General features: G+C 39.2%; 1 protein-coding gene across 3 annotated transcripts; it reads left to right on the top strand.

Annotated features, from left to right (window-relative positions):
- The first annotated feature begins 23746 nt into the window (after positions 1 to 23746).
- LOC149800098 (uncharacterized) lies at positions 23747 to 48437 on the top strand. Of its 3 annotated transcripts, none has more exons than XM_089959683.1 (2): positions 23747 to 23880; positions 42398 to 48437. In XM_089959683.1, exon 2 carries the CDS (start codon positions 42866 to 42868, stop codon positions 44645 to 44647), a length of 1782 nt encoding a protein of 593 aa, XP_089815809.1. In that variant the 5' UTR covers positions 23747 to 23880; positions 42398 to 42865; the 3' UTR covers positions 44648 to 48437. The 3 variants fall into 3 exon arrangements, with proteins under 3 accessions (XP_089815809.1, XP_089815808.1, XP_089815810.1); XM_089959682.1 differs by lacking the exon at positions 23747 to 23880 and adding an exon at positions 36070 to 36319; XM_089959684.1 differs by lacking the exon at positions 23747 to 23880 and adding an exon at positions 36384 to 36609.
- Positions 48438 to 72089: the final 23652 nt, after the last annotated feature.

Raw genomic sequence — 72089 nt, forward strand, 5'->3', positions numbered from 1 at the left:
GGGTAGACTATTCTCGACTTCTTTCGCTTCGTTATTCCGCCGGAAAGAGGAGGAACCAAGCAGAAGTAACAGTCATTTAGGTGGTTGCTTGGCTCTCTCCACACCATTGGGACTGCAAACGGCATTGATGACCTTTTGCAATTCAACCACTGTGAAAGCTGTGTTGTACATGTAGCACAGCATATATGCAGAGCCCAAGGCTTGTCTTGGTCACCAACCTTGCATCCGAAGTAAAGATGATATGCCTTCTTCACTTGAGAATTGATACTTTTCTTCTGGTTGGCAAATGTCACTTCCCCACAAATATAGCAAAAATTGTCCGCGGTATTAACACACTTTCGAGGCATTACTGTTCTTTATTGTACGTAAATGGATAAAATAATAAGTTTTATGTAACAGTAGCTTGAACTGTCTCGCACAACGTCTAAAATATTTTAAATGCTGAACCTATCTGATTGGGCTTTATATAGTACACTGCTTACGTCAGCTTCAGCAGCCGCCTGGCATTAGTACAATAGGCCTACACATGTATAGTACACTGCTGACGTCAACTTACTTCAGCAGCCGCATGGCATTAGTATTGCATTGCATCAGAAAATGATGCAATCAACTGTGGATGATGTGAGCATGATGGTATTATGCAATGTTACATCATTATTCCGGATGTTGCTGCAGTCCTACTGGAGAAATTTACACAGTGAAACATAGAAAATGAGGTATATGAATATCTTCAAAACGAGAGCCAATACAAATTTTTCACGGTTATATTTGTGTTCGGCACACCAAAATACTACAGATTAGGGCCTTTTCAAGTCAGTAATGATTTCACTGTTGACCAGTGTAATCTGATAAAAATCAGATGTCCAGCGTGCAGAATGTGTACTAATGCTGTCAATGTCAGGTATTGTCATCATCTTTGCAAGAATTATAACTTGTTAAATCCGTCTTATTAGTGATGAAAACTGATCTTCATTACGTACTTATAAAACATTGTTTTGGCTTTATTTTTAGCATATAAATGTTATCTGGAATTACAAGAATTACCGAGAGAGGCAATTCAGGACTTCCCGTTCAGGCCACAACGGCGTTTGTGCCAATAAAAGGTCTTATATATTTCTTCGTGGCAAATGCTGTCAGACGGATACAACTACTTGATATGCGTTAACTGCTTACAAATTATGTGATTACCAGTTTCCTATCTAATTAACCTGCTGCGTTTAGTGTTTGCTACCTTGCATTGCTGAGCAATGTATCTCAAATTTTTTGTGTTCTGCGATGATTCTAGATGAAGATGAGTCAGGAATCGCAAACAAAGATGTCAAGCGTGCCGAGTTTATATCCGGTTGGTGTTGATGGGGCACAAAGAGTAGTGCCGGTAGAGTTTCTCTTTTGTAGACATTCCAAACAAAGGAGCTAATGCCATGTTTCTGCGTGTCGTTGATAGTCCTGTAATTGCTCGGAGTCTATATATTTGTGGCCAGTGACATACACTTAAAGTCTTTCAGGAACCTGATGTTTTGTCAAGTTTTAGCATATATGTCACTTTTACTAATATTTATGCATATATATATATATATATATATATATATATATATATATATATATATATATATATATATATATATATATTTGATCGCCCATACTGGTATTTAGCCATACATAGATTTCTATTAATGACACCTGCATACTATTTAGGCACATATAGTATTATACATTAGGACACCTGCATACTATTTAGTCACATATAGTATTGTATATCTCGTCATCTGTACTACTATTTAGTCACATATAGTATTATACATTAGGACATCTGTACTACTATTTAGTCACATATAGTATTGTATATCTCGTCATCTGTACTACTATTTAGTCACATATAATATTGTATATCTCGTCATCTGTACTACTATTTAGTCACATATAGTATTATACATTAGGACATCTGTACTACTATTTAGTCACATATAGTATTGTATATCTCGTCATCTGTACTACTATTTAGTCACATATAGTATTGTATATCTCGTCACCTGTACTACTATTTAGTCACATATAGTATTGTATATCCTGTCAGCTTTTTGTAACCCAGATAGATCGTCTCCTGTCGATGTTATATAACCCATATAGACCCTCTCCTGTCAGATTTATATAACCTATATAGACCCTCTCCTGTCAAATTTATATAACCCATACAGACCCTCTCCTGTCAGATTTATATAACCATATAGACCCTCTCCTGTCAGATTTATATAACCCATATAGACCCTGTCCTGTCAGATTTATATAACCCATATAGACCCTCTCCTGTCAATTTTATATAACCCAGATAGACCATCTCCTGTCAGCTTTATATAATCCAGATAGACCTTCTCCTGTCAACGTTATATAACCCAGATAGACGATCTCCTGTCAACGTTATATAACCCAGATAGACCATCTCCTTTCAACTTTATATAACCCAGATAGACCATCTCCTGTTAATTTTAAATAACCCAGATAGACCATCTCCTGTCAACGTTATATAACCCAGAAAGACGATCTCCTGTCAACGTTATATAACCCAGATAGACCATCTCCTTTCAACTTTATATAATCCAGATAGACCATCTCCTGTCAACATTATATAACCCAGCTAGACCATCTCCTGTCAACGTTATATAACCCAGATAGACGATCTCCTGTCAACGTTATATAAGCCAGATAGACCATCTCCTTTCAACTTTATATAACCCAGATAGACCATCTCCTGTTAATTTTAAATAACCCAGATAGACCATCTCCTGTCAACGTTATATAACCCAGAAAGACGATCTCCTGTCAACGTTATATAACCCAGATAGACCATCTCCTTTCAACTTTGTATAATCCAGATAGACCATCTCCTGTCAACATTATATAACCCAGATAGACCATCTCCTGTCAACGTTATATAACCCAGATAGACCATCTCCTGTCAACTTTATATAACCTAGATAGACCATCTCCTGTCAGCTTTATATAACCCAGATAGATCGTCTCCTGTCGATGTTATATAACCCAGATAGACCATCTTCTTTCAGATTTATATAGCCCAGATAGACGATCTCCTGTCAAATTAATATAAACCAAATAGACCATCTCCTGTCAGCTTTATATAATCCAGATAGACCTTCTCCTGTCAATTTTAAATAACCAGGATAGACCATCTCCTGTCAACATTATATAACCCAGATAGACCATCTCCTTTCAACTTTATATCACCCATATAGACCATCTCCTGTCATCGTTATATAACCCATATAGACCATCTCCTGTCAACGTTATATACCCCAGATAGACCATCTCCTGTCAACGTTATATAACCCAGATAGACCATCAGTAGTAAATGGGGATACCCTAGCGACAATGGGAATTAGCATTACAAACACCCCTGGGACAATCTGGCGACAAGGGAAAATTAACATGGAGAAAAATCGTGGGACAATCTGGCGACAAGGGAAATTAACATGGGAATAAATCGTGGGTCACTCTAGCGACAAGGGGAATTTAACATGGAACTATAGTGTGGGTCTGTCTAGCGACAAGGGGAAATTAACATGGGAATAGAGTTTGGGTTTGTCTACGGACAAGGGGAATTGAATATGGGATTTTTTTTTAAATTTAAATTTAAATTTAAATTTAAAAAAAGGGGTAGGCAATGGAAAGGCTATCTCTTTTCGAGAAATATGGCTGGCCCTGAAAAGGTTCTTCCCTGGGTTTTCCAGGGTTCTTCCTCCACCAGTTATACTGGCCGCCATGTATAGCCTATCTTGTGCTGAAAAATGGCGTTAAACCCTAGAACAACAACAACAACAACAACAACTCATCCATTGACTAGTATCTGTCCTATCAACAACAGTCCTCTTGGACCTGACATACATGAGCATGTCCATCCTAAACATCATGGAAGACACAAGGGTGGATGACTCAACTGTGGTCCACATCTTGAAGCGACGAGAATAGGTGAATCAATGCAGTGAACTGCGCTTATTTATAGGTACAGGAAGGATTGAAACGGATTGAATTCATTCACCAACCCGAACAAGCGTTACAAAATTCAGTCAGCTCGCATCCAATCCGAAGAGAGCAGTCTGTGACGTCACGTGGTCTATATAGATTCGTTAGCGCTTGTGTGCAGTCAATCTATGCGACAGTGATTCAACATGACGGAAACTCAGAAAACGATCCATTGGGGTGCACCAGCAGGGGAGACTGCCCAAGGGAACCCGGACTTACTTTCAGAAGAGGTACATTGGGATTTTGTGGATTTTCTTACCTCGCAAGAATTTGTTCCGGAACCTTCGTTACCTTCTTCATTACCGCAAGTGGAGAATTTTAGACAGAGACAGAAAGAAGAATTGGAGAAATTTATGCAACGACAAAAGGAAGCGGAACAAGCTTTTCTCCTACAGCAACAGCAACAGCGACAAGAAGAGGTAAGAAAAAAACAACAGCAACAAGAGCAAGAAGAAGTAGCAGCAAAGAAACAAGAGGGTGGAAATCAAACGGCTACGGTACTGTTGGACATTTTAGCGGAGTTAAGAAGTCTGAAACAAATGTATCAGACTTCTTTATCACGACCGAAGAGAATACGACCTTCCCGAGCTAAACACGCCAACCCTGTGACTAAGCCTGTCGTACCACCCTTAGTGATTTCAACCCAATCATCAGAAGTAGGCCTTGGCCGTGGCAAAGGCTTAAGGCAGTTAAAGTTGATTGGTTAAACTCACCCTACACCAAAATAAAAAGGCCCTTTTCAGGGCCACCCACATTTCTCGAAAAGAAATACAATTTCAATTTGCCAATAACTAAAAAATAAACCCCACCCATTTTACCCTTATAGTACGTGTCTGTGTATGAGTGCGTGAGTGTAGCTTCTTATTTTAAAATCAAAACTCAAAGACACTTACCTTATATCATTCATGTATTCTTTTATCCATTTTTTACAATCCAATTCACAGCACAACACTTTAATTGAAAGTTAATTGACTTCTTCTTTCTCCTTGTTTAGTCTCTCTGTTTTTTGAATTTCTTCACCGTTTTTTCCTCATTTTCTTCCCTTCATCTTTTCTTCTCCTGTTTCTTTGCTTCTTTTAAATAGAATTGTCTTCTTTCTTCCTCTGAAGAATCCCTCTCTTCTTTCGAAGAATTCCTCTCTTCTTCCGAAGAATCCCTCTCTTCTTCTGAAGAATCCTTCTTTTCTTCTGACTCCTCTTGTTTCTTTTTTGGGCAATCTGGAGACCAATGTCCTTTTTCTTTACAATAATAACAGGTATCTTGACTTTTGTCTTTTTTAGCCCCTGTTTTTTTTCTTTTTTGACGGTCTGGACACTCTGAAGACCAATGCCCTTTCCTCTGACAGATATAGCAAGTATCCTGACTCTTATCTCGAAAGGAAGGAGAGTAGTCTATCGGCTGGTCTGAAGAGAATTTTCTAATGACCCCTCGCAAAGCTCTGACGAAACGTTCGATTTGGCTAGTCTCTTCCATCGTTCTCCTCGGTTTGAGAGTGAAATGAATAGTGAAAGGACAAGACACACCCTTTTTATATACGCTGGTTTGCCATGACTATAAATTAGTCTATGGTGTTTGAACTTGAGTCATTTGACGTTTTGCACTCAAGATGAAACGATCCTATTCATTCGAGAAGAAAGAAGAAGAAGAAAGTAAGAGGCAGAAACGTGATCTATCGCCTCGTACCAGGGCTGAAATCTTGGCACAAATTCATGCCAGTGATTTTGAAGAGGACATGAGTGAACCAGAATCCGAACCCTCTAAACCAAGTTCACCACCCTTAGTCAACCCTGAAAAGTACTATTCCATTCGAGAGACGGAAAAGCGCTCCTCTAGAAAATTTAGAACCACGGCTTACACCTACACGGTGAAGTTTAAAGATTTCAAGGCCGACGTACCCTTGGAGAAAGCAGAAGGGTTTATCACCGAGATGTGGGATTCTTTGCTCACCGCACTCAAGCGACAATGTCAACCCAAAGAAGACGATCGCTTGACACTATCCATAGATCACGACGGTTTGAAATCCCCTGTTTGGATCGAGTTTAGCAGACCCGCAGAACTAACCCCTTCCAAAATCATGGACAAGATTCAACACGTACAACAATCTAATGACCAGTTTGACATCACCGATGGTAAAGCCACACTGAAAATGGCCCACGTCTCTCTTCCTCAAGGGACAGGACGCAAAAAGATGTTATTGGTGGACAACCTTCGCAACACCAAAACAAGTCTCGTCCGAATTCACAACCCTCAAGACCAGATGTGTTTAGCCCGTGCCATCGTGGTGGGACGAACCTATGCCAACAAGAACGACACGGTACAATGGAAAGAACCTGGAAAACTATTCAACGATCCGATCGAGCCAAACAACGAAATGAAGCAGAACTCCTGTTACAACAAGCCGGACTGTCCAAAGACACACCCTGTGGCATTCCTGAGATGCAAAAATTGCAAGATGCCCTAGCTCCACGCTACACCTTGAAAGTGCACCCTCAAGAAATGCGTGGAACTCTGTTGTTTCGAGGCCAAGATTTTAAGAACGGAAAATACATTCATGTCTATTATCACGATGAACATTTCGATACCATTACCAGTATCACTGGATTCCTGGGATACGGTTATTATTGTGAGAAATGTGATTATGGTTATAACAATCGAGAGCAACACAAGTCTTGTGGATGGAAATGCCCAGGATGTTTGGCCTCTCCACCCTGTCTGAGCGAAGAACCAGTGCCTTGTTCAACTTGTCTGCGCACGTTTGTCAGCCCTACCTGTTACCAGCAACATTTGAAAACACAAGGTTCACAGCAGAAATGTGCTTGTCAACTCCTGAGATTGTGCCCTACGTGTGGACAAGGCATACGTACCAATAGTACCAAGGCACACGTATGTCGAGGAAAGAAAAAAATGTCACATTTGTCACCACATCGTGGACTTGGAACACGAATGTTACGTGCAAAAATACCAACCCCCACCAGAGGAAGAGGACGGTCACAAGAAGAAAGGCAATTTCATCTTTTTCGATTTCGAATGCATGCAAGAGACCGGCATTCACATTCCTAATTTCTGCGTGGCTCATCGAGCGTGCGAGAAGTGCATTCAAGAACCTATCTTCAGTCATTGCCCTCACTGCAGCAAGATTCCTGGAGGACGTGAAAAAATCTTTCGGGGACCAAACACGTTAGCCGATTTTGCCCAATGGGTCTTAGACCCCGTCGACAAGACGTGGAGCCAAGAGGACATCGAACGTTACGGAGATTGTCATCGTCATGCCACGGTGATGGCTCACAATTTCTCCGGATACGATGGACAGTTTCTTCTCAGATACTATACGGAACAAGGCACCGAACGTCCTAAAGTCACTTTGAACGGAGCCAAAATAATTTTCATGCAAGTGGGACAAGTACAGTTTAAAGATTCGATGAGTTACTTGGCCATGCCTTTGAGTCGAATGCCTAAAACGTTTGGAATGACAGAAATGGCTAAAGGGTACTTTCCACACTTTTTCAATACGGAAGCCAATCAACATGCCGTTCTATCCCATTTACCTGAGGCTCACTATTACGACCCCGACAACATGCGTACCGAACAACGAGAAGCTTTCTACGCTTGGTACCAGGCTCATGCCTCTGACCCCTTCGACTTTCAGGAAGAAATGTTAAAGTATTGTCGTTCCGACGTGGACATTTTACGACGTTGCTGTGGAAAATTTCGAGAACTGTTCATGGAACACGGAGGGGTCGATCCTTTGAAAGAAGCTTGCACCATTGCCAAAGCGTGTTCCTTAGTGTACCGCCAACGATTCATGCCTGAAAACACCGTGGCTGTCATCAGTCCTCAAACGACCCACTATGTCAAGCGTCAACACTCGGTCAAAGCCCTACGTTGGTTACATTACTTGTGCGACAAGGAAGACAAGTGGATTCAGCATGCCCGCAACGGAGGAGGCGAAAAGACCATCGGAACGTATTCGGTAGATGGCTGGGACTTAGAAAACCCCAAGATCGTGTACGAGTTCAACGGTCGCTTATTTCACGGATGTCCCATCTGTTACCCTGACCGTGACACTAAAAATCAGTTTTTGCAACGAACCATGGAAGACTTGTACCAGGACACTTGTCAGCGACGCCTAAAGTTAGAACAGCAAGGATACCAAGTGGTGGAAATGTGGGAACACGAGTACGATCACCGTTTGAAAACCGATCCCGAGTTTAAACGCCTCGTGGAAAGTTACCAGTTCATGGACCCGCTGAACCCGAGGGATAGTTTGTACGGAGGAAGGACCAATGCCACCTGTTTGCTGTACCAAGCCGACGAAGAGAAAGGAGAAGAAATCAAATACTTGGACGTGTGTTCGCTGTATCCCTACGTGTGCAAATATTGTCGCTTTCCTGTAGGGCACCCGCAATTGTTAACGGAACACATCGACCTGAAAAACATTCGACAGTACGAAGGCTTGATCAAGTGTAAAGTTTTGCCTCCCACGAACCTATACCATCCCGTCTTACCTCACCATTGTCAAGGCAAACTGATGTTTCCCTTGTGCCGTACTTGTGCCGAAATGTGCAACCAGGACCAACCTTGCCATCACAGCCAGGAAGAACGTGCCTTGACGGGAACCTGGGTCAGCGTAGAATTGTTCAAAGCTCTGGATATGGGATACCAACTGTTAGAAGTGTACGAAATTTGCCACTTTCCCAAGACACAACAGTACCACAAGGGTGACCCTACTCAGAAAGGCATTTTCGCCGACTACGTGGATGCCTTTTTGAAACTGAAACAAGAAGCCAGCGGCTATCCTTCCTGGTGTCACACTCCCGAAGACCAAATACAATTCAAAGAGAAATACTACGCACAAGAAGGCATCTCTTTAGACCACATCGAAAAAAACGAAGGCAGGCGATCGTTTGCCAAAGTGATGTTAAATTGCTTGTGGGGTAAAATGGCACAACGACCGTGTTTACCCAAGACGGAATATTTGACAGAACCTTCCCGCTACTTCCAGATGATTCACGACAAAACCAAATACATGAAACACGTGGACGTCGTTCGAGAGGATTTGTTCTTGGTCAATTACGAAGAAGATCTGGACTTTGTACAAGACGACCCTTTTGGAAATGTCATCATTGCGGCTTACGTGACAGCTCATGCTCGCTTAAAATTGTACGAAGCTTTAGAACTGTTAGAAGAACGCGTCCTCTACTTTGACACAGACAGTTGCATTTACATCCATCACCCGATTCAACAGCACCCTGACATCGAAGGAGACCGTTTAGGAGCCTGGACAGACGAGCATCCCGACGACAAGATTCTAAGTTTCGTCAGTGGTGGTCCCAAAAATTACGGCTACGAATACCGGGACAAACAAGGAGAAGTGCACACGACGTGCAAAGTGAAAGGACTGACTCTGAATCATCGTACCAGTCGAGTGGTCAACTTTGGGGTATTGAAAGAAGCCTTGCAATCGGGAGAGGATGGAGACTTTAAAGTGACCACCTATCAACCGAACAAGATTGTACGTTTACCCACTCACCACATCGTCAGTCGACCCTTGGAAAAAGTCTACCAAATTGTATACCAGAAGCGAGTGCGACTTCCCAGTCACTTCACCTTACCGTACGGTCACGTCGGTATTGGTCTGTATATAAAAAGGAACCCTAGGCAAGATCGATAGTTCATTGTTCATTGAAGTAACTTACCATGTCGTTGACGAAGAAGATTGGTTAGGAGTCAAATGTTGGACATCACCGAGACCAGGGTTTTGAGGCTTGGACACAAGAGGTGGCCCAGTATGCACGAGAGTTATTCAAGGAAAAAAGTTACTTTTCAACCTGTGTTAGTGACGGTGCCAGAAGAACCCGTCACCCAGGACAGGACTGTCGTGGACAGGCCTGAAAGACCCTTTCGGGAGGACACTTGTGTGACCTTACCCCTACTATAGAACTGGTTAGAACTTTACCCAAAACATGTTGTACAGACACTTGTGTTTATTCCACGTTCATGGTTATCATGTGCCTTTTATTCTTGTACTTAAGCCTTTGGCTTTTATGTATTTTTGTCTTTCGTATTCATGTTTGAAAAAAACATTCAATAAACGTGTTCTGAAAAAGTATATAAACTCTTGTCTTGTTTGTTTTTCGTGTCACAAGTGACATTTATCACACCATTTCTACCTCTGCTGTCTCTGCTCCCTCTTCCTCTACTGTCAAAGTCATCGACGAACACTTAGATCGTGCCAGTTGGGAGGCTTTATATCTTCGCCATCCCTTTAACATGCTCATTGCTGGACCTAGCGGTTCAGGCAAAACCGAATTCGTCAAACGTTTGATCGAACATAAACATCATTTGATCGATCGACCCCCTCAACGAATCGTGTGGTGTTACAAAGAGTGGCAATCGGCGTACAGCCTCTTGCGAGAAAGTCAAGGCGATTCCATCGTGTTTGTGGAAGGCATTCCTAAAGAAGACGATGGCATCGTCTCTGACTCCCGTCTAACCCATTTGGTCATTTTCGACGACATGTTAGGAGAAGACGAAGAAGAAATTAAACTGTGGTTCACGCGCGAAGGGCATCACCGTAATGCCAGTGTCGTTTACATCACCCAAAATTTGTTTCAACAAAGTAAAGCCCATCGCACCATCAGTCTCAATGCGCATTACGTGGTCTTGTTTAAAAGCCCTCGAGATAAATCGCAAGTGCAAGTCTTAGCCAAACAGTTAGGAACGCCTTGGTTGACTCAGGCGTACGACGATGCCACTCAAACTCCACACGCCTATTTACTCGTCGATTTGAAACCTACGACTCCCGAGGATTTGCTATTTCGTACCCACTTGTTTCACCACTGGTGCCAAGACGGAGGGCCTGTCCTGTACACGTCTCCGTCCTCGACTTCATTTCACTCCCCATAAAAAAATCTATAAAAACCTCAGACCCTTTTTCGTCTGTCTCACTCTCAGTGCGAACATGACGTCCCTTCAGTCGCATCTTCCCGTCAAATTGATTCGTGCCTTGTATGGCATCAGTCGAGAAAAAGATCCACAAACACGAGCTCGTGTCTTAGAAGCTAATCTCAAAGAAGTCTTAAGATGGTTCACGGTGACGGCACGTCAATTACTCCAAGGAATCATTCAGATTCCTCATCAAACCAAACGCTTTTTCGATCGAAACAAAGTCGCTTTGGTCCAACTGGCCGATCCCCGCATCGACACTTAAACCAAAAAACAAATCATTTTGAAACCTGGAGGGAGCGGTACTCTACGAGGGGTCATCATTCGCTCACTCTTAAGATGGGATCCTAATGCCCCCAAAGTTATCCCCAAGACAAAAGTCCAACGAAGCCCCAAGAAGAAAAAGACCAGGTCCCCAAGGAGAACTTCTCCAGTGGCAGGACCCTCCCCTGACCAGACACCACCACCACCCATGAAAAAGAAAAGAAGCCCCCAGAAAAAGAAAAGTCCACAGAAAACTAGTCGCAAGAGAGGCACTTCGGCCAGGACGCAACCTTACACTCGCAAACCACGACCTGCCACGGCGGTGACTGTGTCTCCGGCAGCTTCACGTTTGTCCACTTCTCCGTTAATGACACCCAGAACTGAAGAGTACTTGGAGACGTTGATCACACCAAGAACTTCTCCGTTGATGACCCCCAAAAGAACTTCCCCAGTGGCAGGACCTTCCAATTTAGTGGCAGTGGCTGCTGCTCACAAAGTACCTTCTCCCAAAATCAAAGTTCAAGAAAGATCGGGCATGTTACAAAGTATACTGGATTTGTCCAAGCAAGAACTGGCTCGATTTAGTCCGTTACGTACCCCTGCACGACGTGTCATGCCTGTCCTCAAACTAATACGACGTAAAGACAATCAGTGGCGACGCGTTCCAGTATAAAAAAGGCCTGTGACCAAGTCGGGTATCAGTGTTTTTTGGTGCTCCTGAAGACTCAAAGATGTCACCCTCCAGAAAACCCCAAGGAAAGAAAAGGAAAGGACTACCACCACGTTTAGCCAAACATGGGGACATGTTATCTGTCCTGTCCAAAGCTTCTCCACCCCTACGAAAAAAACTCATTCAAACAGCCTCCAAAGAGGTCATCGATACCGTGTGCGAATGTTGTTTGAACGTTTTGAAAGGCACGATCCCTTTGTCCAAACACCAGAAACAATGCTTAGGCAAACATCGTCACGTTCTTCGCCAAATGGTTCAAAAGAAAATTCCCATTCGTCAAAAAAAGAAGATGTTAGTGCAACGTGGAGGTATTTTACCTCTCTTGTTAGGCCCCATACTGAAAGGAGTCTTGGGAACCATGTTGGGAGGACTGGTGGGAGCAAGATAAAAAGGCCCTCGGAAGTCCCAAGATCTCAGAATCGACCCCTGACAACCCCATGGAAGGACGAAAACTAGCTTTAGTGCCTTACAAACGATGGATGGAATACCATCGGTGGCAAGAACAACGCACCCCGCATTTACCTCCCAATCCCCATTTGAGCGAGATGTCCCAGTTACAACACGAATTGCAGTCCTTGATGGATCGCCAAGATTTGTCCGAAACAGAAAAATCGCAAAAGTACGGTCAACGACTGCAACTCTTTCACCAGAAAGCTTTAGACGAAACAGCTCTACCCACTCTGAAAGATTTTAAGACCTTGATGAAAAGTCCAGCACCATCACCAGTACCAGTACCAGTGCCACCAGTACCAGTGACCAAGACAGAAAAAGGAGAAGAAGAAGAGGAAGGGTTTCAAACTCCACCAGAAAAAGTACGCAAGTTAACAACACCACCTACCTCCAGAATTGGATGGATTAAAAAGATGATGGCCACCCCTTCTTCATCACAAGAGAAAAAGAAAGTGAAGACAGAAGTGAAGACAGAAGTGAAACAAGAACCGATATCCCCCGCTCAGACATCCTCCTCCTCTTCGACACCTATTGCCGGCCGCACACGCAAAGCATTGCAATCCAAGAAAATACCCCAAGAGAAAAAGAGTAGCATCCTCCAAGAGTGGGTGTCTTATTAACACACCAACCAACACAAAAAAATGGAAAAAGTCTTAGCCAGCATTTACTACGATCCCTCCCATCCTGCAGGTTACGCAGGAGTTCAAAAATTGTATCGTGCTGCCAAAACTCGACTGAAAAGTCTCCGTTTACCTCAAGTGCAACGATGGTTACAAGAACAAGCTACCTACACTTTACACAAACCCATTCGACACAAGTTTGCCAGAAGTCGCACCCGAGTGGAAGGCATCGATCATCAATGGCAAGCCGATTTAGCCGATGTCTCTCATTTGGCCAGCTACAATCGTGGCTACAAATATTTGTTTTGTGTCATCGACGTCTTTTCCAAATTTGCTTGGGTCGTACCCTTGACTTACAAATCGAGCAGCGAGTTAGTGCGAGCCCTGCAACGGGTGTTGAAACAAAGCGGTCGTCACCCTCTTCGATAGCAAACGGACAAAGGCACCGAATTTCTGAACCAAGCTTTCCAAAAAGAATTAAAGAAACGTGACATTCATTTTTTTACCACCGAGAATCCCGAAACCAAAGCCAGCATCGTGGAACGTTTTCAACGCACTTTGAAAGAACGCATGTGGAAATATTTTACGCATCACCACACTCTGAAGTACATCGACATCTTACCGCACCTGGTGCAAGCGTACAACCAATCTTACCATCGAAGCATCGGACGTGCCCCGCAAGGCGTGACTCCCGAGAACGAAGTGTTGGTGTTTGAGCGCCTGTTTGGTACGTCCCCGACGAGGGCTGTCCCCAAGAAAAGTGGAGAGTTGGCCGTAGGAGATTGGGTGCGCATTGGCAAAACCAAACGCACTTTCGACAAAGGTTACTTACCTAACTGGACGACCGAATTGTTTCGCGTCACTGGACGAGTGCATGGCCGTCATCCTGCCGTCTATAAATTGGAAGACATGAACGGAGAAGTGCTCAAAGGAACGTTTTATTTGCCCGAGTTACAACGTGTCACCAAAAAAGAAGACGACGTGTACGACATCGAAAGCATTCTCGAACGCAGAACCCGTAAAGTGGGCAAACGACGTGTCAAAGAAGTCAAAGTACGTTGGAAAGGATATCCACCCAGTTTTGATTCTTGGATCGACGCTTCGCAAGTCATCGACTATAAAAAGAAGTGACCATCATGCCCTTTCACACAGCAGACGCAGCTACGTCGACCACTCCTCCTTCACCTAGTTCTTCTGTGCAAGATTTACAAAAACAACCCTTGTGGGTGTGGTGTGGAGAACGTGTGCCTAAAACGCAAATCGTCTTTTTCTGCCAAATCTTCGTGGTGTATTGTGTCATCGGGGCAGCCATCGCCAATTTGAGTTTGCAACAAGGAGACAAACAATTGTGGACCATTTTATTGAGCAGTTGCATCGGTTACCTGCTTCCTAATCCCTCCATGAAATTCACCTCGAACGGGAACCCCGGGAACCTTGTGTCCAGTGCCAGTGCCAGTCACCACTTCAATCACAACCAGAACCCCATTTTAGACGGAGACACGCCTCTGACGTCCAGTAACCCCTCGGACAGCCACAGAACTCTGGAATTATGAGTCACGAAAACCAATTTTACTTAACCTTACCCAGTGACAGTTCCATGGAGGTGTTTCCCAAGAACACGTTGTGCTGTTACACGGCCAAATTACCTCAAGCCATCCAGTTAGATCACGAAGCCCATTGGGAAGTGGCTTTAGTAGAAATGATTCACCCGACCCAAGTCCTCAATGTCCTTCCCAATCAAAATTTTTTTGATGTGGAAGTTCATGACGAGCAAATGCAACAGTGGATGGATAGCAATGTCAAATATGACAAGAAAACCCGTACACAAAAGTACACCACCTATCACTTGTTCATTCCCCCAGGCTATTATTTTAGTGGTCAACATTTGGTCAGCACCATAACCTCCAGGTTTAATGTCGTGTTTCTGAAAGCTTTGGAGCATGTCAACAAAAATGTCACCATGGAGTACCACAAAGCAGCTCGTCGCTTCTTGATGAAATTTGAACGGAGTAAAATCCTGTCCATTTTATTTTGTCCTGAATTGTTTGACATGTTGGGCGGAGTCATGGACATGAGAAAGACCATGATCAAGAAAAACGAATTACCCATCGTTTACGACAACGAGTCTTTTAGCAAGTTATTTCGTGCCCCGGTAGAACTGAACCAAGGACTGAATTTGATGTTCGTGTATTCCGATGTGGTGGAGTACAACGTGGTGGGACACACCTCCGTACCGTTACTGCGTATCATTCCTTTCAAAGTGGATTCTGCCACGAACACTGACGAGGAAGGTGGAAACACTTACCACGTCCACCGCGAATTTGTCCATCCTCACTATTTGCCTGTCAGTAAGTCGTATTTGGACACGGTCAACATTGCTATAAAAGGAGATCTGGGACAAAATATTCCATTCACCAAAGGAAAAGTCACGGTGAAACTCCATTTTCGAAAACGGTTCTCTCACGACTCTTAAGTCATGTATCCAGTGTACCGAGGGGTTTCTCGACAGCGAGGACACGGCTTAGGAGATATGTTAAAATCGGCCTTTCGTTCGGTGGCCCCGGTGTTGAAACCGATGGTGACACGCGGATTGCACGCCTTGAAAGATGCGGCACTGACGCAAGGCAAAGAATTTCTCTAAAATGTCATCATCGACAAACAAAATCCTAAAGAAGCCTTCATGAGGGCAGGCAAAAATGTCTTGCTGCAAACGGGCAAAGACATTTTAGGCCAACGAGAAACACCTATAAATGCCCTGCACGCTACCGAGTCAGGCATTCAGCAAGGACAAGGCAGAAAGAGACGACGAAGAAAACACCCTTTCACCAGACTTCAAGCGAGAAAGGCCAAGAAAAGAAGAACCGTTCGAGACTTAGACGTTTTCGATTATTGAGAAAAGAGACAAAAAAAATGATGCACCGAGAATCTTGCGCTTGTTCCAAGACGGAACTGGATCTGTTTGCCATGCCCCCCACGATGATGACGATGCAAGAATCCCAGTGGGTGGAATTTCACCCCGTCTCCTCACTGACCGATTCCGCTCCCATCGAGTTTGAAATCAAAGGACAGCCCGAAGATTACATCGATCTGAATAGCAGTTACTTGTACCTGAAAGTCAAAATTCTAGATAAGACTGGAGGTGCTATAGACGATGAAGCAGTAGCTCCCGTCAACAATTTCATGCATTCCTTGTTCAGTGGAGTGGACTTGTATTTGAATAACAAACTGGTCAGTAGCAGCATGGATACTTACCCTTATCGTGCCTACCTGGAAAATCTCTTGACGTACGGAATAGATGCCAAGAACACTCATCTCAATGCCTGTGTGGTATGGGAAGCTGACGAACCTACCAAGTTTGAAATATTGGAAACTGATGAAAAGAAAGACAACAGTGATGGATTTGTAGAACGAAGAAAGAGAATCACGGGAGCCGACACAAGTTTAGAACTGATGGATCGTTTGCATTTGGACATGTGGTTGCAAGAAAAGTATTTGCTGAACGGGGTGGATGTCCGCCTGAGACTGAATCGTAGCAGTGCCGCTTTCCATTTGATGGTTGATAGTGACGGTTACAAAACCAAAATCCTAGAAGCCAGACTCTACGTACACCGTGTGGAAGTGTTACCTAAAGTGGGAAACGACATCAGTCAGACGTTGAGCAGAACGACCGCCAAGTATCCCATACGACGCGTGGAAGTGAAAACCTTCACCATTCCCAAGGGACAGCGATCCATGATCGAAGATCATCTGTTCCAAGGACAGTTACCCAAACGTTTGATCGTTGGTATCGTCGAGAATACAGCCTTCAACGGAGCTGCCGAAAAAAATCCTTTCTACTTTCAACACTTTGGCGTGTCCAAAATCGAAGTCAGTCGCGATGGCAAGACCTTGTGTACCCGACCTTTCGAACCTGACTTTAAAAAGAAGAATTACTTGAGATCGTACTTGTCCTTGTACGAAGCCACCGGACAGTTAGGAACCAATACCAGTCACGGTATTACGTACGAGGATTATGCGGGAGGCTACGCTTTGTGGGCTTTCGATTTCACTCCAGACCAAGGCAGCGACGAGGGACATTTCCACCCTATAAAATCCGGCCAGATTCGTGTGGAAATTCAGTTTAAAGACCGAGACCCTGATGAAACGGTGAACGTCATCCTGTATGCAGAATTCGATAATACCATAGAAATCAACAGTTTGAGAGAAGTCATCCTAGATTACTAGAAACCATGGAAGACTGTTATCCCTCTTTACCTAGTGGAGAAACTTTTAGTGTTGCATTGTTGTTAAAAAATGTTAGAGTTGTTGTTGTTTAGTGTTAAGTGATTTTTGAATAAAAAATGTTGTGTTTTGAAAAAATTGTTTGATGTTATATTGTTAGATTATTGTTAAAAATGTTAGAGTTGTTGTTTAGTGTTAAGTGATTTTTGAATAAAAAATGTTGTGTTTTGAAAAAAATGCCTTTGTCTTTTGTTTAGCTATAAGAATGTTGGATTGATGCTCTTTCATTTCTTACTATCCCTCTCATGACACTCACTAAACGTTGCGACTCAAAAACCGTGTGGGGGATGTTTTCCTTCACGTCCGCGCTTTGACTTTAAGAACCGGGTTGTTTCCAGTCTAACCATCCATTGTCGACTCATCCTCCTAAGAAGATGTGCTCCAAACTAGCTAAACTCAACGAAGCCTACGTGAATTTGCATAGGGTCAGACACAGTCTGATACCGAAGCCAGAAGAAATAGAGAATGTGAGAATGTTAAAAATCACTGAAGACCTGATAGAAGAGCTCTTCAGAGAAGAAATGAACAGGGAAAAAGAAGAATGGACAGAGAAGTACAGACTTCAGAGACAGCAGCAACAACAACAACAAGAGCAGCTGCAGCAACCTGAAGCTGACAGAGGCTTTGTCGATTGTCGTATCGACACCAAAGAGTTCTTCTTCTCTTTCCGAAGAAGCTGACCTATCGCCAGAAAGTCTATCCTCAGAGGACATCGCATTCTTAGAAACTAAAAAGAATGCCATAGCAAACAAAAAAAACAGCCCTTTTCAGGGCTACCCAATACTCTAGAAAAGAAAACACAATCGATTTGCCAATGTGTGTAGGTAGAGTAGTGTGAAAATAAACACTAACTCTTTATTGATAGTGAGAGTGTATGTGTTTGTGTGTTTGTGTTTGTAAGTGGTTAAGTAAGTTGGTATGGATTGTAGATTAAAATGATGTCTTTTTTTTGGTGTTTGAGGTGTAAATTTGGGGTTAGATTGGATTGCTTTGCGTATGTGGATAGTCTATTGAAGTGATTTATAAAAAATTTTAAAATAGTGATGGGTAGCATAAAAAGTGAGTGAGTGTTTCTTTTAGGTCCGCGCGTTGTTGTTTTTTGGTCATGATGTAGGTAAGATCAATTTTATGTTTTTAGGGGATGTTTTCCTTCACGTCCGCGCTTTCACTATAAATTGAAACTCGTTCGGCAGTCCAGCTACCCTTGTTGATTGATCAACACCAAAAATGAACACGAGACTGGAGAAACTGTTGGAACTTCATGTGCATCTGGAATATGCCAGGCGCATATTAAATGAACTGGCCGCGGAAGCCATTGTGGAGGAGGGAAGGATAAGAGAGGAGGAGGAAAGAAGAAACAAAGAAGAGGAGGAGAGAAGATATAAAGAAGAAGAGGAAAGAAGATACAAAGAGGAGGAGAGAAGATACAAAGAAGAGGAGGAGGAGGAAAAGGAGAGAAGAAGAAGAAGAAATTTCAGAATCCCAGAGAGCGATAATTGGGATTCTGAAGCGACATATCCTGCCTCTGCTCTCTCCCCCAAAAAGGTAAAAAGTAACTGGGGGACAAGATGTGTATGTGGCGCCAGGCCTGGAAGGTGCCACCATTAACCAGGTGTCCATGAAGTTCCAAAAAAAACAGCCCTTTTCAGGGCTACCCAATACTCTAGAAAAGAAATAACGATCGATTTGCCAATGTGTGTAGGTAGAGTAGTGTGATTATAAACACTAACTCTTTTTTAAGATAGTGTGAGGGTATGTGTTTGTGTGTTGGTGCTTGTAAGAGCTAAGGTATGTTTGTGGGAATAGTAGATTATGGGTTTCTTTATTGTTTCTTAGCGTAGGTGAAGAGTATAGTTAGGGTTCTGTAAGCGCTCACGTACGATTGTGTGGATAGTAGATTATGGATTAGTTTATTGTTCTTAGCGTATGTGGAGAGTATAGTTTGGGTTTTGTAACCGCTCACGTACGATTGTGTGGATAGTAGATTATGGATTTGTTTATTGTTTCTTAGCGTATGTGTTTGTGTGTTTGTGTTTGTGTGTTTGTTTGTGTTTGTACCCGCTCACGTACGATTGTGTGAATAGTAGATTATGGATTTGTTTATTGTTCTTAGCGTATGTGAAGAGTATAGTTTGGGTTTTGTAAGCGCTCACGTAAGATTGTGTGGATAGTAGATTATGGATTTTGTTTATTGTTTCTTAGCGTATGTGGAGAGTATAGTTTGGGTTTTTATTATATGAAATGAGAAAGTATAGTTTGGGTTTTATTATATGAAATGAAAAAGTAGGGGGATGTTTTCCTTCACGTTCGCGCGTTGTTTGGTCATGATCTAGGTAAGATCAATTTTACGTTTTAGGGGGATGTTTTCCTTCACGTACGCGCTTTAAGTATAAGAACCCACAGTATTCGTCGTTCAAACCATTCTGCAAAGAATAAAAAAAGAAGATGGCTTCTAACAAATGGACAAAATACAAACATTACAAGACGTTTTAGACAACTTAGGAATGATGGAGCAGATGTTAATAAGACTGGTTGAAGACCATTATTCCTATAGTCCCCATCGTGTAAAGATGGAAATTAATAACTTAAAAAAGGTAAAGGACAAGATTAGTGGTGTCATGAAAGAGATAAAGGAGGAGAAGGAGGATGAAGAGGAAAGAATAAGAATAAGCAAATGGAACGAAAAGATTAAAAAAGAAGAAGAAAATGAGAAGAGGAAGAAAGAAGAGGAGGAAGAGAAGAAGAAGAAAGAAGAGCAGAAGAAAAAGAAAGAGAAGAAGAGAAAGAGTGTTGGAGATAAAATAAGAACTTGGTGGAGAAAAAGAAGAAATTAGAAGAAGAAGAAGAAAACCCAAAGGCCCTTTTCAGGGCCAGCCATATTTCTCGAAAAGAGATAGCCTTTCCATTGCCTACCCCGTTTTTTAAATTTAAATTTAAATTTAAATTTAAAAAAAAAATCCCATATTCAATTCCCCTTGTCCCTAGACAAACCCAAACTCTATTCCCATGTTAATTTCCCCTTGTCGCTAGACAGACCCACACTATAGTTCCATGTTAAATTCCCCTTGTCGCTAGAGTGACCCACGATTTATTCCCATGTTAATTTCCCTTGTCGCCAGATTGTCCCACGATTTTTCTCCATGTTAATTTTCCCTTGTCGCCAGATTGTCCCAGGGGTGTTTGTAATGCTAATTCCCATTGTCGCTAGGGTATCCCCATTTACTACTACCATCTCCTGTCAACGTTATATAACCCAGATAGACCATCTCCTGTCAACGTTATATAACCCAGATAGATGATCTCCTGTCAACGTTATACAACCCAGATAGACCATCTCCTTTCAACTTTATATAACCCAGATAGACCATCTCATGTCAACGTTATATTACCCAGATAGACTATCTCCTGTCACCTTTATATAACCCAGATAGACCATCTCCTGTCAACTTTATATAACCCAGATAAACCATATCCTGTCAACTTTATATAACCCAGATAGACCATATCCTGTCAACGTTATATAACCCAGACAGACCATCTCCTGTCAACGTTATATAACCCATATAGACCATCTCATGTCAACGTTATATAACTCAGATAGACCATCTCCTGCACAATCGCCTATAAGCAGCTGGAATAGAATTTGCACAAAATAAAGACAAAATAGGAGAGAGACAAATTAGTAGAGAGAGAGAGAGAGAGAGAGAGAGAGAGAGAGAGAGAGAGAGAATAACAATTTCTAAGTAGGTCGGCTAGAGGGGATTCTCCTTTGATTGTAGACTGCGATATGCAATCAAATAGCATCTCAAGCACGCATGCAGGCAAATATACAAAGCAAAGTAATTATAGGTTACTGCATTTTTATGGGAAGATATGGTCGGATGGATGTACTGCACGACTTTGGGAGTGTAGTTTATCCATCAAAAAAACTCGTTCATATTTTCCGACACAAATGAAGTAAACTTTTTATTATATGTTCATTTTCATATTCGGGGGGCCCCGAGTGGCATAGTGGTCTAAAGCGCTCTCCGTTACGGATCACTGCCATCTTATCTGTCTGCGTGGGTTCGAGTCTCGGATTGAGCCAATGTGGGTATGTGAGAAAGTTTTCAAGCAGCTTCTCGTGGGTCGATGGTTCTTTCCCGGGTTTTCCCAGGTTCTTCCTCCACCATTAATACTGGTCGCCATGTATAGCCTATCGTGTGCTGAAAAATGGCGTTAAACCCTACAACAACAACAACAATCATTTTCATATTCTACCTAAGGCTTAATTATATAGACAAAAATACACTACAAGAAACCAAATAACTGAATTTATGCTGTATTGCAACTAAATACACAAACGCAGATTAATCAGTACTCAACAACAATATTATTAATGCGTGCATAACTCCGCCCAGATAACTTTGAATTTAGTCGCGCGGTAGACATCACTTTCGAAAGAAAATGGTGATTTTGTCTATTTAATGTGAATGAACGTGCATTGCAACAACCTTTCCATTTAGTGTGGAATTAATAGATTTTGGTATTTTTGTCGATTCTACTACATTTCGTGATAATGACTGGATTTATTTGTGTCAATATCGTAAAATACTGCACGATTTTGACAATATAAAGTTAACGGAGAAAAAAAATTAGCATATAATTAAGTATAGTTAGCTTGGAGCAAGCTTTCATACTCCATGAACTAATAAATGGATGGTTGGATCGACGGATTTATGCGTTGATGTTGTCTGACCAGACAGACATGCAGGTAGAAAGACCAGACAGAGAGACAGACAGACAGACAGACAGACAGACAGATAGGTAGGTAGGTAGGTAGACAGACAGACAGACAGACAGACAGATAGATAGATAGATAGATAGATAGATAGATAGATAGATAGATAGGTAGACAGACAGACAGACAGACAGACAGATAGATAGATAGATAGATAGATAAATAGATAGATAGATAGATAGATAGATAGATTTTTACCGTAATCTAACTCAGTCCCTGATTACATAATGAGAATAAGTCGCATCACAGTTTTTACTTCCTTATTTGCCTTGTTATAATTGTGGTATAAAAATGACTTTCATTGAATCTAGCAGATTCGACAATAGTTGGAATTTTTCAGTTTGGTTGCTCTTCGTTATGGGCATGGGCTTCAGATGTGAAATGTACTGATAAGATAAACAGAGCTGGAAAAATGACAAAGGAACGGGTAGTCAAATATAATAGTGAAGACATGGGAATAACATTCTCTCTCTCTCTCTCTCTCTCTCTCTCTCTGCCCGCGCAGAATTAGAAAATCGTCGAAAATTCATCTCGCCTTGGTGTCTGTAATTTCAATCCCATCGCGTCATCTCCATGGGGTTCAATACCCGGCCGAGTCATGCCAATGACTTACAAGAATGGTACTAACAGCTGCCTCGACTGGCGCTCAGCATTAAAAGGTTAGTGTTAGGACTGGTTGGCCTGGTGTCAGGATAATGTGACTGGGTGGGACATCATGCTACACGTCTGCAGCATGATGCCCCAGTGCTAGACATCACTATAAACTACCACACTGCAGACATGGTAGCGATATGACTGAACAATTGTTAAAGTTACGTTAAAAATCCAAATCACACCCACCCACCCACCCACCCACACACATCATCTCCATGCAAAAAGACCCATGACCACCTATGACAACGTTTAATGTTTGCATGAAGATTTTATGACAAATCTTGTCCATGAGCAACGAACATTTCATTTAGAATACCGGAAGGCTGTAATAGAACGAACATGACAACAAGTACAGTTCATGCTTAAGAGATGGAGTTGCCACCTGATTAGCTCATACGGATCACACACACGAACTCTTAAATAAATTGACTTATTATAACACTACAATTTACAATTAATATGAACGATTACTTAAACTACGTAACAAATGGAAAAACTAATAATGTATAATACGAATTACAGTAGTGGGGGTCATTTGAGGGGGGTGGGGGCTGGACTATAGGGAAACGTCCAAAGATTAACATTGAAGTCTACTGTATGTACAAGGCGAGTTTAACGGTAAAAAAAAAAAAAAAAAAAAAAAAAAAAAAAAAAAATTTAATGAAATAACATTGGGGATTGCTCTAACTCTGGGTGTTTGTGATAATTTAATATGGTGGACCAGTTTTGGGCAATTTGTAAATTCTATGGTAAAAACGTCCATAGATTTAACATTGTTTGACTGTCTCGCTCTAATGCACTTAAGTCGTACTAAAATTCCTAAACTGACACGAAACTTGGAAACTAAAATTATCACCGGAATATTTTATTGAAATATATGGACAATCTTCTTTCTCATTAGGTCTTTCCACTTCCTGCTTCATGAGGCTGGCCTGCGCAATATTTAGTACTTGAAGTACAAGCGTTTCCCTTCTTGTCCCTCAAAAATAAAATACCAACCAGTCCCCGCGTCATGCTTGATATCCTGAATACAAAATGATCGTAGCTCGAGAGAAGCGAGTGTATTGGAGATCGTTATATTTTCTAGAGGGAGGCGTGTTGGATATATCGCAAGTTAAGAGGTACGCTACCACACACACACACACACACAGATATACTGTCTGAACACGGATACCGTTTTATATAGCTTTCGTAGATCCAGAGAACAGTATCACCTTTGCCAGATCTTGCACAATATAACTTCACTAATAATAATAATAATACATACATACATACATACATACATACATACATACATATCCTAGCTGACAGTGATAGATGTTGCAAGAGAAATTTTAAATTGGCATCAGTCGACTATATTTGAAGTCACGACAGCCATAGATACATCAATTTAAAATTTACCATCAAGTGTATATAAGGTTGTTTAGCAGTGGCCCTTGTGTGACGTCACGAATCACTACCTCGTATCTAACAATAGACTGCAGCTCCACTTTCGTACCACGGGACAATATTATGGTTAGTAACCATTATTTAAATTTTAAAATACCGTTCTAAGATAAAATGAATAAAGCAAATTAACTTGTAATCAATATAATAAGACAGTAAATAATCTGATTGGTGATTTTGTAAATACTTTTCTTGCTGCATAACAGTGTGTAGCTACACATGTTCTGTTATATTCGTACATCTCTATAACCTTGTTTACAAACCTATTCCTCTGTTTTATGTACTATACTAATTAAGTACACAAAGTTTTGTTTTAAGATCCATCTTAGACTCGTTATAAATATCTGATTTTCTTTTTTTATTCTTTCAATGACTTTTAAAATTTGACTTTTTCATTTTTTTTTATAATAATAATAATAATACATAATACATAATCATAAACATTAATAATTATTTTATACCAAATTCAAATAATGTTAACGGATAATACAATAGAATGAATATAAATGCTGGGTACGAAACATCCTGGTTACGAAATGACGTAGGCAAACCACTGGACTCCCGCTCCCTATCCAATTCTCATACACCCACACCCTGCTCGAATTTTAGGCAAGATATTATTGTTTAATTCTTTTAATGTGCGCGGTAAAAATGGATATGCGAATGTTTTTTGAGTCTATGTATTATTTTTGCTGCATAACGGCAGTTAAATGATGAAGTAGCTGACACTTAAAATCACAGAATTTTTCCGAGGGCTGTGGGGCGTTTATGATTGAATTTGAAAGGGTTAATCTGTTTCACTCTAATCAAAATGGGCATAATTAAGCAACTTTTATTATTAAAATGTACTTTCTTCTTGTATTTCGTTTCCAAATATTACATCTTAATCATTCAAAAAACAAATTATAGCAAAAACAACAATAACATTATTATTACTACTACTACTACTACTACTAATTATTATTATTATTACTACTACTAATTATTATTATTATTATTATTATTATTATTATTGGCAGGGTCGAACAATACATAGAGGCATAAACAGTCAGTCCAATGTCCATAACAACGTTGTTTCACAACTGTTATTTAAAAGACACTCTTGGACAGCACACAAAAGTTTTCACTTAGATAAAGATGAAAACAACAATAAGGTTTACTGAAAACTGAATGATATGTTTGTCCAATGACGCAATGCCTAGTGGGCAAATTACACCGTACAGCGGTTACACAATTTCTTGCCTTTCTTTCCAGGTAGTATGTCTTTTCACGTAGTCTTTCTTTACAGTTAGTCAAAGTGGTGTACAATATAATTTATATTAATATACTACTTTAACTTGAATGAATTCAGAGAAAACTATTTTTACAAATTTCTTCTAAATTCTTTTAAAGTTGTGGCCGCTAATACAATGAAGTAATTAGAAATAATGCATTACTATTTGTTTAAATTGAAAGCCGTTTGGTCTTTAATAAGAAAAACCCCAAACAATATCTTACAGACAATATTGCAGTGTACACTAAGTAGGAAATAATGCATTACTTCTAGTTGACTTACAGCTAGTGTGGTCTTTTCTCTTTAAAACAATTTTCTATAGACTGGTTTGGGACAAAGTTACAACTGAATAACTATAAGCGTCATCGGTTGAATGTTTGTTGACATAGAAAAAAGCTGCCACTTGTTTCGTGTACATCAACCAAACTTTTAAATTGTTCGATATGCTATATGAGATTAAATGAGCATTTCAGCAAAATATATACATTCCAACAACAACAAAAAACATGTTGCTGCACGATCTTTTTGCTGAATATTGTATAGTTTCTTGAGAAAATGCTTGTTTATTCACATTGTCATACACCACACATAAACGATTGTAAATTCCATAATTTCTTTGAATAGGTCAATATAAAAGATTTTCGTTTTTCAGAAAGCTATAGTTCTTAATGAAGCATTCAACGAAAATAGGCTTTTATTTGTTTACGGAAATCATCCAGACCACCGTGTCCGAATTTAAACGCGTCTTTTCATGAAGCGTTTTAACACTGTTGACATGGTGACTGACTTGTTACCGATTAACACTGTTGACATGGTGACTGACTTGTTACCGATTATTGTAAGGCCGTGCTAAGCTCAGTCTCCGGTGTACAATTCGTTATCATAATACATAATAAATGTGTTGAGAAATCTCCCTTTTTCCTTTCAGTTTTATCAAACAGTAGTAATAACAGAAATCAGAATGTGTATTATCAAATACCAGCAGTCTACAAGATTGTGAACAAATCCTTGTCGTCGTTAAACTTCCAGATACTAGGATTGTATCATACACGTGTTCCTTGATACTATGATTGCATCATACACTTGTTCTTCGCAACATTTCGACTCGGCCTCGTTACAATTCTTGACAAAAGGTTTGTGTCGTGGTACCTTGGACAATGTACACCATTTTTCGTCAAGCTGATAAAAATCAGATCTCTACTGTTCTACGTTACGATCTGACAGCGACCGCTCCGGTGGCCTAGTGGTTGGAGCATCCGCCTCACATGCAGGAAGTCGAGGGTTCGACTTACAAAAATGGTACTAACAGCTGCCTCGATATGCGCTCAGCATTAAGAGGTTAGTGTTAGGACTAGTCGGCCTGAAGTCAGGATAATATGACTTGGTGGGACATCATGCTACATGTCTGAGGCATGCTGTCCCATTGCTAGACATCACTATAACTGCCACACTGCAGACATCGTAGCGATATGAATGAAAAATTGTTAAAGCTACGTTAAAAATCCTAATCACACACAGATCTGACAGCAACCGCTCAGGGTTCATCTTCTGGTAACCAGTGTTATTACTGTTATCGCGAATTGTATCAGCCAGTCAGATGAAGTCTTATATCGTCGCGTTTGGGAGACTGTGCAGTATGGCTGAAGGGCACACATGTGTGCCTAACGATGTGATAAACTTTCAGATTTGTGAAAGCTTTATTTCCATGGGCTGATTCTATGGTCACCAGAACATGGCCCCTAAGCGGTGGCTGTAAGATCTTCACATAGGATAATAGAGATCTGGTTCCAGTGAGAATAGGTGGAATGAAAAACACGTGTATCTGAATATATTATTAATATTCTTTCCTAATGTTTTTAACTGATTTATTTTTTTGAAGTGTCTGATATAGTTACGTGTTCATATTTAGAAAGAGGCTAGTGTTTACATGCCGGTATTTTGGAAAGATGTGAGTGTTATTATCAAATTATGACCTAACTAAATTTTAAGTTAGGGGTAAGGTGGGAATCTGTGAGTTTAATTAACTTAAATTTTTAGAGTTGAATGAAGATGAGTTGTTAATATTTTTGTAAAACATAATAATTCAGAAATTCATCTTTAGTTATGTATGCTAATAAATGTAGTATATATGGTGCCGCCACGATAGTGTGTGATCGGTCCGGTTGCCAAAGTGGTTAGAACGTCAACATCAAATTTGGGAAGTCGTGGGTTCGAACCCCGACGAGTCATACCAAAATCTTTTTTATATATATATAAATGTTCCTAACAGTTGCCTCGCTTGGCGCTCAGCATTATGAGGTCAAAGTTAGGACTGGTCGGCCTAGTGCCAGGATAATATGACTGCTACATGATGCCCCATTGCCAGACATCGCTATAAACTACCACACTGCAGACATCGTAGCGATAAAATTGAAACGTTGTTAAAGCTACGTTAAAAATCCCAAACAATCACACACACACACACACACACACACATTCACACACATACACACACATGATAAGGTGTGACGGAGATTTCAAATGCGCCTGTCAGTATCCGTTAAAATTTGATAATAGAACAAATTTTAGATCAATTACAACTCATAAATCACAGTTTGTGTTCCAACATTCTTTCAAAGTGATTTATAACTTGCAACATGTCTACAAAAAATAAATCATCAAAAGGAAACATATTTTTCGTGACGTTTTGAAATGTATTATCTGTTGAACGTATTATTTTCCATTAAATCTGCAGTTATCGTCTGCTAAACGTAAACGTTGATTGTATTCGTTTTATTTATGTTTAACAACTGTACAACGAGTCAATATGTGTGGTGGAGTTCAAATGGATTGCATTGCTGTTGTAAAAATGTCATCGTCTTTCCATGAGAAACTATTGTCTTATTAACGTAACATTTTTACTCATCATCTACTGTATGTTTTGTGTATTTTGCGATATTGGAATATAAAGAATGTCAGTAGCTTTAACGAGCTCTTTTGTAATCAAAGAAAGTTTATCAAAATGATCATTTCAAACAAGGGAAAATTGTATCTTGTTTCTATGTTTGAAGTACGTGCTACGCTTCTCTTTGTTAAGTATAATCGTCCTATGCTTACCATGGAAGAGGATTCTCTTCATCTTGAATGTGGTATCTTCCACCGTAATATCTTTCATTATATTTCATATTTCACCATTTTTTTTACTATCCTTATTTTCTTAACTTAAACAGTTGAAGATTTACCGTAATAACCAATCTAAAAATTCCACCTTGCTAAAATCAACACAATCAGACATGTTATATCCCAACGCAAATGTATTGATTCCATCAGATCAGTATCTCTTATCATCGAAATTACAAAGGCCATATTTTATTATAACATCCGTCTAAATTTTATGACAATTTGATTTTATTGCCATCATTTCAACATGGCCACAAAAACCGTCTAACGCCGAATTATAATTAGCAAATCCAATTACGTTACCGACCACATCGTTTTAAATTCCCTTGGCTCGTTTTTTTAACCATATTATCAGAAAATTTTAAGCAGTACGTTTTACTACAGAATCTAACAAATTCCGTTATAATTTTCATAGAAACTTTATCTTTAAATTTTCCTATTACTTTTTTTATTGTTATCGCAGTGAAATCCACTATTTGTTGGATAATCAGAAATATCAAAGAGATCGCGGTATTCATAAATTTCTTTGTAAATATCATCAGATTATATCTTGTGCAGCAACGAGTCCGTATCTATAAATAGCAACTCTGCATCAGGCCACTCAACCTTAACAAAATTGTAACGAAACTGGTACATCAACCACTTTGATATTTCAAGTACTGTCATACCAATAAAATCGTTTATTCAACTTTAAGTTTGTCTTCCTCCTGTGTATAGCGACAAGATTTTCATTTTACAAAAATTCATACTGAAAAAATTATCACATGCTACAAGTTTATTACGACGTTCAGCGTTATCAACAATTTCTATATTGGCTGTCTTTCTAATATTTGCCATGGTCTTTCGGAAGACGCTATTGCTCATGAGCTTGAATAGGTTTTTCTCAAATTCTGCTGTTGCAGCTGCTCTTCGTCTAGTATTAGAGTCGATATAACCTTTCATCCAACACGACTATTAAACTTTAACACACGATGAAATTTTCTTCGTAATAGACCATGATCACGTGCCTGTTTTAGATTTGTATAATGCATAATATATCTCCGTTTGTCAAGAAGATTAGGAACTAGTTTTTGATCAACTGAGTTACCACTAGAGCTAGAACTATATGAGCAATTACGAAGTTGCTCTGATAACAAACTGTTATCGATCATCGATGACCCAGGACAAAATGGATAATCGTTATTTGTTTCATGAAGATCAACAAGATACTCGCGATCAACCTATTTAAAATGATCAGTATTATCAGGTTCAATTTTATCCGTTTCTTTGCTCCATAATTATCCAATGAAATCCGCCATACGATATCGGCTCAGATATAGCATATCCGAAACAATTATTGACGTCAAGATAAACTTTGAAAAACGACGGCAATGTTTTATCATGGTTGCTCATGTACTTGTTATTCGCGCGGGCATATTTTTGTTATAACGCTTATTCCATCTTTGATTCTACGTTCTATGAAACGGGACATGTCATGGTCTGCTAATAACTGTTAATAACTCTAATTTTATTTTACTGTGCTTGAGTAATGCGTCCCAACTTAATCCCGGTGCTGAGTAATACCATGCGGAGTCAAGTCCGTAGTTATCAGTGCTGACATTTCTGAAATTGTCAAATATATATTCGACTAACAACACGTCTGTGATCAGATACAGGTCATGATAATCTCCAAATGTTTTACAGTCGAAATCATTCCAAATTTGCTGAGCGTAAGCATAGTCGTTATCGCTGACACTTTCAAGATTTAATCGAAAATAACAACTTTCCCGGTCAGGTAAACTTGTTTCATTAAATCTATCCCAGTCGTCAAGATATTTATATGGAAACATACCTTTTCTTGTATGTAAATTTGCTTTGTCACCGAAATGATCAGTCAAATTATCAAACTGTCCACATCCTTTCACGAGTTTGTCTAACGATGCCGCTATAAACTGGAGACTATCAATAAATCTCAACTTGCCAAGTGTCACTGAGATACACTTTTCCGTACTATTCAGGCAGTTATTTATATCTTTGTTACCGAATGCTTCTACGATAATATGAGAATCGTATCCACGGAAATTATGTGCCACAACAGGAACGAAATATGGTGCGGTATATTTAAGTTGAGCTGGGCCGCGTTACTTACCTGTAATATGACAGTGATCTTTAAGTCGATCTTGAGTCGTAAACGCTTGCTCACAAATATGACATAAGTTTGCTGAAGCAAATTCTGTTTCTTGTTTTATTGTAAGCAGTTTCATTTTCGTTATCCTGCCGAGTAACATTATGATGGCATCAACTTCGCTAGATGACGATCTAATACCAACTGAGGCTTACATCCGTCGAGACACTTCATCTTGTTTATAGTGTTACTAAATCGCAAGCGATTGGTGGTAGTAAGAAACGAGCTACAAATAGTTTCGGTCACATTCCACATCTTGCAGATGCTATAAATAAAATGGTTGGGGTTTTGTTGCAAGTGCATCAAGTTATTGTTCGGAAAATAAGCCAGATTATGCGTTTGCGTTTAACAGCTCTCTATCGGACGGGTTAGAGTGGGTCACAGACGGAGAAACAAGTGACTTTTGGATTAAAATAAAGTGTCCAGCGGCCGTGAAAATATGAAAATTTCAACTACAGGGTACATTTAAACTTGGAGTTTAGAAGCATCGAACTATGATAAAATATGAACTAAACTATATACGGCATTGAATTTTCATATTCTCATCAATTTATACTTGATCCGTTCGCAGCCACAAACAAGTACTCGTATTTTATGATTTATGTTGTCAAAGCTAAAGGTACTTACACAGGTTTTTCCATATTTCAGATATATACACTTGGCGATTTAATGTGATTGTAATCTGTTATGTCTATTGGTCCTCTATCGATCAGAGCTCTTATGTCTATTGGTCCTCCATCGATCAGAGTTGCGAAAGAGTTTTATAATTTTATACTAAACACGAAAACGGAGATCGAAATAGCTGATGATGATTCGCCGGACCCAGGAAGTGTGGAGGAAGCAAAAGCAATAAATACGATTGCTCGAATGAACAAATTAACTTTACCTTCTCCCGGTTTAACTGAGAACAGCGATAACTTTGCCGCGGTTTCAGGAATGAGATGCCCTCAACTGAAATACGCGATCAGAGACTTTGATATAATTAACAAATACTGTCCTGTAAGTGACTGCGAGGAAAGACGAGTAACGGTTGAAAATATTTGATAAATGCACTGCATGAGCTAAATAAAGAAAATGTTCTGACAATCGATAAATCTAACCTTATAAAAACAAACTTTCATGGTGGTAGGAAACCGAACAAGAACGACTAAAGAAGATGCACGACGAGCTTGGCAAACTAGCTGAAACAAGGAAACAAATTTCGAAAAAAAATCGTAAGCTCAATAACACATTTGCTAAACGTCTAGTATTTCGTGTGCTATGTATGGAGTATTGTGATAAAATAGACGCTGTTAGAAATAGTAGATAATAATGCTGACACTAACCTGCTAACAACAGCTTATCTAGTTTCGATAGAGTGTCTTACCGGCGTTACAGAAAAGTATAACGTATATCACATTAATGCTGCATTAAACGCAGTATCAGTAAATTGAGTCTAGAATTGAGTTATATGATGATATCGAAAGATATATATATTGTATCAAGTGCTTGACGATATAACAACTGTGAAACCTGGAAGTGACAAAGATTATGAAATACATAATAATTATGATAATATTGGGTTGAAAAACTATACAAAAGAAGCTAGAAAGCTACTGACAGAAGCAAAATACAAAAATATCAAAGAACTGATCGATGGATACCTAAATCTACCCGCCATTGATATAAGGGAAGCTGATAGTCACGGTCTTTTTGAGTTTTGCAACAGCATATGCAATTGTCAGGCAGTATCTAGTACTTAAAGATTTTAATCTGGGTCAGTTATCTTATATTGTTAGTTATGTCGACGAAACAGAAGATATTTATCGTGACAGAGTCAATAATATTACTGAAATACTAACATATGTTAACCCTCCATTTTCATCCTCATCTTCAACAGATATCCGATATGATTATATACCATCTGAAGTGTATGATGAGTACAGAGAGTTTCTTGCCGATCCTGCCAATAAAAAATTTAGTCCTCTAATCGATAAGGTTTCCTCTGAAAATATTTTTTACTACGTCGATTAAAATAATTACAGAAACTGTTTCATAATGACGAAAAACGAAATAATAGACTTCAGTCATATTTAGCAGGTCTGTCAGACAATAATAGGGATGAGCTAATCAAATGCTATAAATATTACCATAAGAAACTGTACTGTGTCAGACACGCAGAAAATATTACAGCAAAATAATAAGAGCACTGAATTCTATTCCAGTATTACTAACAACGGCTGGAATTGCTACAGCCGGCGGAACCGCAAACCCATTATTGTTAACAGTGTCGGGATAGATACTGCATTATCAGCAATAAATGAAAAGATCGAGCCAAAATACGAGAATAAAAATACTTCATGTAAAATAGCAATAGCGACTTATAATAAAAGTCTTAATCAACATCGAGCTTGTCTCAGAGGTGAAAAGTTTATAATGTTAGATCTGATACAGGAACTGCGAGTCAAAGACGATTTGTTCGTTGATATGATACCGAACAGAGTAAAAGTACAGTAGTATTCTATAATTCTAAGGAGTTGTAAAAATACGGTAGTATTCTATAATTTTAAGGAGTGGTAAAAGTACAGTAGTATTCTATAATTTTAAGGAGTGGTAAAAGTACAGTAGTATTCTATAATTCTATGGAGTGGTAAAAGTACAGTAGTATTCTATAATTCTAAGGAGTGGCAAAAGTACAGTAGTATTCTATAATTCTAAGGAGTGGTAAAAGTACAGTAGTATTCTATAATTCTAAGGAGTGGTAAAAGTACAGTAGTATTCTATAATTCTAAGGAGTGGTAAAAGTACAGTAGTATTCTATAATTCTAAGGAGTGGCAAAAGTACAGTAGTATTCTATAATTTTAAGGAGTGGTAAAAGTACAGTAGTATTCTATAATTCTATAGAGTGGTAAAAGTACAGTAGTATTCTATAATTCTATAGAGTGGTAAAAGTACGGTAGTATTCTATAATTCTAAGGAGTGGTAAAAGCACAGTAGTATTCTATAATTTTAAGGAGTGGTAAAAGTACAGTAGTATTCTATAATTCTATAGAGTGGTAAAAGTACAGTAGTATTCTATAATTCTAAGGAGTGGTAAAAGTACAGTAGTATTCTATAATTCTATAGAGTGGTAAAAGTACAGTAGTATTCTATAATTCTAAGGAGTGCTAAAAGTACAGTAGTATTCTATAATTCTATAGAGTGGTAAAAGTACAGTAGTATTCTATAATTCTATAGAGTGGTAAAAGTACAGTAGTATTCTATAATTTTAAGGAGTGGTAAAAGTACAGTAGTATTCTATAATTCTAAGGAGTGGTAAAAGTACTGTAGTATTCTATAATTCTAAGGAGTGGTAAAAGTACAGTAGTATTCTATAATTCTAAGGAGTGGTAAAAGTACAGTAGTATTCTATAATTCTAAGGAGTGGCAAAAGTACAGTAGTATTCTATAATTCTAAGGAGTTGTAAAAGTACAGTAGTATTCTATAATTTTAAGGAGTGGTAAAAGTACAGTAGTATTCTATAATTCTAAGGAGTGGTAAAAGTACTGTAGTATTCTATAATTCTAAGGAGTGGTAAAAGTACAGTAGTATTCTATAATTCTAAGAAGTGGTAAAAGTACAGTAGTATTCTATAATTCTAAGGAGTGGCAAAAGTACAGTAGTATTCTATAATTCTAAGGAGTTGTAAAAGTACAGTAGTATTCTATAATTTTAAGGAGTGGTAAAAGTACAGTAGTATTCTATAATTCTAAGGAGTGGTAAAAGTACAGTAGTATTCTATAATTCTAAGGAGTGGCAAAAGTACAGTAGTATTCTATAATTCTAAGGAGTGGTAAAAGTACAGTAGTATTCTATAATTCTAAGGAGTGGTAAAAGTACAGTAGTATTCTATAATTTTAAGGAGTGGTAAAAGTACAGTAGTATTCTATAATTTTAAGGAGTGGTAAAAGTACAGTAGTATTCTATAATTCTAAGGAGTGGTAAAAGTACTGTAGTATTCTATAATTATATGGAGTGGTAAAAGTACAGTAGTATTCTATAATTCTAAGGAGTGGTAAAAGTACAGTAGTATTCTATAATTCTAAGGAGTGGTAAAAGTACAGTAGTATTCTATAATTCTATAGAGTGGTAAAAGTACAGTAGTATTCTATAATTCTATAGAGTGGTAAAAGTACAGTAGTATTCTATAATTCTAAGGAGTGCTAAAAGTACAGTAGTATTCTATAATTCTATAGAGTGGTAAAAGTACTGTAGTATTCTAAAATTATATGGAGTGGTAAAAGTACAGTAGTATTCTATAATTCTAAGGAGTGGTAAAAGTACAGTAGTATTCTATAATTCTAAGGAGTGGTAAAAGTACAGTAGTATTCTATAATTTTAAGGAGTGGTAAAAGTACAGTAGTATTCTGTAATTTTAAGGAGTGGTAAAAGTACAGTAGTATTCTATAATTCTAAGGAGTGGTAAAAGTACAGTAGTATTCTATAATTTTAAGGAGTGGTAAAAGTACTGTAGTATTCTAAAATTATATAGAGTGGTAAAAGTACAGTAGTATTCTATAATTCTATGGAGTGGTAAAAGTACAGTAGTGTTCTATAATTCTAAGGAGTGGTAAAAGTACAGTAGTATTCTATAATTTTAAGGAGTGGTAAAAGTACAGTAGTATTCTATAATTTTAAGGAGTGGTAAAAGTACAGTAGTATTCTATAATTTTAAGGAGTGGTAAAAGTACAGTAGTATTCTATAATTCTATAGAGTGGTAAAAGTACAGTAGTATTCTATAATTCTAAGGAGTGCTAAAAGTACAGCAGTAGTCTATAATTTTAAGGAGTGGTAAAAGTACAGTAGTATTCTATAATTTTAAGGAGTGGTAAAAGTACAGTAGTATTCTATAATTTTAAGGAGTGGTAAAAGTACAGTAGTATTCTATAATTTTAAGGAGTGGTAAAAGTACAGTAGTATTCTATAATTCTATAGAGTGGTAAAAGTACAGTAGTATTCTATAATTTTAAGGAGTGGTAAAAGTACAGTAGTATTCTATACTTCTAAGGAGTGGTAAAAGTACAGTAGTATTCTATAATTCTATGGAGTGGTAAAAGTACAGTAGTATTCTATAATTCTAAGGAGTGGTAAAAGTACAGTAGTATTCTATAATTTGTGTTTAGACGTAAACAAGTGAGAAAGCTGAATGACACAATCTTTTGTCAGTTGTCTCAATTAGAGAAAGCCCCCACCTGCCTCCCACATACGATAACACGTCGGTTAACACAGTCTTCACGAAGGTCCTAGAACTTGTTTACACTTTGTCCTAATACGGTATATAACAGTGTTTTATTGGTTGTGGTGTACTTGTGACGTTTATATGCAAGAAAAGCTGCATACATACGATCTAGATTTCTGAAGTACCGTACAAAGGATTACGCTTGGTTTACATAAAGCATCTTTTTTCCGTATGTATTATATTACACAGAAATACCGATAACGATCGTGTCAGATCCAGATGGGTGATATTGGCTTTGACGTGCTGTAAAACATTAAGGTAGGTACTTATTAACATGACCTTGAAATTCGAAATTTTACGCACCATATGGCAACCTGAGCCGACCAAGTTACATCTTCATTATAAGCATGTAAATTATTAATTGGTCTGTTGTACAGACAGGGCGATATAGCCAGTGAATACATGTGAAAACAAAACATGTATACTGTTTCGGGAATATATTTTAATATGTGCATTGCATGATGATATTAATATGTTCCAGCTAAAATATGTAGATGATGATGATATGGATGCACGTATTCTACGGAATCGACATTCAAACTTGCATGGTAAGTTTTACGTTTTTCTGTTTAAATTCCTGATTTATACCATTCATCATTATCTGAAAACACCTTTACTAACTGTCTTTATTTTGTGGGACCGCTCCGATTGCCTAAGTTGTTAGAGCGTCCGCCTCGGAATCAGGGGATCGCAGGTTCGAACCTGGAGGATTTATAAAAATTTTTACTAGCAGCTGCCTCTGTTGGCGCTCAGCATTAAGAGGTTAGTTTCTGGACTGGTCGGACTGGTTTCAGAATTATGTGACTGGGTGGGATATGATGCTACATGTCTGCGACATGATGCCCCAGTGCTAGACATCACCATAAACTGCCACATTGCAGACTTCGTAGCAGTATGACTGAAAAATTGTTAAAGCTACGTTAAAAATTCAAATTACACACACAAACACACACACATGTTATCCCTTTTGTGGGTAAATGGTAAAATTCATTGTGACTTTTGGTATCTACATGCCACCAAAATAAGTCTTTTTACATGTCGTTCTATATTGGCGATTTCAAAATATTTGCATTTGAATTTGAAAATTATTTCTCATATGTTTATAAATGCATTTTGCCATGTTTTTCGTAAGATATTTTCTCTATTGCATAAACCTCCAGCCAGTTCAGCCTCTTACAGAAGAGCGTTCGTTTTATGTTAACTATGAAAACCTAACAACTTTTTAAATTCTCCGTGCCGTGTTCCTACAAATCACACTTATATTCAGATACGGCCCCCTCAAGGAGAATTTAAAAAAAAAAAAATTATAATGTACATTGAGGAGTTAAAGGTGGTATAATTTTGATGTTAAGACTGGAAGCGAATCATTCGTTGGCCCAGTCACATTAAAACGCAAAATGGGTTTCGCTATCTTTCCTGGAAAAACAGTGAACTCATCAGTTCGTTTGCCATAGGCAATTCATGTAAAAGTCATTGATGCGTTTATACATACATACATACATACATACATACATACATACATACATACGTATGTATGTATGTAAGTATGTATATATATATATATATATATATATATATATATATATATATATATATATATATATATATATATATATATATAATAATAATAATAATAATAATAATAATAATGAGGACTTTGTATAGCGCCTAATCTTTAGAAGCTCTAAGCGCTTTAAAACATTAGACAACACCTGTAAGATAAAAAACATAATGATATGATTACAAAAACAAACACCATGAAATGAGAATTACAAAAACTAACGCCATGAAATGAGAAAACATTTTTAAAAAATAAAAAAATGCTGAGAATATTTAAGGTAGGAAACATTATTAGATCTTTAAGTTTGTTCTTGCAGTCGAGATAAGTGAGTTTTTAGAGCCCTCTTGGATGTGATCACTGTGTCTTTGTGTCTAAGGTCAGTGGGCAATTCATTCCACGTTGCTGGGCCCTGGTATGCAAAAGAACGCTGTCCATATGACTTTGTTTTCATAGTGGGAATAATGAGTATACCATTATCAGAAGAGGAGCGTTAGTATCTTGCTGGTGTGTACACATGGGTGAGGACGGATAGGTATATTGGACTAGAGTCCAACAGTGAAACGTAGCACAGAGAACAAATTTTGTGTTTGATCCTGGATCGAATAGATAATCAGTGTAGAGTACAGAGCAGCGGGGAGGTGTGCTCTGATCGTGATACTCTAAGTGTGATCCGTGCAGCTGTGTTTTGAACTTTTTGAAGTTTCTGGAGCAGATATTGAGATCAACCAGACAGAATTGAGTTACAATAGTCCAGTCTTGAAAGTACTAATGAACACACAAGTGTTTTAGTGGCATCAACTGAAAGCATAGATGTTAAAAACGTTAAAATAAAAAACGTAAAAAAACCGCATTTTTTTCAATAAATAAAAAACGAAAAAAAACGTTCCAGTAGTTTTTAGGCAACACAAAAATCAATATTTTACTTATTTACACGCTACATACCAGTTTTAAAGTTTCAGTGATACAAATATGAAAAAATGTCAAAAGTTTTAAACCGTAGTCCAGATAACATTGAAATTTTTTTCACTCAATGTCGTTATCACCATCTGACTAATCTGACCACTTTATGGTTTCCTCCATATAATTTATATTGTCCAGCTTTTCCTTTAGGCGAAGATTTTCATGCACAAACACTACATCTCGCACTCTCTTGCACTGCATACAGTTTCGCTTTTTCGTGTGAATGAAGTCATATAAAAAACGCAAAAAAGTAATAAACGTAAAAAAACGCGTTTTTCGAGGTAAAATAAAAAAACTGAAAGATATTTGCGAATTGAGCTGATGCGTCTCAGCTCAAGATATGCAGCCTTGCATATGTTCATGACATGTTGATGCTATATATATATATATATATATATATATATATATATATATATATATATATATATATAGTTTGTGTGTGCACGCATGGTGTATGCTGTGGCATAGTGGGCTGTCTTCCCTATTAAAGTATTAATAGTACAGTCGTAAGATGGACAAGACCCACTGTGACCCACTCGGTATGCCAATAGAGGTGTCGGAAAGGAAACCTTTATAATATGAATACACATTGTATTAATTTTTTTGTACTTCATTTAAATTGATTATGATTTAAATTCGCTGCGAGAAGTCCTTCCGCTATGTATTTAAAATTATGTTTTGGTTTGATTTGGCATTCTCCCTTACCATGCACTCTTGTAAGTATTCCTCTTGCATTTTGATTTCGCATTCTCCCATACCATGTACTGTTGTAAGTATTCCTCTTGCATTTTGATTTCGCATTCTCCCTCACCATGTACTGTTGTAAGTATTCTTCTTGCATTTTGATTTCGCATTCTCCCTTACCATGTACTGTTGTAAGTATTCCTCTTGCATTTTGATTTCGCATTCTCCCTCACCATGTACTGTTGTAAGTATTCCTCTTGCATTTTGATTTCGCATTCTCCCTCACCATGTACTGTTGTAAGTATTCCTCTTGCATTTTGATTTCGCATTCTCCCTTACCATGTACTGTTGTAAGTATTCCTCTTGCATTTTGATTTCGCATTCTCCCTTACCATGTACTGTTGTAAGTATTCGTCTTGCATTTTGATTTCGCATTCTCCCTTACCATGTACTGTTGTAAGTATTCCTCTTGCATTTTGATTTCGCATTCTCCCTCACCATGTACTGTTGTAAGTATTCCTTTTGCATTTTGATTTCGCATTCTCCCTTACCATGTACTGTTGTAAGTATTCCTCTTGTAGTTTGATCTCATTTAATATTTTCAGGAAACAACAGTGTTTTTCAAAGTAAGAGAGAGTAATCGAATGATAATATTTCTGACCAAACTACACTTCTAAAGAAAAAATCAGACGAAAATTCTACTCGACAATTTTCCCAATCGGATCGCCGCTAATTTAGGTTCTGCGTTTAACCTGAAAAAAAAATATGTTTAATCTACTGAAGGTCTTAGTTTTGATTTGGTGATTTACGTCACAACACATGTTGGTTATTTAGTGCAGAGGCAGTCGGAGTGAAGTGTTTTGCACGACACACCACCGTAGGTGACCCAGGATGGTCAGATGGTAGAATTCGATCCCGCTTATTTTCGGTCGTGAGTCGGACATGCTAACCATTGATCCTAGTAACACAGGTTATTAAGCTTAAAAGTCTCGCCGTAAACATCTGTCTCTATATAAAATCATAAACACCGACCGCTCAAGTGTTTACAAGTGCGATAATAGTGGGTTTCCTTTGTGTACTGCTACAAGCAAGGGCTATTTGACCATATTTGTATTATATATTATGCGTTCCCTTTCTATTTTTGTATTTTTGATATGTTCCCTTTTTGTAAGTCTGCATTCAATGTTTGAATGAAGAAATATATATATATGTTAAAAACGGTCGTGAGTGGCAGGGCTGTTCTGTTTTGGGTTTGGTCAGTATACTGTCAAAACTGGATTAAAAGTTGGCACATTGAACACGAAATATTTAGTTTGATATTCACGTCATGGGCGCCCGCACAAAGGGGTAAGGGAGTGGGTGGCACACCCCACCCCATCCGATTTCATTACAAAACAGGTTTTGGCCTACATCCGTAAAATATTAATAGCTGAACACTAGACGTTTGCCCCCCCCCCCCCCCCCCCCGCCAAAAAAAATAAAAAAATATGTCGGTGCCCCTGATTCACATATAGATACAGTCACAACTTACGGAAACTGCTTACTGGGTGACTCTCGTTATACGCGCGACACCTTGTGGCAAAGCTAGGGGAGAAAACTTTTCGCGAATAATTCTGGCATCACCAAAGAAGCGTACTGTTGATTCAAGCGAACTCATAATATTCATATGCATTTACACTCGAGCATAATTTAGGAATAAACTTCTTCCAAGTCTGATTTGCATGATACAAAGTTTACCCTTTCTTGCAGCGTTGTTGGGTTTTCATTCTTCAACATTGTTCGATTTCCAAAAATGTAGCTTCTCCATATATTGGAAGATTTTACTGATATTCAGTGGACGGTAAATGGATAGTAAAATTTTAATGGAGTTTGATAACGATATTTTATAATTTATATAATTTAAATATATTTACTATGTTTCGTTATTGCAATTCATATCAAAATTTAAGATAGGGACCTTTCCCTCAAGGTTGATTCTGAATGGCATTGCATCTTGCTGATGATTGGGAGCCGCGGTGGCTCGGTGGTTAGCGTGCCAGACTCCCAACCGAAAGGGTCCTGTTTGGAATCTTACCTTCGGACCAGCTTGTTTCAGCTATCGTTGTGTGTATTTGGGCAAGGCACTTTACTCCATTGCCTCTGCAAATAACCTGCTTGTATTGCTGTGCCGTAAAGCACCAATACATACCAAACGTGCTGACGCTTGCAATAGAGAGTCAAGGAGTGGAACGAAATTATTACTCTTGTTGGCACCGCTCCTGCGGCATAGTGGTTAGAGCGTCCGCCTCGGATGCGGGAGGTCGTGGGTTCGATCCCCGGCCGAGTCATACCAAAGACTTACAAAAATGGTACTAACAGCTGCCTCGCTTGGCGCTCAGCTTTAAGAGGTTAGTGTGAGTGGTCGGCTTGGCGTCAGGAAAATTTGTCTGGGAGGGACATCATGCTACATGTCTGCGATATTATGCCCCAGTGCTAGACATCACTATAAACTGTCACACTGTAGACATCGTAGCGATATGACTGAAAAATTGTTAAAGTTACGTTAAAAATCTAAACCACACACACACACACACACACACACACACACACACACACACATTCTTTTTGGCAAACACAACACGCTTTGTAACTCAAGCGTTCCATTCTGTTCAAATGCATTTGGGAGTTTCAGTTTTCAATAACTACATTAACTCTTGTATGTACTCGCTCATAAGACAATTTGAACTGCAGACAAGATAGACCCTGATCTGCCTTCACATAATTCGCATGCTAATCAGAGTATATGTTCTTTGTTTCTACTGAGTACTCCTGACAAACTGCAGAGATATAGATCTACCGACGCAGTATGCGACGGCAGATCTGGGTCTGTATTGCATGCAGTTGGAGTCCATTTATAAGCGAGTATAGATGATAGTTATTAATGTGAAAAATATATATTGGCTTCCTTAGATTTTTCCGACACAGTCAGACCTGTTTTAAGTAGCCTACTCTGGAAAATACAAAAGTGGGTGCTTATTTACTTTGTGATTTTAATAGTGCTGATGTTTTTATAACAAGGGATTACTTTATAGAGGTGACCTTAAAAACATTTAGGACTATATTGCGGTAACGTATTATTCTTTTCATTTCAGTTTTCGTCTAGATTGTGTTTCTTGGCAAAGTAACACGAAGATTCCATTAAAGGAAATATAGACGATTTGTTTTCTTGTGTATGTATATACTGCTTCTGAAGATGTTTCAGACTGCGATTTATTAACAACAAGATAAATTGGTACCTTATTTATTCCTGAAGTTTTGAATTTAAATCAACATCTAGTGAATGACGCAGTGTTTGGAGTCCACAGTCTGTTCATAATTTACCTTGTTTGAATATTTTATTAAACAGTACAAATTTTGTTTTACTCCCTACATGAAAAAAAACGACGATGTTCTACAAGCAGCGTTAATATTGTACAAGATTTTTAACTTCAGCGAAGAGTTCCAAGTTACAGCAATATCGCGTGATCTTATTGAAGAGTGTAGGCTACAATTGGCCTGAAGACACGTTTACTAAGTGTTGTTATGCAAAATGTATGTGATAATAAATCCATTAACTGACCATGGAAGAGGTCACCAGACTCACTATAGATCTAATACGTCCTGACATCCAACGTGTGCTGAGAGATCCGGTGGCGCTGTGTTGCGCTCTGCGAGAGTTTAAAGTTATTGACGAATCATTGCTAAAAACAGTCGTACAGATGGTGGCACATTTTACCATCGATTCCATTTGGGATCTTATTTTCAAGGAACTACCTAAGAGATGTACAGTTTACGAGTTAGAGAATGCGTTGGTTGTGGCGGGTTACAAAGATATCGCCGAAAAACTCCAAAGATTTGCCTCTGCGTTCTTGGGGCAACACGGAATAAACAGTCCTGTGCCATGCTTAGAGCAAAAGCGTGAAGGTTTGCAGATGTTTTTTAAACGACTTAAGCGTGAAATTTATAACGGAACTGATTACAACTTTCTAAAAGATATGTCTAATCACATGGAAAGAATTCTTTTCTCGAATACTCCACAAAGGGGCAAAATTACACCAGACAAGTATGTTATAACGCTAGCTGTGATGCTTGATTCACCCATTGAGGAAAATGAGCTCTTTATTCATGGTCTAACAGAAGGGGAACGATTTATGAGACAGGACATAATCAGGAAATTACAGAAAATTGTTTCCAAGACTCCAAATCAGTACATTTCTTCAATGTTTCTGTTTCCACGAATGGCAATCGAAAATGCACTGACGAGAGATTTTCAGGGAGGAGAGGAAAGTGTCGATCTTGCATTACAACATGCTTCTTTTGTATGTAACTGTGTTGAAAAGGCAGACATGTATTATCGTATTGTACATTTCTACCACCGCATGTTTGAATTTACTCAGTTTGAGTATGCGCTTAAACGTCTTCTCGAGTATGGAGCATGCGGGATGAGATGCCTCGAGCGAGAAACAGAGGAGGTTGGACATCAGTGGAAAAGATTATTTCTTCTTCGCATGATTCTTTGTTTGCTTGGCATGAGTACCGAGTGTAGAGAGATTCAGGATCGAATTTATTGCAGGCAAAATGTGGCCATTGCTTCGAAATACTTGGCAAAAGTTGATGAAGCATGGGAAGGCATAGAAAGGAAAGCAATGCTTCTTTACTTTATGGCAAAAACAAGGTTGTACGATGTAAAAGACCAAATCGAAGTTGCACTGCATTATGCAAAAGATTTAAAGAAGATAGCGGAGGAAAATAAAAGTAAGCACTTAGTTTTCGTTGTTCAATATGTTCATGATTTGGAACTTAGACGGTCAAGTCGGTTTCAGGTATTACAGCCAACTGAGCAATATGGATTTGATCATCTATTGGTTAAAGAGGATACACGAACGGGATCAAATACAAGAATGCACAGAATAATGGGAGACGGATCTTGTGAAGACAATACTCATGGAGTGTATGTGGAAGCCGCAAATAGCTCTGATTTTGCCGAGTTCTCATCGCTTTCAGGTCCAGAAGCTTTGGACTGGGCGGAGATTTCCGGGAATACCTCAGTTGATGAAGAAACTGCCCTAAAATCAGTGGAGCAGGAAGATGATTCTTTAGCTTACCAATTACACCGATTGAAAATTGTAATTAACGGTGATGATGGTTGCATTGCAAATTCAGAAATTAAGCCTAGCCACACCCACCAGGTAGACTGGCAGAACGTTGGCTCTTCCTCGTTTGATCTGAATTTGGTAATGAACAACGCCAGCTCTGATAGCGCGAGATCACGTAGTCCACTTCGAGGAGAATTGACAGATTCAGAAACGAACCAAAGTGTCTTGGGATTAAGAGAAGAACCAGAGGGTGCTTCTTTGCCGTAAATAAGGTGTTTCTTGGCCGTAAAATATAGCCTTGTTCAAGATTGTAAGATAAATCATTTTTTTTTTCTGTGATTTAAACTTAAGGTTGTGACACAGAATGGGGTTTTGTAACGTTAAGAGGAGAAAGACGGTGCAGAAGTTTGAATTGGATTTTATTCAGAACACTTACTTTGTAAGACGTGTGTAAAAAGTAATAATTAGAACCCTAACATATGTATCATGTTGGATTGCCATTTTTTTCAGAACAGTATGTAAAAGGCTATATTTTGATAATGGAAAATGTGATATATAGCATATCTAACAGTTCTCGTTATTTTTTAAGAAACCGTGTGTGTGTGTGTATGTGTGCTCAGTATGCTCTTTCATCCATATAAAGTTGCTATTGTGTAAATGGTATGTTTGTCGCAGCTGTACTGTACACATTTTTTTAATCAGCATCTTGCATATGCGTACGGCCTTCTAGACCGTAGATTTGTATGAAACATCTAATTACAAAATGCAGCTTTAGAGTAATTGAGTCTTGAGTTACTATGATGGTTAAAATATTTTTTTTAATTCAGTTGGCTTTCTTTATTTTCGTGACACCTTGTTGTATTTATAAATAGGTCGACTAGCAGAGCAGTCGACTAGCAGAGCACTGGATTAAATATTACACAAACTGTGGGGACATTTCTCCGTTGCCTGAGTTATTTAATGTAGGAAACTTGAAAGGGAGTATCAAGTCTAACAAATTTATGATATAAATATTTGACCCCTGAACTATTTTAGCTTACAACTGACGTATATATGCTAAACTTCGTAATTAGTATCAGTAAAAATAATATGAATCACCAATATTTATATTTCTGATAAGAAATTCATACATAATAACGAGAACTAACGCATTAGTTGACTTGTTACATAACCTTGCTCGTGTGCATTTCCTTATCTGCTCTTCTGCCAGCGCCTAATCGCGCACAATCTATTTTGCTTTTTAAGTTCAAAATATATATTTGTTGCTCGATTTCACAAAAAGAAAGTATAATTTTCCAAAACTTTCATCCATCTTTAATTTGTTGTTAGGTACTTTATGTATACCAATCGAAGGAATACGGCTATTGTTTTACTTTGTAGATGTACAACAATATGGCTACTACTTTACTTTTTTTGTAGATGTTCAGAAATAGGGCTGTTGGTTTACTTTGTTGATGTACATGAATAAGGTTACTGATTTACCTCGTAGATAAGGACAATTATGGCAAATTTTTGCATTAGAATTGATGCGGCATTTGTTAGATATTTTGGTCAGTTTTTATTGGGATTATTGCCGCTGTTTGCCAGTGACATTTGACCGGACGTATGAATACTCATTTTGTTCCATCTCGAAGGCGCTAATTATTCAGTTTGTCTTTTCTTGAGGTTGCATACATGTGTTAACTTGCTCAAAATTAGATTATGTCTGTACTCTCTTATAAGACAAGTCAGGTGCAAACTGCAAAGACCCAAATCTACCGTCGAATGATGCGCAGGCAGATCTGGGTCTGTACAGTTTGTTAAGAATAATCAGTAGAACAAACAACCCTTATATTTAGGCGCATTATGCAACGACAGTTCATGATCTTTGTTGTTTGACGATTGATTCGACCTATACGGGAGTACTTACGGTATATTTATTCGTTATTAAAAAGAAAACGGTTTCAGAATATAATTTTGTTGTTGCGGATTAGTTTCCTGTTTATGCTGGACGATAAATCTTAGAAAGCGTAAGTGTAACTTCCCAGGAAATAATGCTATACTTAAAACTTAACAATACCCAAGATATAAATAAAACATTGTGCAACGTCAGTGATTTAAGACAGATTAAAGCCCCGTTGATTTCGCAGTTACGTGCAGAAAGTCGTATTTGCTGAATCATCGTAATAATAGTGAATCTTTAACGATATCGGTCTTAACTATCGTTGGGTTTCATTAAAACCAGATAATATCGACGTTTCATTATGAGCCATGTCATTTTTCCTTTGAACTGATAAACCCTGCTATTTTTTACCGTGTACGAATTAATCCGATACTGATCGGCGACATCCATGGGTAAACCGATTTCAGTCGAAAACTAGAACACGAAATGTGATGACAACACCGTTGTAAACATAAGAATCAACACCACGCTATATCGAATGGTCTTAGCCCAAGTTCGCGCTTGAAAGTGCCAAAGCTGATCACCAATATTCACCCGATTCTTGTTTTTACCTAATGCACACTTTATCTTCTCAAATCCGCTTAAACAAAGCAGAAGAGCTTGCTTCTCTTCATTCTCTTTCGAATCAAGATGTACGCCACCTACGAATGTTGTTGTTATTAGATTAATCACTAACGGAATTTGTCGAATGTATCACATTACTATTTTTGGAACACTCCCGAAAAAGAACGGAATTACGAGTGACTTCGTTCACTGAATTGAACGTTTACACCTCTTAATTCTAAACTGAATAGTTGAATGTCGTTTAAAATTAACCTATTGGTTATTCCGAAGAAGGGTTTGTGTGAGATAGCTTTATTTTTAAAAAAATCATTTCCATCCTTCCAAATTCTAGCTAGATTAGAGGAATGGTGAAACTTATGAAAATCGGTGCCATTGGGGTTTTAAGATTGTCCATCGAATCAATCATGAGTATAGGCAAACCTGCTTTAAGCAGCTAACACTGTAAGCGAGTAAAACGGTCTCTTATAACAGGTGTTTGCCAATTGGATTTTGAATTGCACGATAATTTGGTTTACTGCACCTCGAAAAGGCAGTTGTTTAATATACGTACGGACTTTTCCAAAGCGTCTTCCGAATTTTTGTTTCTATGTATCTCTGAACGAATACTATATGCTGTTTACTTCTGACCACGCGTCACAGCTCAAGTAAACAATAAAATTATATGTTACGCATTAATTAACATATTGCTACAATTTTTGTTTTTATAATTATTGTCTTTCGATTGTGCATTCTTAGGCAGCATTTTCATCATTTTTTGTTTGTTTTGTAAACAATGTACCTTCCTGTGTTTATTTGCTTCGTCTTGATTTTTCTTTTTACACTGACCAGTAATTATTTATCTAAAATCCAGTTCAGTCTCCTATTGTCTGTATATCCTTTACTGGAAAATAGATTACAGACTTCATGCTAAAAAACAATTATTTTTAATATCGTGCATCGAGAATGGGGATTATATATGATTTACTTTGCCCGTCTGTGCGCCCATTCGTCTTCCTGCACCTGAAAATAATTCACATGCTTCTTCACCTGTTGACATCACAATTGCAATGTATGTGCCAATTTGCATAAACATGTGTGCAGTGCCTAAGTCTTTTTGATTTCTTTCCAGACGTTGACGAAAATTTGTTTACAAGCGTTCCCCGTGTCTAATTTTCATACTTTTTCATCCATTGCCACCATACTTTTATACTAATTATGCACCTTATGAAGGCCGCGTGTTGCACACGAAAAGATAATCATAATATATTTTCCTGTATAAATTAAAAATCTTAAAAGCACTTGCAATTTTTCCTCTCCAGGCTGTTACTAAACAATACTGCATCGTTTAACATCAGAATTGCACTGTATTCGTTGATGAACACTTGTCATATATCAAAACCAAAAGTGCGTTTGTCTGACCCCGATTTAAGGGTTTATTAAAAGATTGGTTTAAAAGCGTGTCCATAATATAATGCTAACATCTCTTTGCATGTTACCATTGGCGATACATATATGAATGTGAGTGTATCACGCACCACAATATTAATTAAAATGTTTAAAATGTTTTATATATTCTTTCTGTCTTGGCTACATTTCTGTAAACATTGGACCACGTGTTATTTTTGTTAAAAAAAAAATCCATTTTGTATCAAGAAAGAGCGATTGTACTTCAATTATGGATAGTGATATTCATAATGTGTACAAAAATATCCCGCATTTCGATTCGAAATGCATATGAAAATGTGATTTCTAAATGTCAACATGAAGACCCATTCCCTGACCTGCTTGAACTGGTAACCCAGAAAATCTGATTTACTATGTATCTTTTAGAATAATAAAATTAATACATTATATAAAAGATGGAAATGTATACCTATGGAAATGTATACCTTAAAATAATACTGCATTTTAATCCAAATTTCCAATTTTGCAAGAAGGTGTCACACACGTACAAAATCGTCTGCTACCCAACGTGTCAACTTGCCGCTAGAACATAAATTCTCAAGACATTCCCCGGCGTATAGTCTGTTTCTAAATTCTTTAGTAAGTTTTCCCCATCAGCAAGACGTTGTAAACACATTACATCATATTCATTGTTGTTTTTATTCCACATAATAATACATTTTTTATACAATGTTGAACTTTACTAACTTTTTTTTACAAGATCGGTTTTCTTTGCTTAATATCTCTTGCCATTTATTGAAATTTTTACGTTAAATTTTGTAAAACTAGCTACAAATTTGACCTAATTACTCGACTGAACTATTGACAGAAACAGTCCAAAGTAATGTATTTCATTTCTATAGCTCGATGGATAAACATTCCATCTTTTCAGAGCTGTGCGCAGAATAGGCCAACATATCGCGAGTCAGGAAAACACTGGGGTGGCATCCCCTGTGTCCAATATTAATATTATTTTGAACAGAATATTCTGGTGACAATTGCCTCTTTTCAAATGGTAAGCATTGCTGTATTTTTTTTTTGGTCAATCGGTCGAATTCGGTATGCGTTTTGATTCGGTATTGGAGACGGAAACCTTAAGTGCGCAGAAATGCCCGACAGCATTGTTCCTACCAGAGAAAAACCATTACAGGTGTATTTGAGGGAAAGGGTGTATTTGTGCAAACATGGACCGGCAGCATCTTCGCTAGCCAGGGTTCCGCTATGTTAACCCTATCTAAACCTTGGAAGATGGAACATATATTTTAGTACTTTGTTATTGAGACATCTATTGGATTTCATCAGTTGCCTCCCTTAGTATGTAATGCCAACTAACGACTTGCGTGTAACATTGGTGCATTGTATATCGGCTGAAAATGGTGGAGGCACTTGACTTTAAAAGAATAATTTGTAAGTTTAACATCAAAAGTGTGTATACGTACCAGTGAGAAGCCATTACAGGATGCATTTGAGTGAAAGGTTTTTCTACAAACACGAACCGGTAGTGAAACATTGCTTATTTATGAGTCCATTCATACTGTGTGCAACCCTTGTCTCTATCATATAGGAACAGCGTTCAAATTTGAACAACTTAATTTGATTGGATGCGGTGGCATGCCGCCGCATTGAATGAAATTCACAGACCCGAAGCACAGAAATCTGCTCGATCCGCCAAGGTGTTGATAGGGTTAACATATCTGAAACTTGGCTAGCGAAGATGGGACCATCAGTGGAAATTTGCTTATTTATTAGTCCATTCCAGATGTATGGTCACCTTGTCTTGATCATGAAGGAACAGCGTTTAAATTTTTACAACTTGAATTTGGTTGGATGTGGTGAAAATTTTAGAACCTTGACTAGCGAGATGATTTTCTGGAATTTTTTTTATTTACCTATTTTCTATATTATTCTGAATACATTGGTCCATTCCATCGGTTTAACTATACTCTATGATATCTGACATGTGGTGTGTTTTTATTATGCGAGATTCTAGAATGATCAGCAAAATTAAGCATTAAAGCAAGTTCCTTTTTGGCGAGCTCAGACGAAAGGTGGAATTCATTCATTGCACTTTCAGAAGCTTGTGTTGTCTAGTCTGGCAATATTAGGTTTCCTATTTAATGATTGCTAATGATAGTGTATTTATTGACAAATTTAGGCAAAATGTTTCGAACACACGAGAGATGTAATTTGGGTGAGCTGTGTTCTTAGATGATTACAATTTCCACAAGTGCAATGTTCAAAGAATTTTCAGCCACAATACCTGAAAGTAACATAGCGGTATGCTAACTTTCTTTCCATTGTGCATGACTTCACCCTTTAATACTCTCTTAAAAGTTCATATTATCCGTAGAGCGACCTGTTTTTCACAGTTTACCTCTGAGATCCAAGAAATCAATATGACCAAGCGGAGTTAGCAGTTTTATTTTTATAACTGCCCATCTGAAGTAGGGCCAAGCTGTATCCTCTTTAGCCCAAATTACAACCATCAGTCATACACCAAAGTAAAGAGAATAAATGTTCTTTTAACTATACCTGAGATAAACAATGTTTGGACGCTCTGACCACTAGGCCACCGGAGCGGTCAGAGAGAGAGAGAGAGAGAGGGAGAGAAGAAGAAGAAGGAGAAGAAGAAGAAGAATACAGTCAGATTTTACATAACAATTTTTTAATTTTTTTTTTAAACATAGCTTTCACAATAGAACAGGAAGGCTCCGGGTTATAACACCCTCCCAGCTTCGAGACAGATCTGCCTCATGGGGAGAGGCTTGTAGCTAAGTAGGAATCATTTCAGAGTGGCATTTAGATTGGAAGTAATACGGCTGCGGAAAATTGCTAAAAGGGAAACTGGAGTTATCAAAAAATAATTGCAAACTATTCACATCTTAATGCTTTGACACATATTGTCTAATTTTCATGAACTTCTTACCATATGCCAGTGTCATTTAGAAATATTTTTGAAGAAATGACTCGACTTCTTAGAAAATGATCAAGCTAATGCGTAACGCATCAGTTTGTTTCTGAGAAGTGAATTCTAGAAATAACTATGACATAAAGTTACACACAGGTTAAAAAAATGAGATGAACACATCACGCGGATTCCTGTTAAAGTCGCTCCTTTCGAGGTGTGCGTTTAGTTTTCATGTGAGTTCAGTGGGTTCAGCTCACGACCCTAACTACAATGTACTACTTTGCACTGCACGATGATTAAACACGCATACTTGTAAGAATTTATTAGAGCACTATTCGAGATCCTGAATACAAATTATTGTGTTTTTTTTTCCCTTTACTTATTGGGTTCGTTATTTTACCCTATTACCTGATTAGGAATGATAACTGAAATAACTATCGCGAGGAACCAATCAGAATCAAGGTTCAGTGGTCAAACATTAAGACAATGTGATGAATACAACCTACTTGTGTCTACATTGTAAACTTTCTAAATCTGTAGCCTGACTAAAGCGCAGAAATAATGAAAAGGGATATATACATTACATAATTAAGAAATAATGAAAAGGGATATATACATTACGTAATTAAGCAAAGTAAAGCGTATTTCAGTTCGTGGTCTGCTAACTGAACGTATTTTTTTAAAATAATAAATGCATATACAATCATTAGTTCAAGTAGACAAAGCTCTATTTATCTTTCCTCTTTTTTCCAAAGAAAAATAAACAAAAATTATGTATTAATTATTTATCTTACAATGAGATATTTACATATCGGTGGGAGAAAAATGATATCGCCATAGTCGGTTAAATATCGTAATAATAATTTTAGTGGTAATCGGCACAATCATAATCATATTTCAAATCGATGGAGAAATTGGGCATTGATGAGTTTTGATTGCAAATCGAAGTTAAGTGACAACTAAATTTTGGAGTCAGTGGCTGTTACCGAACTAGAATACAAGCCTGACAACGCCAAAAATTCACGTTGAAATGCAGAAATGAACTCAAGTAACATCCAAGGCCTTAACAAGTGAACTTAAAATCATTAGATTCTTTCGTTTAATGATGTTATTCTCCGCTGTCTGCGTATGTGACTGGTGCGTAATGTTTCTTCAGTAACCCCATTCTAACAGTGTTCGCTGTACCAATCCATGCAAGAAACGTGTCAACACAAATAAAAATCTTTTCATTTTCGATTGAAAAGAGTCATTAACATGCAACAATGCACATCGTCAGAGGCACTATTTGTACAAGCTAAATGTTTTAAGGTAGTTGTTCTAAACTTATAGTAACTTCCTTGTATCGATGTTGTCTTGCAGCCGTTATTAATCTCACTGGCAGAGAATTTGAGAAATATTCCGTACTAATCAACAGTTATTGCCTTAAATATATAATATATAATAAAAAGACAACACACCCGTACATATCTTCCATATATATCCCCATGCAGAGAAGAAATTATCTCAGTTTCACAAAAGGCATTAAGGTCACAGATATGCAATCATACATATACCTTTCACCTTTCTAATTTAGAATAAAAGGATTTATAACTCAATATAGAATCGCTGCCTTTGGGAAAGCTCTATCAATAACTTGTGAAAATTATCCACTAAATGTTATCTTCTAGCTAATTAAAAGAGGAAAATTTACTTCAGTGTAAAATATGAAATTCCAGGAATAAATTTCAAAATTTAGTTTCATTTAATAAGAGCGCAAGAGGTTTTTTGGATGCTCTTGTACTCTATGTCTCTATGTGCGTGTGTGTGTATGTCCCCCCCCCCCTCTCTCTCTCTCTCTCTCTCTCTCTCTATATATATATATATATATATATATATATATATATGATTATATATATATATATATATATATATATATATATATATATATATATATATATATATATATATATATATATATAGAGAGAGAGAGAGAGAGAGAGAGAGAGAGAGAGAGAGAGTATTGACTCACACCCAAACAGGAAACAGTTGACATCATATAACATTTCCGAATATTTATGATAAATCTTAACAGCGTAGCTCATGATGGAATAAAACGTAATAAAACATTGTTTTCTCAACAAACTTTGCAATTTTTTTAGAAGAGTCACCATCAGTTGTATGGTTTGGTCCATAATTATTGCTAGCATGGAGAAAAATTGTGTTGTTACACAACAATATTATGATCCTCTCGGTTTCATTACCTTGCAAAATAAATGTGCTATATTTAGATTGAGTAGTTTTGATTTGATTGATTATTTAGCCCATGTTCGCATGTGATTAACGCAATAGCCGACACAGATGATCTAAATCCGCCATCGTTTCTTTTTCAGCATTTTGATACATGTTGTTCAACTTTAGTGACTTTAGTGTTGATTTTCATATGGAATGAAATTACTGTGACTACTTTACATTCAGTATATCTGATGACAGAGTTGATTTTGTTTAAATTAGATTTTCCTGGAAGTATGTGTATGTCTCTAGTGTTTTGTCAGTCTGATGACAACAAGACGAATATAATTTAAGTACGACAGCACGTGCAGTTCTAGTGTAGGAAAATCAACAGTCTGGTTGTTTATTACTGGACGGCATGAATACGAGTTTGTTGTCAACTCGTGGCCTTAAACTATATTAGAGTATTACATCCGCGACACACCATAAACATATGACTGCATAAACACGTGGAAGTTTTAGGTGATCCCTTCGGTGGTTTGTAAGGTCAATACTCTTCTTACATCCGGGATTACAAGCATTTATAGCTAAATATGGGCAAAATGCGGCCGTCTTGAACTCACTGAGTTAATACTTTCACTTGTCAAGAAATGAACTGGAATTCAAAGTTTAATCAAAAGGTGGGACAGAGAAGGGATATAAAGAGTCACTCAGACACTTATAGAGAATGTAGGTCAGATTTTTTGTTCTGTCGAGTCTGGTGTAAGTCGTAAACACTAACACGCAGCGCAAATATTATGTTACTCTTCCTTACGTGTCTGTGCTTGTGTACATGTTTGGTTTATTTTTGCGGACCACCTATTCTGTTTAGCGACGGTCGATATGTATGAGTCTTTTAATTAAAGACTGAAGCTCGAGATATGAACATTTTAATAAAGCTGGTGTGTATTAGATTACTAAGTAGCGTTATTTTACGCAACTACTAGGTGCACCTTTGATTTTGTATTTTTTTATAATTCAAGCTTGCCTTCGGCTTTTTATTTTCCTTCAGATTAAAAGAAACATAAATCTGACTTACTAAAAATGCTAAAACTCATGGTTTTATTTTCCTTTTAAGAATATTTCTGACACATGTTTTAAGAGTCATGTATATATGTTGCTGATATTTTACTAAAGCCGGTGCGATGTTGCGCGTCTTTTATTTTGCTGGTCGGCAAAACATATTAATGTTCAATAAGCGATTTATGAAATAAAAATTTGTACTCGAAGACAGGGATGCTTGGTTTGGCAATACCCAAACTTAGGAAATATTGTATGGAACATCGGAAGATATTTCAGTAGTTATAATTTAATATGCATTAGAGGCCCACAGTAACACATTCAGATATGCATGCTGTTTGCACATTGTTTTATAATGTACGTGTTGGTTGGTCTTTGCTCTAGTCAGCTAATATGATTGTTGGTCTTGTGTTAGGTTAGATAATTATTTTACGAAGATTTTATAGTATTAATCAATGAAAACTCGCATCTCAGTCATCTGACAATAAACTGTCTAAAGGATGAAATAATTCGTCGACTTTGTGAAGTTTCAAATCAACTTTTTCACTCAAATTTGGGATCATACTGGTTCTTGTTTCCCGCCGACAAAGAGGTGAAGCTGTACCTGCATACCGGAAACAAGGGTATAGGAACTGGATCACAACTATGAACGTGAAAGAAGTTTCTAGTCTTACTTGAATACGGTTTGTACGTCAGACAAAGGGGGTAATATATTTACCTGTAATAGATTTAAAGACGCTACCTTCCAAGTCTGCATTACAAAAGAAACAAAAACAAAAAGAGAATAATATATGCAGAGAAGACAGCACTTGCAGTACACCAGTAGAGTATGATTTACACTGTATGTAAACATCGGCAACTACGTTCAGTTTGTCCATCAGAATGATTAATCTAGGCGAATGGCTTTAAAGCGATGCCAACCGGTATTCCGTTTTCAGACGTCCTTAAAGAAACTGTTTACGATTGTAGTTACGCATTAGATTGCTCAATTGTATCAACTAATTCATGTCAGAAACGGGTCCTGGGTGGCAGAATGGTCTAAAGTGCTCGCCTTTACGGATCACTTCCATCTCAAATTTGTCTGCTCGGCTTATGCGGGTATGTGAGATAGCTTACATGTAATTTTTTGTGGGTCATTGATTCTTTACCGAGATTTGAAGGTTTCTTCCTCCAAAACTTATACTAGCCACTATATGTAGCCTATCACGTTGTAAAAAATATGGCGTTAAGTCCACAACAACAATTCATAAAAATTAATAATTCCTTAGTTCTTCTTTTTACAAGAACAAGATTATGTAGCTGCAGTATATCATGAATATAGAGATGGTAGGTTAAAAAGTCGTCAATATACCTGAAATACTTTTATAAAAAGATCATGTACCTTTCAAAATAAGAAAACTTAATTTAGACAATGGTAATCGGTTTCATCAATCAGTTGATTCTCACTGGTTTCTTCTACTGATGATACCGAATCCATGTCTTTCGAAAATCGTACCTTAATTTACGAACTAATTACAAAAGCAAAGTTGTAAAATATGAAAATACTACATCAAAAGTCAAAATACTTTTAGGCAGTCCTATTTATTCAGAGCTTTAAAGATTATTTTCATGCCGTATTTGACGCTCATTTATGTTCACCAACGCACACATAATTATGTACGCACAAAGAATTTATCCAGATGAAAAGAAACCATTTGGTTCTTTTATTTTCGAATTATTGGGCGCAAATCTTAACAACTTGGATGATGATAAAAGACTAGCTAAAGAACACAAATTCAGTAAAACTCTGAAGAATAAGAAAAGAATCGCCAATAGTTATACGATTTGATCCATAAATTGTGCAAGTAACGGGGAATTTTTTCTCGTTCATGGAGAACGTCCTGATCTTATGCAAAATAAATGTAGAATATTCCGGTTAGGTCTGATTGGACTGATTATTTTAGCCTATGTGTTAAAGCAAAATCCAGCTCAAGTGATATGATATGATATGATATGATATGATATGATATGATACGATACGATGTGATGTAATGTGAGGTGATGTGATGTGATGTGATATGATATGAAACTCGCCATATCTTCTTTAGAATTAGCCTCAATTAAATTTCCCCCGTTTTAGTGAGAATTTACGTAGAATGAAATTATTGTGACCAACTAGCATTAGGTATATCTAATAACAGCATCTGGTCCTCCAGGTTGGAGGTTGGGCGCGATGCCAACAACTCCACCCCATAACATCAAAACCGTTACTGAAACTGCAACAACTTCAACTTCAACTCAAACAACAACAAGCCAAGTAAAGAACTCAAACCAACTATTAGGTATCATGACCGTTTCTGATAAAAAATAAACTAATCCTGGAGAGCCATAGGCTCGACCAGGAGTATTTTTAGAACCCAAAACTACGATTTGTCTTTTGGCATGGAATGTCCGCAACGTGTCTGAAACAATTGAAACGGCGAAAGTCATCATTGAGATGAACAGGTACAAACTGGATATTCTTGGTGTCATGAGACACGATGGACATATTCAGGATGCAAGATGACAAGTGGTGGCTCGACCGTTCGTTACTCGAGGAAGGATTATGCCCATTCCAGTGTTGTAGCCCTTATCAGCAGTAAAACTAGTACATAAACACTCCTAGAATAGGAGCCAATCAGCGACAGAAATAGCAGAGCAAGATTCAACCCACTACTGCAAACAAATGAGGCTGAGGAGGAAAATAAGGAGGACTGATATGAACAACTACAATAAGCAGTTTCCAAGGTTCCCCAAAATGGCATGCTTTTGATAATGGGAGAAATGAATGCCAAGGTAGGAACAATCTAAAGACTGAGGAGGTGATCGGGCAAAATGGCTGTGGAGAAACCAACGACAATGTTAAAAGACTTGTGGACATCTGCCTCAACAAAGCGTAATAGGCGGCACAAAGACGCACACAAACTAACTTGCAAATCTCCCGATGGGCACACTGCCAACCAGATTGACCATATTGTCATCAATAAAATGTGACGCAGATCTCACCACGATGTCAAGGTCCATCGTCAGTAGTGGTCATTATTTTCTGATAACCAAGATAAATCCGAAACTACGGGCAAGATATACCATACAGCAACAGCAACAACTGTTTGACATCAGGAAGCTCTGCTAATCAGAGATAAAGAGATATGTTACCATCGAACTTAGAAATCCTTTAAATGCATTAGCCAGCGAAGATGGGGAAGACGATAACACAGTTGAAAGTAAATGTACTAACATCAAAAATACACAATCTTAATCAGCAAAGAAAATAACTGGTTATCGAAAAAAGAGATGGTTAGCAAAAGAGACTTGGAAAATAACAGATGAAGGGAGAAAGGCCAAAGACAAACTGATGATTGCTAAATCATCCAGGTTGATTGGACGAGCACAGAAAAGACGTGAAAAGGAGTGCCCGAAGGATATAATAACTTTTGTTGAGGAATTGTCAATGAGGCAGAACAAGCAGAAGCAAAGAGTGAAATGAACATGGAATGCAAAATTACAAAACATCTCTGTGGATAAGGATCTAACCAGTTCGTGCCAGTTAAACAACGCAAAGGAACAGGCTGAAAGATGGGTTCAACACTTCGAGAAAAGACTAAACCAGGCAGATCATGATGAGCCAGCAGACGCGCCACCAGCAGGTGAGATTAATGACGTCTATGTCAGCATAGGTCAAAGCAGCCATCATAGCCATGAAGAGCGGCAAGGCACCTGGGATTGATTCCATGCAAGCTGGGTAGACGAAAGTTGATGTAACCACGGCTGAAAATGTACTGACTGGCCGCTTTACAAAGATATGGGAAAATGATGTCATCCCACTGGACTGGCGTAAAGGCCTCATTGTTAAGCTAACAAAAAAGTGAACTGATCGAGTGCGACAACTGCTGAGGGATAACATTCCTTTTCATCTCCAGCAATGTCTTCTTCAGAATTCTTCTCCGAAGGATTAACACAGCTATAAACGACAAACTCGGATAGGAACAAGCGGGTTCCGCAAAGGAAGAAGATGGATAGATCAGATGTTTTCTATACGGAACATCAATAAAGAGTGTTTGGAGAGCATTGTCCCCCTTTACATCAACTTCATTGACTTCAAGAAGCATTTGACAGTGTTCACCGTGAGAGTCTATGGAAGATTCCTAGAGCCTATGGAATACCACCCAAAACAGTCAAACTCATTAGGAAGTTTCACGAGCACTTCGAATGCAGCACTATTCTTAACAACACTCTTACGTAGTAGTTCAAAGTAAAATCTGGTGTTACGCAAGGTTTCATCCTCTCTCTCATTCTGTTCCTCATCACCATTGACTGGATAATGCTTCAAACAACATCCGACCGTGCCATATGGATCCAGTGGGCACAGTTTTCACACATCGAAGATCTGGACTTTGCTGATGATATGACTGTCATTTCATCGAGACACTCTCTTGTTCAAGAGAAATCGGACATACGCAGCAAGTACGCTAAACAGACTGATCTGCATGTCAATACCAAGAAAACCTAAATGATGTGTATTAATGCCATAGCTACTCTTCCAATTACCATTGACGTAGAGGCGCTTGATTTTTGAAGAGGACTTCATCTATCTGGGTACACTAATTTGCAACGACAACGGTGCCTATAAAGGACATCAAGGTCAAGTCAAATAAAGCCTGAGGTTCTTTCACCAGACTCCGCCCTATATGGAAATCAAAGCAATATAGCCTCATGGCAAATATCAGACTTTACAACAGCAATGTAAAGCCGGTACTGGTGTACTGTTTTGAATGTCAGAGAGTAGTGAAGGTAGACATGAGCTGAGTAAATTCATTTCACAATAGTTGCCTCCGTAAAATCTGACAAGAAGAATGGACCAAACAAGACATCCACTGTGAGCGTATATGAAAAGACGGGTAACAACATTTCCCTGAAGATCAAGATGCGCAGAATCAAGTTGCTCGAGCACGTAATGAGGGTGCCCCAAGAACGGATACCCAAGAGAGCCCTCAGAAGGACACCAGCTGGTAAGAGCAAATGTGGACGGCCAAAGATAATCTGGCGGAGGACAGTGATGACCGAGAGTAGTGAAGTGGGATACTATACGTACAATGGGAATTAGCATTAAAAACACTCCTGGGTCAATATACGTACAATGGAAATTTAACATGGCGAAAAATCGTGGGTCAATATACGTACAAGGGGAATTAACATGGCGAAAAATCGTGGGTCAATATACGTACAAGGGGAATTAACATGGCGAAAAATCGTGGGTCAATATACATACAAGGGGAATTTAACATGGAGAATAGAGTTTGGGCTTGTTTAGGGACAAGGGGATTTTTTTTTAAAAAAGGGGTAGGCATTTGAAAGGCTATCTCTTTTCGAGAAATATGGCTGGCCCTGAAAAGGGCCTTTGGGTTTATGTTAATGTTTCCATTAACATAAAGGGCACCGCATTGGTCTTCTTCTTGTCCTTAGGCTGCGTCTCACTGTTGGCCCGTAAATCAGCACTCTTTTGAGGCATCCTTGTCTTTCGACGTAGATCCTACGTATCCACAGACTGGTGTTTGTCCTGTGGACAACGGTCCACTTGGATCGGACATACATGAGCATGTCCGTCCTGAACATCATGGAAGACACAAGCGTAGAAGATTGCACATCGGTCCACATCTTGAAGCGACGAGAACAGGTGAATCAATGCAGTGAACTGCGCTTATTTATAGGTAGAGGAAGGATTGAAACGGATAGAGTTCATTCACCAATCCGAACAAAATTCAGTCAGCCCGTATCCAATCCGAAGAGAGCAGTCTGTGACGTCACGTGGTCTATATAGATTCGCTAGCGCTTGTGTGCAGTCAATCTATGCGACAGTGATTCAACATGACGGAAACTCAGAAAACGATCCATTGGGGTGCACCAGCAGGGGAGACCGCTCAAGGGAACCCGGACTTACTTTCAGAAGAGGTGAATTGGGATTTTGTGGATTTTCTCTCCTCGCAAGAATTTGTTCCGGAACCTTCGTTACCTTCTTCATTACCGCAAGTGGAGAATTTTAGACAGAGACAGAAAGAAGAATTGGAGAAATTTATACAACGACAAAAGGAAGCGGAACAAGCTTTTCTCCTACAGCAACAGCAGCAAGAAGAAGAGGTAAGAAAAAAACAACAGCAACAACAGCAAGAAGAAGTAGCAGCAAAGAAACAAGAGGGTGAAAATCAAACGGTCACGGTACTGTTGGACATTTTAGCGGAGTTAAGAAGTCTGAAACAAATGTATCAGACTTCTTTATTACGACCGAAGAGAATACGACCTTCCCGAGCTAAACACGTTAACCCTGTGACTAAGCCTACCGTACCACCCTTAGTGATTTCAACCCAATCATCATCATCAACATTACGCAGTCCAGAAGTAGGCCTTGGCCGTGGCAAAGGCTTAAGGCAGTTAAAGTTGATTGCTTAAACTCACCCCTACACCGAAATAAAAAGGCCCTTTTCAGGGCCACCCACATTTCTTGAAAAGAGATAGCCCTTCAATTTTGCCAATAACTCAAAAAAATAACCCACCCATTTTACCCTTATAGTACGTGTCTGTGTATGAGTGCGTGAGTGTAGCTTCTTATTTTAAAATCAAAACTCAAAGACACTTACCTTGTATCATTAATTTATTCTTTTCTCCATTTTTTACAATCCAATTCACAATTCACAACAGAACACTTTAATTAAAAGTTCATTGACTTCTTCTGTCTCCTTGTTTAGTCTCTCTGTTTTTTGAATTTTTTCACCGTCACACTCTTTTCCTCTTCTTCTTCTTCCTCCTCGCTTTCTTCCCTTCTTCTTTTCTTCTCCTGTTTCTTTTTCTTCACCTGTCTTCTTTCCTCCTCAGAAGAATCCCTCTCTTCCTCTGAAGAATCCCTCTCTTCCTCTGAAGAATCTCTCTCTTCTTCTGAAGAATTCCTCTTTTCTTCTGATTCCTCTTGTTTCTTTTTTGGGCAATCTGGAGACCAATGTCCTTTTTCTTTACAATAATAACAGGTATCTTTACTTTTGTCTTTTTTAGCCCCTGTTTTTTTTTCTTTTTTGACGGTCTGGACACTCAGAAGACCAATGCCCTTTCTTCTGACAGATATAGCAAGTATCTTCACTTTTATCTCGAAAGGAAGGAGAGTAGTCCGTCGGCTGGTCTGAAGAGAATTTTCTAATGACCCCTCGCAAAGCTCTGACGAAACGTTCGATTTGGGTAGTCTCTTCCATCGTTGTGCTCGGCTTGAGAGTGAAATGAATAGTGAAAGGACAAGACACACACCCTTTTATATACGCTGGTCTGCCATGACTATAAATTAGTCTATGGTGTTTAAACTTGAGTCATTTGACGTTTTGCACTCAAGATGAAACGATCCTATTCATTTGAGAAGAAAGAAGAAGAAGAAAGTAAGAGGCAGAAACGTGATCTATCGCCTCGTACCAGGGCTGAAATCTTGGCACAAATTCATGGCAGTGATTTTGAAGAGGACATGAGTGAACCAGAATTTGAAACCTCTAAACCAAGTTCGCCCCCCTTAGTCAACCCTGAAAAATACTATTCCATTCGAGAGACGGAAAAGCGCTCCTCTAGAAAATTTAGAACCACGGCTTACAAATACACGGTGAAGTTTAAAGATTTCAAGGCTGAAGTGCCGTTAGAGAAAGCAGAAGTGTTTATCACTGGGGTGTGGGATTCTCTGCTCACTGCACTCAAGCGACAATGTCAACCCAAAGAAGTCGATCGCTTGAGACTTTCCATACAACACGACGGTTTGAAATCCCCTGTTTGGATCGAGTTTAGCACCCCTGCAGAATTGACCGCTTCCAAAGTCATGGACAAGATTCAACACGTGCAACAATCTAATGACCAGTTTGACATCACCGATGGAAAAGCCACATTGGACATGACCCACGTCTCTCCTCCTCAAGGGACCGGACACAAAAAGATGTTATTGGTGAACGAGCTTCGCAGCATTAAGCGTAGCCTTGTCCAAATTCACAATCCTCATGACCAGATGTGTTTAGCCCGTGCCATCGTGGTGGGACGAACCTATGCCAACAAGAACGACACGGTAGAATGGAAAAGAACCTGGAACACTATTCAACGTTCCTATCGAGCCAAACAACGAAACGAAGCAGAACTCCTGTTGCAACAAGCTGGCCTGTCCAAAGACACACCCTGTGGCATTCCTGAGATGCAAAAATTGCAAGATGCCCTAGCTCCACGATACACCTTGAAAGTGCACCCTCAAGAAATGCGCGGGTCTTTGTTGTTTTGAGGCCAAGATTTTAAGGACGGAAAATACATTCATGTATATTATCACGATGACCATTTCGATACCATTACCACCATCACCGGATTCCTGGGATACGGTTATTATTGTGAGAAATGTGATTATGGTTATAACAATCGAGAGCAACACAAGCATTGTGGAATGAAATGTCCAGGATGTTTGGCCTCTCCACCCTGTCTGAGCGAAGAACCAGTGCCTTGTTCAACTTGTCTGCGCACGTTTGTCAGCCCTACCTGTTACCAACAACATTTGAAAACACAAGGTTCACAGCAGAAATGTGCTTGTCAACTCCTGAAATTGTGCCCTACCTGTGGACAAGGCATACTTACTAATAATGCCAAGGCACACGTATGTCGAGGAAAGAAAAAATGTCACATTTGTCACCACATCGTGGACTTGGAACACCAATGCTACGTGCAAAAATACCAACCCCCACCAGAGAAAGAGGACGGTCACAAGAAGAAAGGCAATTTCATCTTTTTCGATTTCGAATGCATGCAAGAGACCGGCATTCACATCCCTAATTTCTGCGTGGCTCATCGAGCGTGCGAGAAGTGCATTCAAGAACCTATCTTCAGTCATTGTCCTCACTGCAGCAAGATTCCTGGAGGGCGTGAAAAAATCTTTCGGGGACCGAACACGTTAGCCGATTTCGCTCGATGGGTCTTAGACCCCATCGACAAGACGTGGAGCCAAGAGGACATCGAACGTTACGGAGATTGTCATCGTCATGCCACGGTGATGGCTCACAATTTTTCCGGATACGATGGACAGTTTCTTCTCAGATACTATACGGAACATGGCACCGAACGTCCTAAAGTCACTTTGAACGGAGCCAAAATCATTTTCATGCAAGTGGGACAAGTGCAGTTTAAAGATTCTATGAGTTACTTGGCCATGCCTTTGAGTCGAATGCCTAAAACGTTTGGAATGACAGAAATGGCTAAAGGGTACTTTCCACACTTTTTCAATACGGAAGCCAATCAACACGCCGTTTTACCCCATTTACCTGAGACTCACTATTACGACCCCGACAACATGCGTACCGAACAACGAGAAGCTTTCTACGCTTGGTACCAGGCTAACGCCTCGGACCCTTTCGACTTTCAGGAAGAAATGCTAAAGTATTGTCGTTCCGACGTGGACATTTTACGGCGTTGCTGTGGAAAATTTCGAGAACTGTTCATGGAACACGGAGGGGTCGATCCTTTGAAAGAAGCTTGCACCATTGCCAAAGCGTGTTCCTTAGTGTATCGACAACGATTCGTGCCTGAAAAGACTGTGGCTGTCATCAGTCCTCAAACGACCCACTATGTCAAGCGTCAATACTCGGTCAAAGCCCTACGTTGGTTACATTACTTGTGCGACAAGGAAGACAAGTGGATTCAGCATGCCCGCAACGGAGGGGGTGAAAAGACCATCGGAACGTATTCCGTCGATGGATGGGACTTAGAAAGCCCCAAGATCGTGTACGAGTTTAACGGTTGCTAATTTCACGGATGTCCGTCTGTTACCCTGACCGTGGCACTAAAAATCAGTTTTTACAACGAACCATGGAAGACTTGTACCAGGACACTTGTCAGCGACGCCTAAAGTTAGAACAGCAAGGATACCAAGTGGTGGAAATGTGGGAACACGAGTACGATCACCGAATGAAAACCGATCCCGAGTTTAAACGCCTCGTGGAAAGTTACCAGTTCATGGACCCGTTGAACCCGAGGGATAGCTTGTACGGAGGAAGGACCAATGCCACCTGTTTGCTGTACCAAGCCGACGAAGAGAAAGGAGAAGAAATCAAATACGTGAACGTGTGTTCGCTGTATCCCTACGTGTGCAAATATTATCGCTTTCCTGTAGGGCACCCGCAATTGCTGACGGAACACATCGACCTGAAAAAACATTCGACAATACGAAGGGTTGATCAAGTGTAAAGTTTTGCCTCCCACGGACTTGTACCATCCCGTCTTACCTCACCATTGTCAAGGCAAACTGATGTTTCCCTTGTGCCGTACTTGTGCCGAAAGGTGCAACCAAGACCAGCCTTGTCAGCACACCCAGGAAGAACGTGCCTTGACGGGAACCTGGGTCAGCGTAGAATTGTTCAAAGCTCTGGACATGGGATACCAACTGTTAGAAGTGTACGAAATTTGCCACTTTCCTAAGACACAACAATACCACAAAGGTGATCCCAGTCAGAAAGGCATTTTCGCCGACTACGTGGATGCCTTTTTGAAACTGAAACAAGAAGTCAGCGGCTATCCTTCCTGGTGTCACACTCCCGAAGACCAAATACAATTCAAAGAGAAATACTATGAACAAGAAGGCATCTCTTTAGACCACATCGAAAAAAACGAAGGCAGGCGATCATTTGCCAAAGTGATGTTAGATTGCTTGCGGGGTAAAATGGCACAACGACCGTGTTTACCCAAGACGGAATATTTGACAGAACCTTCCCGCTACTTCCAGATGATTCACGACAAAACCAAATACATGAAATACGTGGACGTCGTTCGAGAGAATTTGATCTTGGTCAATTACGAAGAAGATTTGGACTTTGTACAAGACGACCCTTTTGGAAATGTCATCATTGCGGCTTACGTGACAGCTCATGCTCGCTTAAAATTGTACGAAGCTTTAGAACTGTTAGGGGAACGCGTCCTGTACTTTGACACGGACAGTTGCATTTACATCCATCACCCGAGTCAACAGCACCCTAACATCGAAGGAGACCGTTTAGGAGCCTGGACAGACGAGCATCCCGACGACAAGATTCTAAGTTTCGCCAGTGGTGGTCCCAAAAATTACGGCTACGAATACCGGGACAAACAAGGAGAAGTGCACACGACGTGCAAAGTGAAAGGACTGACTCTGAATTATCGTACCAGTCGAGTGGTCAATTTTGGGGTATTGAAAGAAGCCTTGCAATCGGGAGAGGATGAACACTTTAAAGTGACCACCTATCAACCGAACAAGATTGTACGTTTACCCACTCATCACATCGTCAGTCGGCCCTTGGAAAAAGTCTATCAAATCGTGTACCAGAAGCGAGTGCGACTTCCGAATCATTTCACCTTACCGTATGGACACGTTGGTATAAAACATTGGTTGTAAGAGGATAGTTACCCCACCAGAAAGATGACTTCGCCACAGCACGAATCGAGTGAGAAACCCGATGAGAACTCCAAGTTCAAACCCTACCATTTTCCAGTCTTCTTACCTGACTATTGTGATTGTGCCCGTCGATTGGACACGTTTCAGAAATGGCCTACGGATAGGGAAGGATTACCTTCTTCGCATGTTTTAGCTAGAACAGGATTTGTCTACTTGGGACCTGAGTCAGGATTGGGATACGAGGTACAGTGTTTCGCTTGCGGACTGAAGTTACGAACGGATCTATGTATCTATAAGGATTCAGCTATTCTGGAACATACTCGATGGTCTCCGCACTGCCCTTACCTTTCTATGATCTTTCCACCCATCACACTACGGTACAATGCTGACGGTACCTTAGAGACGGTACCTTCCAGAACAGGACATAAAAAACGTAAAAAAGGAAAGATGTACAAGCTAGAGACTGCAGTGCGACTAGTATAAAACGGGGCTATGGTCAAGATCGATAGTTCATTGTGACTACCAAGACCGAGCGAACAAGACGAATACTTTCAGAGAAACACAGAACAAGTTGTTTAGAAAGGTACAATTCAAGTGTGAGGCTTCGGAAGTGGAATGCGATTGTGGGCCTTCCGATGGGTACGATGCTGTACACTGTGACCTTAGCGATGCCGTAAAGCATCATGGGAACTTTAGTGTCACTATCCCTATCATGGAAAGGGATGCTGTGCGTGTCAAACCTGTGGGATGCGAAAGTGATGCCGCTCGTCCTCTTGGACACTTTACTGGGTTTAAAGGCGAATGTTCGCCTTCACGTCTACCCCCCTACGGATGTCATCCAGCCCTGAGCAAACTCCTGCCCATGTCACTCAGCTCTCATCGAAACGAACCTGTGAAAGACGAATATTCGTTCCCTGTGCGTTTGTCGGAATACTGCGACTTTGAAAATCGTCTTCAATCGTTCAAAGGAAAATGGCCTAAGTATCTGGGAGGACTGACCCCAGAAGAATTAGCCAGAGCCGGATTTTTCTACTTGGGCGAAGGAGATAAAGTCAAGTGCTTCAGTTGCGGTGTGTCACTTCACCACTGGGAACCGCAAGATTCGGCCTACGTTGAACATGCTCGATGGTCACCGAATTGTCATTACTTACCCTTAGCGGGACCGAGACATTGAAGTAACTTATCATAATCTGTTCATGGATACTTTACAAGAGGACATTTGTGCTTTGCCTGTGGAGTTGAGAGAACGCATTTACCGAGAGCTGGTCAATATACAAGTGAAACGTAAAGAACAATTGCATCCGTTACGTCACCGGTGTTTGAACCACTGGTACCTGAAGGCTATACAAGGATTGATTCAATTGAAAGTGTTCCATCGGACAGACATTGATGAACGATCCTCTAGTTTTAAAAAGGATTGGTTTGTTATGGACGATTCTACCTACATCATTGTAAACTTACTGCATCGAATTCCAGAGGAAGAGTTAACGAATTACCAACATCTTGAACACAATGTCAACTTAGTGAAAGAGGAAACTTCTGAACGAATTGTAATGTGCAAATTAGTAACTAAAGGATTTAAATTCGACACTGAAGTAAAACCATGTTTGTGCAAACAGTACATTTCTTGTGTCAGACCAAAGAGGATTTAGTATGACCTATTCATGGATACTTTGCTAGAGAACATTCGTGCTTTGACTGTGGAGTTGAGAGAACGCATTTACCGAGAACTGATCAAAATACAAGTGAAACGCAAACTCAAAGTTATTCATCCGTTTTTAAATTATGCTATGTTCCAAAGTACAAGAAGACTGATTATGAGTGGATATTACATTAGGCACAAAGTTAAACGAGGCTATTGGCCACCACCCAACGATTCCAAAAAAAGTGTATATACTTATGGATACTTTACAAGAGAACATTTTGGGCTTGCCTGTGGAGTTGAGAGAAAGGATTTACCGAGAGCTGGTGAAAATACAAGTGAAACGTAAAGAACAATTGCATCCGTTACGTCACCAGATCTTTAACCACTGGTACCTGAATGGTATAAGAGGACTGATTCGTCAGAAATTTTTTCAGTGGTCAGACCTTGTTGAACACTTTCAGTTTGGGGATGATGATGGACTAGACGTTCGTAATTTTGGTTACTTCGAGATTCACTTACTGCAACGTATTGAGGAAGACGAGTTAAAGGATTACCAACATTTGTTACATGGAATCTGCTTAGAAAAAGACGAAACATCTAGACAAACTCTGACGTTTCAGTTACAGTATGTAACATTTAAATTCCCTACTGGAGAACGAACATGTTTGGTTAGAAATTACCTTTATTGTTTCCGAAACAAAGACACTATAAAATCAAGTTGCCATGCCACGGATTATGTAACATATTATTGAACAGATTCCGTGGAAGGAACCCAATGACCATATTCAAACCGTGGATCATTACCATCGATTATTACAAGAACTGTATCCATTCAATTTGGGACGACAAGTGGTGTGTGTCTTAGTGACTTGTTTTCTGGGATTTCGTTTATCAGCTGATTCTTTGTGGACTCTTTACGATCAGTACTTACCACCTCAATGGCCTTAAATGGTCACGAAAAACTCCTTTTGCTCAAAGCCTTGTGTTTTCATCTGGATACTTCTCGACCTCAACAGGAAAAAAAGATTCGTCAACTTTTAGCTACCCAAGACGTGTATGACGATGTGTGTGTAGCTTGTGACTTACATCCCCATTGGACAGATGTCCGTGCCTGGAAAGAATGGGGTTTTGAGGCTTGGACCCAAGAAGTGGCCCAGTATGCACGAGAGTTGTTCAAGGAAAAAAGTTACTTTTCAACCCGTGTTAGTGAAGGTGCCAGAAGAACCCATCACCCAGGACGGGACTGTCATGGACAGGCCTGAAAGACCCTTTCGGGAGGACACTTGTGTGACCTTACCACCTACTATAGAACTGGTTAGAACATTACCCAAAACATGTTGTTGTTGTACAGACACTTGTTTTTATTCCACGTTAATGGTTATCATGTGCCTTTTATTCTTGTACTTAAGCCTTTGGCTTTTATGTATTTTTGTCTTTCGTATTCATGTTTGAAAAAAAAAAACATTCAATAAACGTGTTCTGAAAAAAGTATATAAACTCTTGTCTTGTTTGTTTTCGTGTCACAAGTGACATTTCTCACACAATGGCTGCCTCTGCTGTCTCTGCTCCCTCTTCCTCTACTGTCAAAGTCATCGACGAACACTTAGATCGTGCCTGTTGGGAGGCTTTGTATCTTCGCCATCCCTTTAACATGCTCATTGCTGGACCTAGCGGTTCAGGCAAAACCGAATTCGTCAAACGTTTGATCGAACATAAACATCATTTGATCGATCGGCCACCTCAACGGATCGTGTGGTGTTACAAAGAGTGGCAATCGGCGTACAACCTCTTGCAAGAAAGTCAAGGCGATTCCATCGTTTTTGTGGAAGGCATTCCTAAAGAAGACGACAGCATCGTCTCTGACTCCCGTTAAGCCCATTTGGTCATTTTCGACGACATGTTAGGAGAAGACGAAGAAGAAATTAAATTGTGGTTCACGCGCAAAGGGCATCACCGTAATGCCAGTGTCGTTTACATCACCCAAAATTTGTTTCAACAAAGTAAATCCCATCGCACCATCAGTCTCAATGCGCATTACGTGGTCTTGTTTAAAAGCCCTCGAGATAAATCGCAAGTGCAAGTCTTAGCCAAACAGTTAGGAACGCCTTGGCTGACTCAGGCGTACGACGATGCCACTCAAACACCACACGCCTATTTACTCGTCGATTTGAAACCTACGACTCCCGAGGATTTGCGATTTAGTACCCACTTGTTTCACCACTGGTGCCAAGACGGAGGGCCTGTCCTGTACACGTCTCCGTCCTCGACTTCATTTCACTCCCCATAAAAAAATCTATAAAAACCTCAGACCCTTTTTCGTCTGTCTCACACAGTGTGAACATGACGTCCCTTCAGTCGCATCTTCCCGTCAAATTGATTCGTGCCTTGTATGGCATCAGTCAAGAAAACAATCCACAAACACGGGCTCGTGTCTTAGAAGCTAGTCTCAAAGAAGTCTTACGATGGTTCACGGTGACGGCACGTCAAATACTCCAAGGAATCATTCAGATTCCTCATCAAACCAAACGCTTTCACGATCGAAACAAAGTCGCTTTGGTCCAACTGGCCGATCCCCGCATCGACACTCAAACCAAAAAACAAATCATTTTGAAACCTGAAGGGAGCGGTACTCTAGGAGGGGTCATCATTCGCTCTCTCTTAAGATGGGATCCTAATGCCCCCAAACTTCTCCCCAAGAAAAAAGTCCAACGAAGCCCCAAGAAGAAGAAAAAGACCAGGTCCCCAAGGAGAACTTCTCCAGTGGCGGGACCCTCCTCTTACCAGACACCACCCCGGAAAAAGAAAAGAAGCCCCCAGAAAAAGAAACAGAAAAAAGTCCCCAGAAAAAGAAAAGTCCACAGAAGAAAACTAGTCGCAAGAGAGGCACTTCGGCCAGGACGCAACCTTACACTCGCAAACCACGACCTGCCACAGCGGTGACTGCGTCTCCGGCAGCCTCACGTTTATCCACTTCTCCGTTAATGACACCCAGAACTGAAGAGTACTTGGAGACGTTGATCACACCAAGAACTTCTCCGTTGATGACCCCCAAAAGAACTTCCACAGTGGCAGGACCCTCCAATTTAGTGGCAGTGGCTGCTGCTCACAAAGTACCTTCTCCCAAAATCAAAGTCCAAGAAAGATCGGGCATGTTACAAAGTTTACTGGATTTGTCCAAGCAAGAACTGGCTCGATTTAGTCCGTTACGTACCCCTGCACGACGTGTCATGCCTGTCCTCAAACTGATACGACGTAAAGACAATCAGTGGCGACGCGTTCCAGTATAAAAAAGGCCTGTGACCAAGTAGGGTATCAGTGTTTTTTTGGTGCTCCTGAAGACTCAAAGATGTCACCCTCCAGAAAACCCCAAGGAAAGAAAAGGAAAGGACTGCCACCACGTTTAGCCAAACATGGGGACATGTTATCTGTCCTGTCCAAAGCTTCTCCACCCCTACGAAAAAAAACTCATTCAAACGGCCTCCAAAGAGGTCATCGATACCGTGTGCGAATGTTGTTTGAACGTTTTGAAAGGCACGATCCCTTTGTCCAAACACCAGAAACAATGCTTAGGCAAACATCGTCACGTTCTTCGCCAAATGGTTCAAAAGAAAATTCCCATTCGTCAAAAAAAGAAGATGTTGGTCCAACGTGGAGGCATTTTGCCTCTCTTGTTAGGCCCCATACTGAAAGGAGTCTTGGGAACCATGTTGGGAGGACTGGTGGGAGCAAGATAAAAAGACCCTTGGAAGTCCCAAGATCTCAGAATCGACCCCTGACAACCCCATGGAAGAACGAAAACTAGCTTTAGTGCCTTACAAACGATGGATGGAATACCATCGGTGGCAAGAACAAAGCACCCCGCATTTACCTCCCAATCCCAATTTGAGCGAGATGTCCCAGTTACAACACGAATTGCAGTCCTTGATGGATCGCCAAGATTTGTCCGAAACAGAAAAATCGCAAAAGTACGGTCAACTCTTGCAACGACTTCAACTCTTTCACCAGAAAGCTTTAGACGAAACAGCTCTACCCACTCTGAAAGATTTTAAGACCTTGATGAAAAGTGCAGCACCTTCACCAGTACCAGTACCAGTACCAGTGATCAAGACAGAAAAAGGAGAAGAAGAAGAAGAAGGGTTTCAAACTCCACCAGAAAAAGTACGCAAGTTCACAACACCACCTACCTCCAGAATTGGATGGATTAAAAAGATGATGGCCACCCCTTCTTCATCACAAGAGAAAAAGAAAGTGAAGACAGAAGTGAAACAAGAACCGATATCCCCCGCTCAGACATCCTCCTCTTCAACACCTATTGCCGGTCGCACACGCAAAGCATTTCAATCCAAGAAAGTACCCCAAGAGAAAAAGAGTAGCATCCTCCAAGAGTGGGTGTCTTATTAACACAGAAACACAAAAAAAAAATGGAAAAAGTCTTAGCCAGCATTTACTACGATCCATCCCATCCTGCATGTTACGCAGGAGTTCAAAAATTGTATCGTGCTGCCAAAACTCGACTGAAAAGTCTCCGTTTAC

Source organism: Sinohyriopsis cumingii, chromosome 5 (assembly GCF_028554795.1).
Source record: "Sinohyriopsis cumingii isolate HCF-2022 chromosome 5, ASM2855479v2, whole genome shotgun sequence".
Classification (NCBI taxonomy): domain Eukaryota; kingdom Metazoa; phylum Mollusca; class Bivalvia; order Unionida; family Unionidae; genus Sinohyriopsis; species Sinohyriopsis cumingii.

Bases quoted from the DNA above. Each gene is read 5' to 3' on its own strand.
- LOC149800098 (XM_089959683.1), top strand. From the start codon at position 42,866: ATGGAAGAGGTCACCAGACTCACTATAGATCTAATACGTCCTGACATC.